Here is a 54871-nt window from a genome sequence, read left to right as displayed (position 1 = left end):
TCCTGCCGCGGCTCAGCCTCATGAACGTGAGCTCAGCAGCGGCTCAGCCTCACGAACGTGCAACTCTGAGGCTTTACGCATTTCTCCTAAAACGGACACCCGCTGCCTCACGCTGCACGGGAAATGCTTTTTGCCCCTGGGTCCCTTCGCGCTCTTTTCTGGCGCTGAATCAAGGCGGCGACCCCCCCTCCCTTTCTTCCTTCCTCTCTCTCGTTCTTATTCTTTCTTTCCCTCTCCTTCCTTCCTTCTTTATCTCTGTCTTCTCTCCCTCTTTCTTTTTCTTTCCTTCTTTATTCCTTCTTTCCTACTCTTCTTTCTCTCACCTCTTTCCTTCCTCTCTCCCTCCTGCTCCCTCTTTTCTTTCTTTCTTTCTTTCTTTCTTTCTTTCTTTCTTTCTTTCTTCCTTCCTTCCTTCCTTCCTTCCTTCCTTCCGTCCTTCCCATCTATCTTCCTCTCCCTCATTCTTATTCTTTCTTTCCCTCTACTTCCTTCCTTCTTTCTCCCTTTCCGTCTTCTCTCCCTCTTTCTTTTCTTCTTTATTCCCTTCCTTATTTCCTACTCTTCTTTCTCTCCCCTCTTTCCTTCCTTCCTTCCTCTCTCCCTCCCACTCCCTCTTTTCTTCCTTCCTTCCTCCCTCCCCTCCCTCTCCTCAGAAACATAGGATGCTGCTTTACACTTCTGGCCCTTAAACCCTGGAACCAGGAGAGCAGCTCCAGTGAGTCAACCTCAGCCAGTCCCTTTGGTGAAGGGTGGAGGCTCACTGGCAGAACATCTGTCCTGCATGCAGAAGGACCCCAGCATCTCCAGGTACTAGTAGCTCTGCAAAGGTCCTGCATGAAACCCTAGCGAGCCTCCACCACCCAGTGCAGTTACCAAAAATCATTTTTCAATAAATTGTACAATAATTGTACATTTGAATATCTACTTGCCATTATTCTGACTATGTTTCTGCTTTCAGAGATAGTTATTACTTACATTATTACAAAAAACAGTAATAATTGAATGCAGTGACAATAATTTATGATAATAAAGGGTGGACACATAGTCCTACAGATACAACCGGCCCTTTGAGGGTGACCAAACTGCTGATGCGGCCCCCGATGAATTTGAGTTTGACACCCCTGGGTTAAAGTGTGCCGGAGCAAAAATGCATCCTTGCTTGACTCTCTTTGTGGCTGGTATAGATAGGATGTCTGGGAACAAGAGTGTTTTGCTTGGCCTGCCAAAAGGGGATTTTTGATTTTGCTTGCTAATGCCATTTGTTGTAATTTAGTCGTTTAGTCATGTCCGACTCTTCGTGACCCCATGGACCATAGCACGCCAGGCACTCCTGTCTTCCACCGCCTCCCGCAGTTTGGTCAAACTCATGTTTGTAACTTCAAGAACACTGTCCAGCCATCTAGTCCTCTGTTGTCCCCTTCTCCTGGTGCCCTCAATCTTTCCCAACATCAGGGTCTTTTCCAGGGAGTCTTCTCTTCTCATGAGGTGGCCAAAGTATTGGAGCCTCAGCTTCAGGATCTGTCCTTCCAGTGAGCACTCAGGGGCTGATTTCCTTATGAATGGATAGGTTTGATCTTCTTGTGTTAGGGCAAAATTCTGGGTGCAAGAATGCTCAGCCACCCAGCTCATCAGGCAAGGGCCTGTGGTCGTTGCGGAGTATAAAAGGAAGGAGTCCAGCCACGATCCGGAGCAAACAGCAGGGTAGCAGGTTCAATGCCAGACTGAACACTGTTAACAGGGCTGCAAGAACTTTTAAAAGTTCCCACCACCATCCCATAATGCACATTGAAAGCATCATACATACATCACTTGTGACAGGGTAAAACACGTCAGAAAAGGGGAAGGTGCAAGGGACATTAGCATACAGGTAAACAGGAGGTAAACAGGATTAACATAAGGTAACAATCCCAGGACATTGATAAGCAAGTACCAGTAAGTATCTGGGAGGGGATCCTTGAGTACCTGGCCGGGGAAAACAATGGGTCCAGGTGTGTGTATTGCCTCTGGCTTCGGAGGGTCGGGAATGGCAGGAGATGGTACCTGTATGGATTATGGATATGCAGAGGAGCACCACCCTGGCTACGTGACCTCTCGCTTAAAGGATTATGGCTGTTCCCTGCATCCCTGAGAGCACTTGGCCAGAGTAGCAAAAGGGGGTTTAATTTAGAAATACAGATACCGTGTTTCCCCTTTTTTAATACATAGTCAAAAAGTAAGCCAGGGCAGGGTTTTTAAGCATTTGAGACATATAAGACATACCCTGAAAATAAGCCATACTTAAGTGCCGCGCGGCGCAAGACCACCAAGTGCCCCAGCCAGCTAGTGGGACCCAGCACGCCGGCCGCTACAGGAGGAGGAAGCCTGCCGGGTTGGGACAGTGCCCGGAAGCGGCTGCGCAGCAGCCGATAAAGCATGCAGCAGCCGCACGGAGCACCGAGGGCACAAGCCAGCAGGACCCAGTTCCTGCAATGCCGGCTGCGGCAGGAGGAGGAAGCCTGCCGGGTCGGGTCGGCGCCCGGAAGCGGCGGCGACTGCAGCGCTAACAAAGCGCGAAGCAGCGCCGCACGGAGCACCAAGGGCACGAGCGGCAGGAGGAAAGAGAGGCTCGTTACTTGCGGCACTTTAAGAGAAACGATCTCCACATTCCGAGCTTCCCTTTTGCGCGTGCATGCGTGTTAAAGCCCCAGTCGGTTCACTCCCCGCTTCCTCATCGCCATCCCTCCCTTTCAAATGTTGCCTCGGCCCCACAGACCCCTCCCTGGCCATCTTCCCCTAAGTGCGGTGCTGCTTCGTGCTTTGTCAACGCTGCAGCAACCGCCGCTTCCAACAAAGCGCAAAGCAGCGCCGCACTCTCTCTGTGTGTGCGCGTCCGTCCGTCTCTGTGTGTGCGCGTGCGTCTCTCCCCGTGCGTGCCTGTCTCTCTCTGTGTGCGCGTCTGTCTCCCCCCCGTGTGCACGCCTGTCTCTCTGTGTTTGCGCGCGCGTCTCTCCCCCCCCCGTGTGCACATCTCTCTCTGTGTGCATGCGTCTCTCTCTCTCCCCCCCCCACTCCACAATTCCCTGTTCAGGAGCTGAGTGAATGCGCGTCTCTCTCTCCCCGTGCGTGTCTGTCTCTGTCTCTCTCTGTGTGTGCGCGCGTCTGTCTTCCCCCCCGTGTGCACGTCTGTCTCTCTGTGTTTGCGCGCGCGTCTCTCTCTCCCCCCCCGTGTGCACATCTCTCTCTGTGTGCATGCGTCTCTCTCTCTCCCCCCCCCCACTCCACAATTCCCTGTTCAGGAGCTGAGTGAATGCGCGTCTCTCTCTCCCCCCCCCCCCACTCCACAATTCCCTGTTCAGGAGCTGAGTGAATGCGTGTCTCTCTCTCCCCGTGCGTGTCTGTCTCTGTCTCTCTCTGTGTGTGCGCGCGTCTGTCTTCCCCCCCCCCGTGTGCACGTCTGTCTCTCTGTGTTTGCGCGCGCGTCTCTCTCTCCCCCCCCCCCCCGTGTGCACATCTCTCTCTGTGTGCATGCGTCTCTCTCTCTCCCCCCCCCCACTCCACAATTCCCTGTTCAGGAGCTGAGTGAATGCGCGTCTCTCTCTCCCCGTGCGTGTCTGTCTCTGTCTCTCTCTGTGTGTGCGCGCGTCTGTCTTCCCCCCCGTGTGCACGTCTGTCTCTCTGTGTTTGCGCGCGCGTCCCTCTCTCTCCCCCCCCGTGTGCATATCTCTCTCTGTGTGCATGCGTCTCTCTCTCTCTCCCCCCCCCCCACTCCACAATTCCCTGTTCAGGAGCTGAGTGAATGCGCGTCTCTCTCTCCCCGTGCGTGTCTGTCTCTGTCTCTCTCTGTGTGTGTGCGCGTCTGTCTCCCCCCCCCCGTGTGCACGTCTGTCTCTCTGTGTTTGCGCGCGCGTCTCTCTCTCCCCCCGTGTGCACATCTCTCTCTGTGTGCATGCGTCTCTCTCTTCCCCCCCCCCACTCCACAATTCCCTGTTCAGGAGCTGAGTGAATTCACAGTTGAATCTTGCTTCAACACTGATGTTTACAATATACCGTAGTATCCTGCACTGCAGCTGAGGGCTAGAGTAGGCAGGGCAGGTGGTGTGACATACACAACATGAAACTTCCAATAAAGTAGTAAAGGAACTGACAGTTCAAATGTGAAGATTGTAGAGGCAGACTTGGCAAACTCTTCTGTGAACTGTCATGGCATGTAATCTGATGCTTTTGGAAGCATAAAGTGGCTCCAGTCGGGTGTACATTTGCCCAATGGGGAAGGTAATGGTATCTTCCTGGGCAATGCTGCTTACAGATGTTCTATGGCCATAGGGTGGTTCAGAATAGCTTCATTTCATTTTCTGCTTGTTTTCATATCTAAAAAGCACCGTCTGGCTTTTTAAAAAACTGACGTCCCCTCCCCGTCTAGTTTTGCCAAGAGACCCACTGCAAATCTGGAGGAGGAGTGGCTTTGGCGGGCTCTGAATAATCTCTCTCTCCCTTTCTCCTGGAGGAGGATCTGGTGTGTAGGACTTACAAACCTTCAGAGACCCAGCTCTTGGGGGGGGGGCTTTTGGACACCACGCTTTGCCTCCCCTCCGATTGGGAACATTCTGGCATCACAGGAGGTGGCCAAGCGGGTGGTGTCACTTCCGCACCGCCCCCCGCAAGACTTGGCAATAAGATATAGTGATAGGCGCAGTTCTGGAGGGCACCAAGGAAGAGGCGAGGCTGGACACTGCGCCTCCGAGCAACAGCTCCAGCCCCGCCGGCAGCACCCTTAAGACAGCCCTGGATAAATGTGCTATAGATTGCTTTACCATACCGGTACTTATGTGGTAATAAAAAAATAAGACACCACCTGAAAATAAGCCACCGTGTGGTTTTTTGAGGAAAAAAAGTTATAAGACGGTGTCTTAAAAAAGGGGAAACACGGTACATGGTATTCATTCATAAAGAAATATGTTTACTTAGAGTCTCAGGCAACAGAGAAAGGGTAGGAAAGGGAGCCTTTATTACACAGGGCTTGATCTTGAGGGGTTCGATCGAGGGGTTCGTGTTGGTGCGATACTAGAGTGGTGTTGTAGGATCAGACGGGGTCCCCTTGAGGGCATTTGTGCCAATCTTGATTTCCAAATGAAGCATTGTTTGGGTGCCCCCCCCCTATAAAATTCCCTAACATCTTGCAGTCCATGGGACTCCCAAGGGTTTCCTCCAGCACCATAATTCAAAAGCATCAATTCTTCGGCGATCAGCCTTCTTTATGGTCCAGCTCTCACTTCCATAGATCACTACTGGGGAAACCAAAGCTTTAACTATGCGGATCTTTGTTGGCAAGGTGATGTCTTTGCTTTTTAAGATGCTGTCTAGGGTTGTCATTGCTTTTCTCCCAAGAAGCAGGCGTCTTTTAATTTCGTGACTGCTGTCACCATCTGCAGTGATCATGGAACCCAAGAAAGCAAAATCTCTCACTGCCTCCACTGTGTCATGGGGTTTGAATAAACTTGATCTCAGGACGCAAGGGAGAAACGTGCTAAGAGGAAGACACGCTTGGCAAATCCACACTGTGATCAACTCCCGCCTGGAAACCAATGGCCCCACCGTGGAAGGACGTGTGGATCCAGAATTGGCCTCCACAGTCACTTACAGACCCATTGTTAAAACCATGGTTTATGGAAGACAATCTTACTCGGCTACGAGTGATTGCCAAAGAAGAAAACCACATCCTGACCCCTAGCAGGTGTGAGTTCTATACTTGCTGATGCGTACAAATAAACCGTTTCTCATCTGCGAGCTGCCCCATTTATGAGAATCTTAACCACAAGCCGTTCTAAATATAAATATACTGGTAAGTAAGTAACCGTTGCAGCACTTTGGTGAAAACGCAACTTTAAAACACAACTCCTCAGTCAGCCAGCTTGTTGTTGTTTAGTCATGTCCTACTCTTCGTGATCCCCATAGACCAGAGCACACCAGGCACTCCTGTCTTCCACTGCCTCCTGAAGTTTGGTCAGACTCATGTTGGTAGCTTCGAGAACACTCTCCTTCATGGATCACTGCCTTGTCATGGCGAAGGGGCTTGAAGAGAAGCTATGAGCTATGCGATGCAGGACCACCCAAGATGGACAGGTCATAGTGGAGAGTTTTGACTAAACTTGATCCACCTGGAGCAGGAACTGGCAAGCCACTCCAGTATCCTTGTCAAGAAAACTCCATGGACAAAGACAAGTCAGTCAGCTAGCCAGGTACAAATCCACCTAACCATTACCTCGTTCAACCTAATTTTACCAGAATATCCTGGCAGCTTATCTCCTGTTTTGCCCAGTCCATAAGCTGGTTTGATTTGATTTGATTTATTATTACATTTCTTGACCAGCACACATAAATATGCAATACATAAAAACAATAAAAGAAGACAAGAATATCTAAAAATAGACAATAAGTATAAGTTTTAACAATTGGTTAAAAGAAAACAAATTAAAAGGAGTATTACTACTTAGGGAGGTAGACTACAGCAGTTAATATCACTGGATCCTCTTTAGCTAGTCCTGAAGATGTTCTGAGGATATTTGGACACTGCTAATTAGATTGGACCGAATTTTTATGGCTTAGACTGAATTTTTATGCCTTAGAAAGCACTGCTAATAACAAGGCCAGTGGAAGTGATGATATTCCAGCTGAACTATTTAAAATTTTAAAAGATGATGCTGTTAAGGTGCTACACCCAATATGCCAGCAAGTTTGGAAAACTCAGCAATGGCCAGAGGATTGGAGAAGATCAGTCTACATCCCAATTCCAAAGAAGGGCAGTGCCAAAGAATGCTCCAACTACCGCACAATTGCGCTCATTTCACACGCTAGCAAGGTTATGCTTAAAATTCTACAAGGCAGGCTTAGGCAGTATGTGGACCAAGAACTCCCAGAAGTGCAAGCTGGATTTCGAAAGGGCAGAGGAACCAGAGACCAAATAGCAAACATGCGCTGGATTATGGAGAAAGCTAGAGAGTTCCAGAAAAACGTCTACTTCTGCTTCATTGACTATGCAAAAGCCTTTGACTGTGTCGACCACAGCAAACTATGGCAAGTTCTTAAAGAAATGGGAGTGCCTGATCACCTCATCTGTCTCCTGAGAAATCTCTATGTGGGACAAGAAGCTACAGTTAGAACTGGATATGGAACAACTGATTGGTTCAAAATTGGGAAAGGAGTACGACAAGGTTGTGTATTGTCTCCCTGCTTATTTAACTTATATGCAGAATTCATCATGCGAAAGGCTGGACTAGATGAATCCCAAGCCGGAATTAAGATTGCCGGAAGAAATATCAACAACCTCAGATATGCAGATAACACAACCTTGATGGCAGAAAGCGAGGAGGAATTAAAGAACCTTTTAATGAGGGTGAAAGAGGAGAGCGCAAAATATGGTCTGAAGCTCAACATCAAAAAAACCAAGATCATGGCCACTGGTCCCATTACCTTCTGGCAAATAGAAGGGGAAGAAATGGAGGCAGTGAGAGATTTTACTTTCTTGGGCTCCTTGATCACTGCAGATGGTGACAGCAGTCACGAAATTAAAAGACGCCTGCTTCTTGGGAGAAAAGCAATGACAAACCTAGACAGCATCTTAAAAAGCAGAGACATCACCTTGCCGACAAAGGTCCGTATAGTTAAAGCTATGGTTTTCCCAGTAGTGATGTATGGAAGTGAGAGCTGGACCATAAAGAAGGCTGATCGCCGAAGAACTGATGCTTTTGAATTATGGTGCTGGAGGAGACTCTTGAGAGTCCCATGGACTGCAAGAAGATCAAACCTATCCATTCTTAAGGAAATCAGCCCTGAGTGCTCCCTGGAAGGACAGATCGTGAAGCTGAGGCTCCAATACTTTGGCCACCTCATGAGAAGAGAAGAATCCTTGGAAAAGACCCTGATGTTGGGAAAGATGGAGGGCACTAGGAGAAGGGGACGTCAGAGGACAAGATGGTTGGACAGTGTTCTCGAAGCTACGAACATGAGTTTGACCAAACTGCGGGAGGCAGTGCAAGACAGGAGTGCCTGGCGTGCTATGGTCCATGGGGTCACGAAGGGTTGGACACGACTGAACGACTAAACAACAACAGGCACAGAATTTGGCAACCTTCGCTGACACATTAGGGTTAGCGTCGGAAAGAAGCCACTCTATATAGAAATTATCCGAGCATCCAGGTAGCTCTGCCAGTATAGTGTGGATAAGCTCGCCTCACACCTCCTCGTAGAAGCAGCACCGCAGAAGTATATGGCCTGCTTTCCTTTCTCCCCAAGCCTCTTGGCCAGAGAGAAAAGGGCTGAAACATGAGCTGGTTTAATAGTTCTTTATATTTGATTCAATAATTTATTTATCTTTTGTCTTCAGAGTCATATACCATCTGGTTCTAAAATTCCTTCCAGTAGCACCTTAGAGACCAACTAAGTTTGTCATTGGTATGAGCTTTCGTGTGCATGCACACTTCTTCAGCTACACTGAAATAGAAGTCACCAGACCCTTATATATAGTGAGAGGGTAAAAATGTTTTAGCCATCTCACCCATTGCTTTTTCCTGTAAGACCAATTGCAGTCATTAACAGTCGTCAACATGTTTACCACACCTACCAGCCAATCACCCATTCCCATCACCCTTCTGAGTAATACCCCTCCTCACCCTCTCACTACGGGTCTGGTGACTTCTGTTTCAGTGTATCTGAAGAAGAGTGCATGCACATGAAAGCTCATACCAATGACAAACTTAGTTGGTCTCTAAGGTGCTACTGGAATTTTTTTTTTAATTTTGTTTCGGCTACCTACCTGCATCTGGTTCTACTCACACTTCAGAAATACATCCATTCATACCGTACTGAATATATCTTCAATTATACCATGAGATCATTTTTTAGTCCTCACATACAGTACATACATACATACAAAAACATATATTCAGTTACACCATGAGGTCATTTTTAGGTCTCGCAATCGCAGGGAGCGCGGCGCTTACAGTTCCCAGCCTGCAGAGGTCGGCGCCGACCCAAGAACCGCCTGCGAACTCCAGGAATCTTTTGTCTCCTCGGGGAAGGCGAGTTGATCCCGCCTCCCCCGCCCTTTTCGTGGGCGGGGCCATGTGGATTTGGGGAGCGGCCGCTCGATGCTCCTCATTCAGAGCTGAGGTAAATGTGTCCGCGTGTTTTCAGAAAGGGAGAGACTAGAAGGCGCTGCTCAGAATCTCACTCGGGACTCCCGACTCAGTTTTGCACGGAGGCGAGGCTTATCCACCTTTTAAAAGCTGGCACTTTGAGGAGCCTTTTTCCTCTCCCGCTGCTTCGAGAGCGAGGGGCGGGAAGCGCTTTTGGAGAGTCGCTCCCGTTGCTTCCCGGAGAGTTGTCGCCTGAGGCCCATCGGGGCGTCTCCTGCCTCTCTCGGCCACGGGGAGGATCGCTATCCCGCGGGCGGCGCAGAGACAAACACAAAACGGGTAGGGTGGGGGGGGGAGGCGGGAAGGATTGGGAGGGGAAGGGCGTGCGTGGGTTCAAAATGGCGAGCGGGTGGGGTGGGGAATAAAAACGCCGTCCCAATTAACACAGCTGCAGTAATTGCAGAGGGGGTTGGCGGCGGTGCTGAGGTATCCTCCTCTCTCTTTCCTTCCGCCTCTGTGGATTATTTCCCAAGCCGCCCAGCGCAGCGGCGTCTGAGGCGAGAATTGCGCACGCGCTGGTCGGGCGAAGCAGAGCAGCGCTCTTTTAGCTTTCGGTTTCCCCTCCGTGTTCCTTATCCCCCCCCCCCCACTCCTGTGATGTCAGGTGACACCGAATCCTAATGGCTTTCTCCCTTTCCCTCTTCCTGCTTCCCCACTACGACCGCCTCCTTCGCGCAGCAAGGAGAGAGAGGCAGAGGCTCGATTCCCGACATCGCAAACCTGGGCGAGGAGGTGGCTGGCGGCTGGCTCCGTCGCTGCTCCTTTGAAAGGAGTGGAAAATCCTCTGCCCGCGAGGATCCCGAGGACCGCTGGCGCCCCGTGGAAGGAAACGATGTCGAAACAGCTCCAGACTTGGCGAGGATAAATGGGCCCGCCGTAAGTGTCATGCTTATTTTGTCAGTAAATGCATTTTTTATAGTCCGCCGTTCCGTCCCGTCCCGCCCCCCCCCCCCATCTACCTTTTCCATTTAAAGAGTTCATAAAGTGTGGAGAGAGGACTTGTTTCCCGCCTGGTCAGAGGTAAGTTGTTGATCTCTGAGGGGGGGGGGAGGGAATGTTGGTCTAGGTAAGCCCTTGGTCTGATCCTGCAGCAGGGGCGAAATTAGGTTTTATTTCATTCCCCCCCTCAAATATATTTATTATTTTTATAACAAACGAAGACACAAAAGCAGAAACATGCAGAATACAGAATACAAAAAATACAAAATACAAAAAAACAGAGAAAAAGAAATTAGGTTTTATTGCACCCGGGTGAAATACCCAGTTTGGCACCCTCATGCGCATTTGTGTACAAACAGAGGCTGGGAATCTCAATGGTGCCCCTTTAGAGGCTTCACCCCGAGGCAAAAAACCTGGCTAGTCCCCCCCCCCAAAGTAGGGATGTTCTTTTCGAAAAAGAAACTCTGAAATTTCCTAGCTTGTGTTGAGTTGGTAGTGATGTTGCTACAGAGACTTGATTTCATTCCTCCCTCACAGATGAGACTGGGTGATCATCTTCACAATGTTTTGTTTCCCAGTGGTAAAATATTATCTGAATCAAAAGCAAAGCTGTTACTTAAACATTTTTTTGGTAAAAAGTTAAATATGTATTTAAAAAGATCAGGTCAGGATTGAATCTTGCGGTTTTTCAAAGATTACAGTAGTTATGTTTAGCTGACTTTCCCGGCACCAGAACAAATTCACCTTGAGTAATTGTTTCTATGTATATATGTATTCTGTTTTAAGAGTACATATTCTTAAAAACAGTACAGTACTGGGAAATTCAGTGGATAAAAGTGAAAAACTCTGAATTGACCTTGAAATAAATATAATCTGTTTTCTACTTGTGTATCTTCATCTCATTCCTAGTCATGTTTGTTTGAAACTTAGGTTGCACAGATTTAAAGGGACTGGCTCCCTGGTGTGTATTGGATTGGTATACTCAGCTGCTTGTTATAATTGTACCTTCATTAATAGGAATGCCAAAGAGCTATTTTTTGAGAACCTATTCCATCTTCCCTGTTATAATTTATGAAGTGTCTCAACAGCTAGAAGCACTAAAGTTATTTTTCAAAAGTTGCTTCAGCAAGTCAGTGTTTCTTACTGACTGAAGAATATTAAATGTTTGTCAGCTTGTTCCAAACAGGAACTGTCCTAAAGTGTCCTAGCAGTGTTGGAATGATCCTTGAAGTTTTTTGTTTGCAGCACCTAGGTTGACCATGTAAGTCACGGAATTATGCACTTAAAAGTGGTGCACAGAAGAGTAAAATATGATGCAGAGATGGAACAGAATTCAGTGTGGAAAAAGAACACTGTCTCTTATATTAGAATTATCTGACTGATAATATTTCATATTAAATTTAATCTAGTGTGGCTTTTTAGGTTAAGTTGCTCCAATATGCCTAGATCAGGCACCCTCAACCTTTGGCCCTCCAGATGTTTTGGACTGCAATTCCCATCATCCTTGACCACTGGTTCTGTTAGCTAGGGTTCATGGGAGTAGTAGGCCAAAACATCTGGAGGGCTGCAGGTTGGGGGTGCCTGACCTAGATCATCTCTTCAGAAAAAGCAATCTACATTTCAGAGTATAAAAACAATTAAAAATAATCAAAAATTACAAACTACAGTAAACTATATTGAGTTATTGAGTATTATAGAAAGTACGATGGACCAGTTAAGGAAAAGGAGGGAAAATGAACCCGGCCAGATGGGCGGGGTATAAATAATAAATTATTATTATTATTATTATTATTGTTATTACTTGACAGTCTCATCTCTTATATACCCAGCAAATCCCTGTGATCTGCAGGAGTATTTCTTCAAGTTCCAGAGGCCCATGGTGCTTTTAGTGTGGCTGAACCTGTGAAGTGGAATAACGTTCTGTTGAGATATGACAGGAGTCCGCACTATCTGCACTTTCCAGAAGCAGTTGATATTTTGTTGTTGTGACAGGCTTTGCTACAGGTTTCCACTTGTTAAGTTTTTAGTCTTGTTCTTAAATGTAGTCTTACTCTTGTTTTTAAATGTATTTGTTTTTGTGTGTTCAACTGTCCTTCTGATTGGTTAAGAGCCTAGTAAAACTACTTTAAAATTTGTTCTCTCTCCCCGCCCTTCGCAAAATATTATTACAATTACTTTAATTCTGGTTTAATTTTGTTCTGATGCCTTGACTTCCACCCCATTCCTAATTGACTTCCCACCTTTCCCAGTATAATGAGTTGCCTGGGTTTGTAAGCAAGTTTGTAGGATAAAGGACTGTTCTATTCGAGGCAGCCAGGAAAACAAACCACGTGGTGGCAGTCGTAAAGACCACAGGAGCAGTGTTCAAAACTACCAGTAACCAGGTGCCAGTCACCTTTTTGAGACTCGGGAACACCCACTTGGGACCAAGTGGAGATTTTCAGTCGCAAGGTTTTAAAAAACTAATCTGGCTCTGGTGGATTGTGAATATAAAGATTTTATATGGTGCTTACCTGTTTTGATACATGAAGATGATGCTTTTACATCTTGACTGATAGGCAGTGATCTCGCCTTTAGACAATATTTGGTTTGACAGCAAAAAGAGCTGTGTTCTGACTCTGAAGAGTTAATTTTCTGTAAATAACCTAGTCAGTTAATGAGTCTTTCAGTAGATAGTAAATCAATCTGATGAAGTTTGTGAACAGGTAGGATTTTATTTATTTATTATTTATTTGTAAAGTCCTGTGAAAACACTAGTTCTGTGAAAACACTAGTCAGTTTCCTCTGGGATATTATTGGCTTAATGCCGCAAGTTAAATCTGATGTTGGCTAGATAGAGTAAAGGAACTCCAAAGCTTTTATGGTGGAGACTTACACTCCAGGATTTTGATTTTTATACAGTTGCTTAAATTAAGTTTGCTAACTTGTTGCTGATAGGTTCTAGATGAACAATGTGGATCATGAAGATTAGAGCTATTTTAATCTCTGTGTTTTATTTGGTGTTACATATTATACATGTTACTATTTTGTAACTTATTTATGCTGTTGCCATTTCTGTGTAGAACTGGTTTTAGTATTGAGAGATAAGCATGTTATAGTAAATATATTGTCTTTGTGGCCTACTTAAGATGAAATTCTAGCATCCAGAAATTTCATCTAAGAAAAAAAGGGATATCAGTAATTGATTGTTCAGCAGAGCAGCTGTTGTTAATTGAGCCGTGTTGAACATGAACATGTTACTTGGTTGGCTGGTTGCTGGATTCTCTCTCTCCCCCCCCCCCAGCTGCTATGAGTATTTTGCTGGCTTGGACTCCCTGAGGGAACAAAAACTCCTGGGCCTGCTGTTTGACTCTGGTATGCTATCTGTTTGGAGAATAAAGTCTGCAAAACAGTTTGTGTGCTGCCATCTGGTGATGACAATCAGATATACAGTACAGAAAATAAATTTGGGTTATGTCCATCACTCTTAGAATCCAATATTGGTTCTTTGTTGGATGCTGTAGCCTTTTTGTGTGGAGGGAAACAGCATGTCCCATTCTGAAGCAATATATAGTTGTACTTCCAAAACAAAAAGTATTTTCCTACTTTTTGTTTGCAGCACATTGCCATTTTACAGCTCTTTTAAAATGCAACTAAGTAAACTAAAACTAAAACCCTGACTAGTTTTCACTGCAAAGCAACACTAAGACTGTGCTATAAATCAATATATCGTTTGATACTGGGTTTTACATCAAATCGTGATAACCGTTGACATTGCAATTTATCGCAAATGTTTGTGTGGTATACAAAAAGCACAATGTTGGAAAAACAGGGAAGCCAACGCTTCCTTCTGTGTGTGCAGCCCTTTCCAACTCCACCTCAGACCGCTCTTCCCTGCCTCCCACAGTGGCAAGAAATCGCTGCAGCATACTCTGGTATCTCCAAGCTCTCTGAAAAATGGTTAGCAGTCACAGTCCTTCAGTAGCAGCAAATCGCTACAAGTTGCTACAGCAGGCTGATTCCAATTTCACCAAGCAGATACAATATTGCCAAACAGCTTTGGGAAACTTCTCCCTTGCCAGGATTTGGCATTAGCATGGCACCAGGTGCATTTTGTGCCTAAATATTCTCCATTTGAGAGCGCCTCCAAAAGTCTGGGTGCCATTTTTCGTCCCTGGCTGATATTCAAGGATTTCTGAAATGTATGTAGTTTGAAGCTTCAAAGTATATTTTAAGGATAGACAATGTGTTAAGGAGATTCCTGGGCCGTCTGCGGGCTGGATTTAGAAGGCGATTGTGCCGGATCCGGCCCCCGGGCCTTAGATTGCATACCCATGCTTTAGGGCTGGCCAACAGGTCAATCACGATCGACTGGCTGATCCCCAGGAGGCTCGCCGTCGATCGCGGGCTCATTTTCATTTGCTTTTCCCTAGGAGCAACTGGCCCCATCTCCTGTCTTCTCCCTGCATTTTATGCTGCTCCGTGGAACGAAGAGCAGAGCTTCTGCATCAAGACCTGTTGCCAGGGCCATCTTAAGCACATCCAGCGCCATGGTGCAAAGCTCCCTCCGGCGCTCCCTCCCTTTCCCAAAATTTAGCCTGGGGCTAAATGGATTAAAGGAGGAAACGCACACACGCATTGTCACGAGTACAGGAAGGAGCGCCGCATGTGTCCGAACCTAGGAAAATATGTCGCGTCTCTTAGGAAACTGCGACCTTAATCGTTGCTAAGAAGCAGCGGGGAAAAGGTTTGTTTCTCCCCCCCCCCCTGGTCGAAAGATGCATTTCCCTGCTCCGCCACCCTCTCCGCCCCCTTTTTTTTTCTTAAAAGATTGTGGATGCAAACATCAGAAAGAGAGATGTTTGGGAACTTAAAAAGGGAAAAGAAAGAGGGGGAGAGGAAAAAATAAAAACCCACCCGATCTTTTATGACCTCCCCACACCCATGCAAACATGGAGCCAGTTTGCAAAAAAAGGAAAAAGAGAGATTCTTGCCCCTCTTTGCAACTTGATCAAATGTTTTTCTGCCCTTGTTCAAACTTTTCCCTGCCGTTGGGCCCGCTTGCTGTTGCCTTTATTTAACTGAGAGAGAGAGGAGAGGGAGAAGGGTGTGTGTGTATGTGGGTGAAGAGCAGCCATGGAAAACGTGGTTGCTCTCCTCTGTCCTCGGCCAAAGTAACTTCCAGCTTTCTACCTGGTTTCCCCTATTTTAAGATGTAGTCATAAAATAAGCCATAGCAGGATGTTTAAGCATTCAAGGAATATAAGCCATACCCCAAAAATAAGACATAGTGATAGGCGCAACAGCAATGCTGGCCGCGGCAGGAGGAGGAGGAGGAAAAAAATAAGACACCCCCTGAAAATATGCCATAGTGTGTATTTTTTGAGGAAAAATAAATATAAGACTGTGTCTTATTTTCGGAGAAACACGGTAGCTTGCAGTTGTGCAACAGGCAAAGAGAGGCTTCTTGTTGCCGGGGAGAGTAGAGCAGTGACAGAAGAGGCTGGAGATGCTGTGAAAACTTTCTCGCAGAGGGAGGAGCCGCTGTTGCCGCTTGTTGATGGTGGAGGTGGATTGAACTTTGTCCTGTCGGTTGATAAGTTTGCTCTGGCTCCCCCCCCCCTCCGGCTCTCCCCCCCGCCTTCTTACCTTTTTGTTAACACTATCTGTCTCTCCCTCCTCTCCCAGTGCTCTGCAATGCATCCTTGATGGGTTATAAAAGAGGAGGGGAGAGCAGTTTCTCTTAGCTCAGTACGTTTGTGCTCCTTTGCCTGGCTAGGAGAGAGAACGAAGAGCCCAGGTCCCAATGGGCAGTCCCAAATTCGGCAGGGGCTTCAGAGCAATACCCGAACTGCACTCTTCCTGGGGAGATCGTTGGGGTTTTTAGTTTAGTTTTAGCTGGAGGAGGATGTAGTTGCAGGGAGTGGAGGCCAATTGGGTTAAAAGATGCTTCTTCTCATCCAAATCGTTGGTTAAAAATAAACTTTGCAATAAACTTTGCAGTAGGAGGGGGAGGGAGAGAGATTATCTGAATGAATTCCTGAGCTCACACCTTTTAATATGGATGAGCATCAGGTCCTGCAACAGGCTGCAATGGGTGTTGCTGGTTGGTACAGTTTGCAACATGGAAGGAGCAGTGGGGGGAGCCGAGAGTGGGAGGCAGGGAGGAGCGGGGGATGGGAAAGAGAGAGAAGCTGTCCCAACTCAGCAGCATCATCTGCTCAGCACCACTGCCAACCAACTTTCCTCCATGACACACACACAAAAAGCAAGCAAAAAAAACACCCAGCCACCTCTAGCTCCCTCCACAAATGCTACATTTGCAACACCAGCAAGTGTATCCCGCCGCTTGAAAAGGGGGGCACTTTCTACCTTTCGCCGCAAGTGTCCTCCTTCCTCATCCCCATCCATCCATCCGCACGTACACCCCAGGTAGTGTGGTTGCTGACCTTGAGCCAGACATCTTGGAGAGTGAAGTCAAATGGGCCTTAGAAAGCACTGCTAATAACAAGGCCAGTGGAAGTGATGGTATTCCAGCTGAACTATTTAACATTTTAAAAGATGATGCTGTTAAGGTGCTACACCCAATATGGCAGCAAGTTTGGAAAACTCAGCAATGGTCAGAGGATTGGAGAAGATCAGTCTACATCCCAATCCCAAAGAAGGGCCGTGCCAAAGAATGCTCCAACTACCGCACAATTGTGCTCATTTCACACGCTAGCAAGGTTATGCTTAAAATTCTAAAAGGCAGGCTTAGGCAGTATGTGGATCGAGAACTCCCAGAAGTGCAAGCTGGATTTCGAAGGGGCAGAGGAACCAGAGACTAAATAGCAAACGTGCGCTGGATTATGGAGAAAGCTAGAGAGTTCCAGAAAAACGTCTACTTCTGCTTCATTGACTATGCAAAAGCCTTTGACTGTGTCGACCACAGCAAACTATGGAAAGTTATTAAAGAAATGGGAGTGCCTAATCACCTCATCTGTCTCCTGAGAAACCTCTATGTGGGACAAGAAGCTACAGTTAGAACTGGATATGGAACAACTGACTGGTCCAAAATTGGGAAAGGAGTATGACAAGCTTGTATATTGTCTCCCTGCTTATTTAACTTATATGCAGAATTCAACGTGAAAGGCTGGACTGGATGAATCCCAAGCCGGAATTAAGATTGCTGGAAGAAATATCAGCAACCTCAGATATGCTGATGACACAACCTTGATGGCAGAAAGCGAGGAGGAATTAAAGAACCTTTTAATGAGGGTGAAAGAGGAGAGTGCAAAATATGGTCTGAAGCTCAACATCAAAAAAAACAAATATCATGGCCACTGGTCCCATCACCTCCTGGCAAATAGAAGGGGAAGAAATGGAGGCAGTGAGAGATTTTACTTTCTTGGGCTCCTTGATCACTGCAGATGGTGACAGCAGTCACGAAATTAAAAGACGCCTGCTTCTTGGGAGAAAAGCAATGACAAACCTAGACAGCATCTTAAAAAGCAGAGACATCACCTTGCCGACAAAGGTCCGTATAGTTAAAGCTATGGTTTTCCCAGTAGTGATGTATGGAAGTGAGAGCTGGACCATAAAGAAGGGTGGTCGCCGAAGAATTGATGCTTTTGAATTTTGGTGCTGGAGGAGACTCTTGAGAGTCCCATGGACTGCAAGAAGATCAAACCTATCCATTCTGAAGGAGATCAGCCCTGAGTGCTCACTGGAAGGACAGATCGTGAAGCTGAGGCTCCAATACTTTGGTCACCTCATGAGAAGAGAAGACACCCTGGAAAGGCCCTGATGTTGGGAAAGATTGAGGGCACAAGGAGAAGGGGACGACAGAGGACGAGATGGTTGGACAGTGTTCTCGAAGCTACAAACATGAGTTTGACCAAGCTGCAGGAGGCAGTAGAAGACAGGAGTGCCTGGCATGCTATGGTCCATGGGGTCACGAAGAGTCGGACACGACTAAATGACTAAACAGCAACAGCAGCATCTGTGTGTCCCCCGCCCTGTTATGCTCCCCATTTTCTCCTGTATGGCTATGCTAAGAGCGAACATTGATGAATACCCTCTGATGTAGAAGGCACATGAGGCACCCTTGAAGCTGCTTGCAAAGAAGTTTGTGGCTATCCCAGGAACAAGTGTGCCGTCTGAAAGTGTGTTCAGCACAGCTGACGATGTTCTTCTAATACAAAAGGCATCTCTATTGCCATAGATTGCCAAAATGCAACTTTTCATTGAAAAAAATTAAATTTAATAATTTTTGTTCTGTTACATTTTATTTGTTCTTTCTGGTTTGGCTTGGTTTATAAAAGAAAATTAACAATCAGATTCAACGGTGATTTATATTTGCATATCTTTTAAAGTGTTACACTGGCTTTCCTTTTTTCTTGTTTAGTAATGTACAGTGGTACCTCGGTTTACGAACACCTCGGTTTACGAACTTTCGGTTTACGAACTATCCTAACCCGGAAGTTAGTAAACCGAGGTGCCGGAGGTCTACTGAGTGTCCGATGCCTTCGGGGAGGCCGGGCCTTCGCTCCGATGCCTCCTGGAGGCCCGCAGCGAAGGCCCGGCCTCCCCGAAGGCATCGGAGCGAAGGCCAAACCTCCCCAAAGGCATCGGAGCGCCGGATACCTTCGGGGAGGCTGGGCTTCGCTCTGATGCCTTTGCGGAGGCTGGGGAGCCGCGAAAGCGGTCCCCGGCCTCCGCAAAGGCATCAGAGCAAAGCCCCAGCCTCCGGAAGGCATCGGAGCCGGGACTTCGCTCCGATGCCTTTGCAGAGGCTGGGGACTGCTTTCGCGGCTCCCAAGCCTCCGCAAAGGCATCGGAGCGAAGTCCCGGCTCCGATGCCTTCCGGAGGCCGGGGAGCGTTTCCGCGACTGGGCTGTGCAGCCGCGAAAGCAGTCCCCGGCTTCCGGTTGCCGGGGACCGCTTTCGCGGCTGCACAGCCCAGTCGCGGAAACGCTCCCCGGCCTCCGGAAGGCATCGGAGCGGCTTCGCTACGATGCCTTTGCGGAGGCCGGGGAACACTTTCGCGACTCTCCCCGGCCTCTGCAAAGGCATCGGAGCGAAGTCCCGGCTCTGATGCCTTCCGGAGGCCGGGGAGCGTTTCCGCGACTGGGCTGTGCAGCCGCGAAAGCGGTTCCCGGCAACCGGAAGCCGGGGACTGCTTTCGCGGCTGCACAGCCCAGTCGCGGAAACGCTCCCCGGCCTCCGCAAAGGCATCGGAGCGAAGTCCCGGCTCCGATGCCTTCCGGAGGCTGGGGCTTTGCTCTGATGCCTTTGCGGAGGCCGGGGAGCACTTTCGCGACGCTCCCCAGCCTTTGGGACTTCGCGCCAGGACTTCGCTCCGATGCCTTCCAGAGGCCGGGGAGCGTTTCCGCGACTGGGCTGTGCAGCCGCGAAAGCGGTCCCCGGCTTCCGGTAGCCGGGGACTGCTTTCGCGGCTGCACAGCCCAGTCGCGGAAACGCTCCCCGGCCTCCGGAAGGCATCGGAGCGAAGTCCCGGCTCCGATGCCTTCCGGAGGCTGGGGCTTTGCTCCGATATCTTTGCGGAGGCCGGGGACCGCTTTCGCGGCTGCAGCCCAGTCGCGGAAACGCTCCCCAGCCTCCGCGAAGGCATCGGAGCAAAGCGGTTAATCCGTTCTAGGGGGTGTTTTTCCTCGTCTAGAACGGATTAATCAACTTCCCATTACTTTCAATGGGAAAGTTCACTTCGGTTTACGAACACTTCGGTTTATGAACAGACTTCTGGAACCAATTGTGTTCGTAAACCGAGGTTCCACTGTAATCAATTTTTTAGGGAACATTCTCGTACCTTACCTTTGATATCTATGCTACTGATTAATTTTAGAGAAAATGTGCTAATTTAAACTGATACAATAGTACTGTAGTGATCGTTAAGATCTTAGGGATTGGGTAAGAGACACCCCCTTGGTCTTCCTCCACACCAGCCTCCTCCAAGGAGCCACTGGATTCTGCAAGGGCAAACCGAGGTACCCTCTCGCCTAATCCCGGTTTTTATACAAAACTTAACCTTGCCACCACTGTGCTACACGAAAGTAACGCAGACAAAAAACTATTGGTAGGGACGAGCAGCCAGGTCCCAGAATTAGCTTTGGAGTCGAAAATATTCAAAACCCTTTTTAGAATTTATTAAGGAACAAGAAATAAGTAGCAAGCTACAAGATACAGTTCTCATCAAAAGGTTACAAATACGAAAGTAAAAACATTGTAAATTCTCACTAACTTGCACATAAGTAGCGAAGGTAACATAGTCTAAGTCCCTTTTATGGTGTATCTTGAAAAAGATACGACGCAGGAGCTGGGGTAGGAGGCAAAGGAACCTGTCTGCCCACAGCATTACTTTCTTGCGTTGGAATCCTCGGTACACTTCCGTGCGTATTCCTGCTTCCAAAGTTTCAGAAAACTTCCTTCTTGGTCCAAACCAGCAGAGTTTGATCAGCAGCCAGAAAGTAATCAGCCTCTGTGTAAATAATGTAAAGCAGTTCTTTCTGTAAGAAAGACATGGAGGTTTCGTACACCCCAGGTAGTGTGGTTGCTGACCTTGAGCCAGACATCTTGGAGAGTGAAGTCAAATGGGCCTTAGAAAGCACTGCTAATAACAAGGCCAGTGGAAGTGATGATATTCCAGCTGAACTATTTAAAATTTTAAAAGATGATGCTGTTAAGGTGCTACACCCAATATGCCAGCAAGTTTGGAAAACTCAGCAATGGCCAGAGGATTGGAGAAAATCAGCCTCAGTCCACTCCTCGTGAAAGTCCCCAACACGTTTGAATGGTCTTTTCCTGACAATCCTCTGCAGGCTGCGGCCATCCCTGCTGTTTGTGCGCCTTTTTCTTTCACACTTTCCCCTCCCACATAACTTTCCATTAATGTGCTTTGATACAGCACTTTGGGAACATCCAACTTCTTTTGAGGCTTTCCCTCCTTATTGGGGATCTCAATGATTGCTTTCTGCACAATTGTCAGGTCAGCAGTCTTTCCCATGATTGTGATTCCTACTGAAGCAGACTAAGAGACCATTTAAAGGCTCAGGAACCCTTTGCAGGTGTTATGGATTGAGTAGCAGTAAACTATTCTAATTTTCTGAGATTCTGAATTTGGGGTTTTCTTCAGCTATACGCCATAATCATCACAATTACAACAAATAAAGGCTTGACATATATCGCTTTGCGTGTCATGAGTCTTATCTCCTATATTGGTTTCACCTTTTAAGTTGCATTACTGAAATAATGAACTTTTTGACAATATTCTACTTTTTTGAGTTTTACCTGTATTTGGAGTCTCAGTCACTAAAAATCAGACTGATAAAGGCAAGAAAAGGTGCACAACAGCAAGTGATGAGAGAAGAATTAAGAGACAGTGCCTATGTGACAGAAGAAAATAATCTGGATGTATTCAAGATGACACGGCACAGTGTAATGTGAAGTTGAGTGCAAGGACTATTCGGCGCAGGCTGCAGGAATATGGTCTAAATTCCAAGGAAAAGCCATTTATATCTGTTTGAAAAGATTAAACTGAGCTAAAACCCATGTTAATTGGACAGTGGAACAATGGGACAGTTATTTTGAGTGATGAGACCAAAATCTCCTTGCTTGGTAGTGATGGCATGAAATATGTGAGAAGAATCTGAGAAGATTTACATCCTACTTTTATTACACCTACCGTGAAACACCTGGTTAGTGTTATGATCTGGGATTGTATGACAGCAAAATGTGTGGGCAGAATTTGTGTCATTAATGGGAATGTAAGCCCAAATATACATAGCCCAGACCCTAACCCAATTAAAAATCTATAGATCCAACTAAAGAAACTTGTTATGTCAGAAGCTACACAGCAACAAAACCCAATTAGAAGAGACAATAATTCAATCTTGGTTTCACATTATTACAGCTGCAGTGTAGGCTCAGGCCCCGAGGCCTATGGCAGGAAGGTTTCTCAAGGATCACAGACACAGTCATTGGAGAAATAGAAAGTAAGTTTATTGCTCACAGCAGTAGGCACAGCGGAATAATATCGCAAAGGCTGAGCATGGGGCATCAGTGCTCTGGATTTATATACCCTTTCCAGGCAGCATTAGGCATTACATATTCATATAAAGGTAAAGGGACCCCTGACCATTAGGTCCAGTCGTGACCGACTCTGGGGTTGCGCGCTCATCTCGCATTATTGGCCGAGGGAGCCAGCGTATAGCTTCCAGGACATGTGGCCAGCATGACAAAGCCGCTTCTGGCAAACCAGAGCAGCACATGGAAACACCGTTTACCTTCCCGCTGTAGCGGTTCCCTACTTGCATTTTGACGTGCTTTCGAACTGCTAGGTTGGCAGGAGCTGGGACCAAGCAACGGGAGCTCACCCCGTCACAGGGATTTGAACCGCTGACCTTCTGATCAGCAAGCCCTAGGCTCAGTGGTTTAACCACAGCGCCACCTGGGTCCTTACATATTCATATACTGCAGCAAAATTAAGCCAATAAGCTTGGACACAACCCTTCCTTTGTTCTTATAAGATTACTTCTTTTTCTTGCAAAAGCTTAGCATTTGTATTATATACCTGTAAGGGTGCTGTTACGGCTACTCTTGAGTAACGACGTCCGAGTCTGCCCTGTCTTTAAAAGTTTTATTGTGCATATTATTTACAGTGCAAAGATGGTAAAGAACATGACCTCTCAGTCACTCGCAGAATCCGGGAGTGGATGCTTTGCTATGTGTCCAGCATAAAAGCTTGGGAACCCCAAAATGCCGCCCCCCACTCTTGCGTTTCAGTGCATGCCTTAAATCAGGCGACTGATGCGGCTGCCTGCTTTCCTCCACCTGTTGGTCAGGGCGGTGCAAGGGCTCTCCTACGTTGCTGAGCCTCAACTGCTCCATCCCGCTCACTTCCTCAATTCCCCCACCTGACCCACTGCTGCCGCTCTCACTGGTTGAGGTGCTGGTGTGGAGGATGGGCAGAGGCTCCCTGTACCGAGGTCCCCTGACAATACCCATATAAGGCATTTCCTAGGAGCTGTGGTATGTGTTAATAAAGCAACAATCCCCTTTCTTATCAGACATCCTGCTGGGTGACCATCCAAACAGAACATCCTGACATCCTGTTGTACCAGCATCTTGTCTTGTGACTATGATGCCCAGAACATTCCTTCTAACAAATTGCAACCAAAATAGATTGCAAACATCAACACTAAAGCAGATCAAGTAAGAGACACAGAAAGTATAATTTTCTAGCAAGGCACAATGGCAACAATAAGGCACATTACTGAGAATCTCCATGTCCTTTCCCTGGGCATGCTTGCTACAGCAGAACTAAAAAAATTGGTTCATTCCATGGGAAGGTGGTGTTAGGTCATAATTAAAGCTAAAGGTTACCTAAGTATGACATGGTGAGAATTTTTGTATATATCATTTTTTCTGTGTTTCACATTTCTTCTTTATGACTGCTGTTGTAATAATCTTTCATAAATGTTCTTGCATTACATTCTTCATTAAATTATCTTTCTATTGATATATAACTTTATAGTATTACTATAAGTGGCGTTATGAACCATCACACCTCCGAAATACTTTCTCCAAAAGGTTTCCACAATTTTGGCCACGTGTGTGTGTGTGTGTGTGTGTGTGTGCGTGTGTGTGCGCAATAATCAGTGACCAATCTCATGTCATTTTACAATTGAACAGAAGAAATACAATTTTGGAATAATAGCCATTTTTTAAAATCCTTTGCAATCCTTTCCCCTCAGTTTCTTAGCATAATTAAATAGGTATCCTTTCAGTTTTGTAGAGATTTTAAATTTTTTTTTGTCTCATGTTGTACTAGAGTTAACTTCTGCTGCTAGAGCAAAGGTGGCTCACTTTACATTTCCTTATTTTTGGGCACTGTAACCTAAGCTAATTTTAAACCTTTGTTCTCTTCCCCATCTTTTTGTGAAGGATACTTGTGTATTGAGGGATGTTATGCTTTTAAGTGGCAGATCAATCGTAACCAAAATTTGTCACTTCTCTTTGAATATAGTCTCTGTTATCTTTCTGTGTAGCAATTCCACATGTATTGAAAAAGTATAGATGTATGGGGACCATGCATTATTTTTGTTTGTTTTTCAGAAACCTTATGTGAATACTGATACTACTGAAGATTAAATAAACTTGGATAAATTCAGAAATAACCAGTCGTAAGTATTGATTTTATTATTTAATTCAGTTGCTGTTCATTTTTTGCAGACCATAGAAACTAAGGGATATGTATATTTTAATGTGTTGCTTTACAGTGCCCTGTCATGGCTAATCACAGCTTCCATGAGTTTATGAAGCAGAAACATACACAACCTGTTTTTAATGCAGCCATCACCATCGTCCCCTCCACTTATGCTTGGGTTATGTTTCCAGATCCTGTGAAATTGTGTAAAGTGGGGAGGGTGCGGTTGAGAGGGGCTGGGAAGCAGTTCTCTCAGCAGACAGACCATGTCTGTCCCACCCGCCTGCCTTCAGTGACAAGAAAGTTGAGCTGGGGAGTTGGTGGTAAGCTTGGGTGATGTATCAATACATCTACCAGGACCAGTTTGAGGGCCAGAGTATGATGGCGCCTTCACCTGGCGGTGGAGGGACTTGGGAGGAGTGCTGGTTTCACTTGCGGCATACCATTAGGTGAAGCTGCTATTGCTCTCCAGCCCTCAAACTGCAGAGGAAGGAACAAGTTACATCAGAAAGGCCTGGGGCCGAAGCAGCTTGTTCCTCCGTTGGCTGCCCGCACCTCAGTGGAGTAGTTTTAACAGCCCTCACCCTGCCACTGGCTCACGGAAGCCGTGGCGGGGGGGGGGGCTTATTTAAATTGCTCTACACTGAGGGGTGCGCAGCTGCCTGAGCCTCAGCAGAGCAGTTTAATGAAGCTCTACCTCCTGCTCACTAACTCAGCTTGCAGCGGGAGGCTCCTCCCCAGCTGAGCGGAGTGGTTCAACGAAGCCCGCATGCTCCTCTGGCTTGTGTGTGAGCCTGAGAGACACCAGGTCTTGCTCACAGTGTAGGGCTGGTCAGTATATCTTGACTGCTTCTTCCTTCCCTGAGGTGGGAAGAAGCAGCCAAAATAAATCCCATACATTGTGATATATCAGCATGTTGCGGTATTTAGCTGCTGATATGTTGAAAACCAGGTATTGCCCAGCCCTAATATTCACACCAGTTACCCCTTGCCTAGTTAACCTGATCTTGACTGAGACCATGGTGTATGGGGGGACTTTAACCCCTGGCCCTGCTGCATTCCCAACTGGAATTGCCCCCAAGCCAGCTGTTAATTACAGAACAGCCACTTCCACACATTAAAGGCCTGATTGTGTTGTGCTGTTGTTTTGTTCGCCCTAACTTGGCTGTAACTCCTTGCATTGAATTATTATTATTGGCAGCCTGTTCCTGTGCTGGTTTATTTGGAAGTAAATTTGTTACTTCCTCCCACATACATGTGCATAAGATTGCCATATGTGTGAGAATTCACAAAACTACCTTTATGTATTTCCTCCCTGAACTTACAGTCAACTTTTTTTTTTGGTGTATTGTCAGCCCAACCCACAGGGAATTATTCTGCAGTTCCCACTTTTTAAATATTGCTGCATATATGACAGTATATTTGTTTAAAATCTTTATTTTCCCCCTCACTTGCCAGATTCCTGAAAAGAAAAGAACTATCAGCACAATGGATTGGAGCACAAGCTCTCCCCTGACCTCCAACTTTCAGACAAACAATGTTCAAATTCAGGAACAACATCAGTCACAACAATTTACTGCAGCAGGTTTTCAAGCAAATGCATCTGTTCAAAATTCTCGTACTTACTCTGGAAATGATCAAACCACGAAAATACTCTCTAATAGAATGAATCCCCTTGCAAATAACTTGCCTTTTCAAAATCCTGGAGGCTCCAAGACCTTCCATCATATTCTGCCTAAAACATCTGTACATAATGACGTTCAGCCAGCCCACCTTGTACTTATGCTACATCACAATTCACTTGGACATGCTTCCTCTGAGAATGTCCAGATGGCTGCTGACATGACTCAGAATTCGAGTTTTACAAAGAATGTGCATATTTCCTCCCCTGCAGTCATACAAGGTAGTACTGAAAATGCTGTGCAAAATATACCTCAGAAAACAGTTAATCTGCCTATTGCCTTGGATAGCTACAATAATCAGCCATTACAGAATCGTGCTAATTCTGTGACAACTTCAGTATATTGGCAAAAGCGCAAAAGTAATATATGTCCAAATGGACTGCCAACTACTACAATGCACTACTACCACGTTAATGGACCTGCTACCTCCCAAATAGATGCTACAGTGCCTTTCAACCAGGCATCAAGTCAGTACTCAAATTCTCAGCAGAACCGTTCAAGCCTCACAGCAGCTTTGCATTCACAATACTATGCCCCTAATACTGTAAGTCCTATACAGTATGGAGTACCAGCTCATCACAATTCCAAGAATGCAGCACAGACCTTCCCTCAAGATAGAAACCCACCACCATACCCAGTTCCTCCTGCACAAAAAAACCGTGGACAATTTGTACTTCCACAGGCAGTTGCAAATATATCCCATGAAAATGTTCAGAACTATCACAGTCCTGTGTTGGATCAAAATAGTAATCTGTATTCAGCTCAGCTTAGTGAAAGACATCAGTCTGTACCATTCACCCGAGAAACCAGTGAAGTAGGTAACAATCCATATAGTGTAAGTGGATATAGGACTGCAAATCAGCTTCCTAATGAACTAGCCAAGTCACCAGTTGAAGTTGGAGCAAGCCTTCGTAACAGTGTGCGGGTTGTTGGAACAGTTCCTTCTGCTGTACCTTTAACACCACAAACGGGTAGGACTTTGGAACAAGAAAAGAATCTAGCTAATGGCTCAAGACATTTTCCTGATAACTTGAAGGATAAAATAACAAAAGAGAGACTAGCACTGGATGGAAAAAAACTGCATGAATTGAAGAAGGCAGTGTCAAAATTAGATATGGACTTTAAAATGAGATGTAAAATGTACCTATCTCAATCTTCAGTACGGAATGGTCAGGCTGCTGATACTTCTGTTCACAATCAAAATGCTGCCACCTCACTTCCTTCTTACAATACCAATCTCAATCGGTCTTTGCCGCTGCCAAAGGATTCCAATCAAGCAATTCAGCTTCTTCCACATGATACCACTCAATCATTATCTCCTATGTCCTACAGTTCTGGTGAAGTCAAATATGTTCCTTTATCACTGAAAACCAATAATCACTTAGCACCCATTCTAAGGCATATGCTTAAAGGTACTACGGATGAAAATATGTTACTTAACGATCATATTGAAAAAGGAGGGTCCCAACATTTGGCCATCAAAGATAATTCATCTAGTGCTCCTATGCTTTCCAGCAGTGATGTATCTGAAACTTGTGTGAATAATATTGATGGTGCTTCTAGACTGAGGTCAAACATTACAATGGATTCTACCCAAGTGCCTTTGACATGCACTAAAAACGGTCCTGTTCATGATCTACCTCCCATCGATCAATTGGTGAGTTGGAGTAAGAGTGCAATGGAAATCACTGGCCAGTATTTTACTGACTATGTTCAGAGTTCAAATCAGAACTCACCTGCTTCAAATGGATCATCCTTATCAAAAAAAGAAGATGAAAGAGAGTGCATTGAGCAGAGTAACACTTGTCTGCAAAAATTTGAAAGAAAAACTGTAGCTGGGAGCAATGAAGATATTTGTGATACATTTAATTCAGCTTCTCTTCCGAAAGCAACTGTTCAAGAAGCAGGCACAATGCAGAAGTCCTCAGTTAACGGAAGTCCTTCTGTAATGACAGGAGTTAGTTGGGAGGTAGTAAAAAATAGTCTTGCTTTATGGACCAAAAATTTGCCAGAAACTTTGAAACACTTGCGTAAAAATAAAGATTCAACTTTGTCTTTGTCCTTATCAGAAGTTGATGGGAAAACACAGCAGACTTTGGAAAATCTCCCCAGTGCATTAACTCAGAAAGACCAAACTAAAGTTACAGTTGGATCAAATGAAACAACTACATCTTCTGTACCTTCCTCTCTTGGAACAAAACTTGAGGTCATAAATTCCAATTTACTGAAGGGTTCTTCTGAACTCCAAGTTGCCATTGTTACTCCATTAATAATGTCAAAAGAGAGCATTCAACCTGAAGTGCAGGAAAAAACGCATTCATCTCTGTTGGAAGTAAAGAATCCAATTATTGAAGAAAATAGTGTACGTAGTTTACAAGAGCTTAATTCCTTAGTACCAGCTGCTGAGGAAGCGGAAGGAGGAACTCTTTGTTCATCATCAAACACAGGTATTACTGTTAAGAAAGAAGATATAGATATGCATGAAAAAACCACCAAATCCAGTGAAGAAAACTTGATAGTGAAAGCTGAAATTAACAAGGATTGCTTAATTAATCAAGTTCCTCAGAAAGATGTAAAATATTACAAAAGTTCAGATTTGCAAGAACCAGGAGATACTGTTGAAGTTGTGCTGAATGACACTGTGTTGGAGATATCCAGTGTGTGTACTCTTGTACAAGGTGATGAGTTTTACAATTCACAAATAGCTTGCATTTTTAATAGCCCTTTGAAATCTAGTAAGAAAAATGACACTTCAGAAGAAAATCTGCCTTATTTGCATCATAGTGAACAGCATTCTGGCCTTTTGAAAAGTGATTCTGAAATTATCACGAGTGCCTCAGAAGGAGATACCTTTTTGCCATCCCAAGACTGCTTATCAGATGCCACTACAGAAAAGCTGTTAGATGAATTGTCGAGTTTAGAGATTCCTCAGAGTGGGAAAGCTTCAAATGAGGGGAATGTCATTGATTCTGAGGAAGGAAAAAGCATGCCCCAAAGTACTCCTCTTTCAGGAGAGAAACTTGAGCAGAATATACCCTATGATTATATTCATAGTGCAGACTTCGGCAGTGATAATGAGGTTTTACCTGTAAATAAAGGAAACCTATTCAGCAGTACTATTGCAGATGGAACAAACGCTACTGCAAAAGAGGATGCCACAAAAAATGCACTATGTGAAGAAAATCAACCAGATTCTAGAATCGACGCTGACGATCAACTGACTGAACTCTTGAAAGAATTTCCTTATGGAATCAGTTTTCCAAAGCCTTTAGAAAACCCAGAGAATAACAATTTTGTGACTAAACAAAGTGAGAAAGAAGATGAAGAAAAGCCTCAAAGTTCTGTGGAAACTCCCTCACAAATACAAATAACAATATTAACTTCTGAACAGATGAAAGAAATGTTTCCTGAACAGAGTCAATCTTCTTCTAACATACAAAAGAACTGTGACAATGACCAGTTTTCAACAGATTTTAAAGATGACTTGATGGAAGAGAATAAAAGGGATAGTCAAACTGATCAAGCTGTACCTTATGACAGCAGAAATACCTCAGCCGAAACAACAGCTGCAAAACCCAGTAAGGATAAATATTGCTGCCTCCTGGGTTGGCTATCTTCAACAATGGGAGTGGACCCGTGTAAATGCAGACTGCCTGAAAAGGTTTCCTCAAAGCAGAAGGTGGACATTTGTCCACAGTCTAAAACTATATCTAAAGTCAGACCAGAAACTGATGCAAAAACTGGTCTTCAAGAAAATGAATCTAAAATAGATCCTGAAATTGTTCCACTTTCATCTCTAGAAAAACTAGGTTCCCAAGAACTTAATATACCTGTCAAGCAGGAAATGGAAGAATTACCACTCCATACATCTTCTCCTACTTTGAAGACTGAAACAATTGAAATTAAAATACAGAACCACACACATGAAAGAGAGAATGTCTCTGCAGATAAAACACAGTGTCATTCAAGCACAATGGAAATGGAAGAATTATCACTCCATACATCTTCTCCTACTTTGAAGACTGAAACAATTGAAATTAAAATACAGAACCACACACGTGAAAGAGATAATGTCTCTGCAGATAAAACACAGTGTCATTCAAGCACAAAAGATTTAAAAGTGGTTGCTGCTAGAACTCTCTCCAAGATTGAAACCTCTGTTAAACAGAGACCATCAAAAGAAAAACTTGTAAGATCAAAGACAGATCATCGAAGGAGAATAGAAATAAAGCGCAACCCACGCCACGAAAGATATCAAATTAAATGGGACTCCAGTGAAACGCGCATCATTAAGGGACCAACTTTGAAGAGAAAAATGGCAATAGGAAAAAAGCATAAGACTTTGGTAAACCAGCATAATGATGCCATAAAGTCCCCAAATATAAACAGTATTAAAATTAAGAACCCTCAACATAAATCTACCATGCTTTCACCAGAACATTTAAATGTAAGGAATAAATTAGATTTTGAGAAAAACTACGGATACACAAAAAATATGGGGCACATGAGGATAAACAATGAACCAAGTAGGACTGAGCATATTGAACACAATGAAGAAAGTATTCAAAGGAAAAGTCTGAAGCTAAATTTGGAAAAATTTGCATATTCCAAAGAGAATAAAAATGCAGGCAATTACAGAAGTTGTTATTTAGATGCATCACCAAAACACATGAACCATGCTTCCAGTATACTTAAAATTCCCTTCTCAGTTAAAGAGCCTGTGCTAGATACTCATAATAGAGACAAGCCCCTTGAGAGATCTCTTTCTGATAAAAAAACAGGTTTCAGTAGAAGAACTGGTAGACTGTCAATTTCTCTTCAAAAAGAACAAAAGAAAAAATATTTGAACCAAGTTGCATTCAGAAGGATTGCACAGAAAACCATTTGTTTGACAAACCTAGATTCACATTCCAAACCAGTATGGCATGTGAAATCCAGTAGTTCAGCATTACGTGAAGATCAAAAGAACAGCAGCGTATCCTCTCAGCAGCCAGAAGTGGAGAAACCACAAATGCTTGAGTTCAAAATGTGCCCAGAGATATTGTTTAGAAAATCAGTCTCAGAAGAACAACTTTTAGATGGAAAGAATCTTCCTGAAAAAGACAAAACCCCTATCACAGGTACAGTATGATAAGATCAAGCCAACCTGTAATACAACTCCTGTTAAATAGGAGGTTGTAAATGCAGACTGGTTTAGTTTTAGTATTTCCCCTGGTTAAGTTTACATTTCAAAATGTGTTTTGTGTGTGTGTGTTGGTGTCAAGGAGCTGTCAGGTGAGCATAGTTCATCCGCAAGGCAGGAAAGAACTTGAGACACAAAATGCTTTTATCTTTTATTAACAGAAAGTAACAGCATAGCAGAGTTCCTCACTAGCTTCACAAAGACTGTCTTAGCAGGTAACCAGTGAAGTAATCTTAGAGATACTTAATTTAGATCAGGCACGTCCAACAGGTAGATTATGATCTACCGGTAGATCACTGGACGTCTGTGGTAGATCACTGGTAGATCACTGGCTCCCCCAAAGAACCTCAACAACTTTGGCTCCCCTAAAAAATGCTCAACATTTTAGCCCTTCACCCCCTAAAACAGGGCTTTTCTCTCGCCTCAGAAAAGCTCAACAACTCTGTCCTGAACCCCTAAAAAAAATGGCCTTCCTCCTTCCTAAAACTCAACAACTCTGACCTGAACGCCTAAAAATGAGCCTTCCTCCTTCCTAAAAAAATATCAACAACACTGACCTAAACCTCCCAAAAGGGGGTAGATCACTGCCAGTTTTAAACTCTGTGAATAGATCGCAGTCTCTTTGGAATTGGCCACCCCTGATTTAGATGATTAAAATGCATATACTTAACAGTCTGGGGAGCTTGAGTACATTCTTTTTAGGGTTAACATGAATGATGTGATTAATTAACACTTAAGCACCCAGAAACCTGCTAAAGGACAAGAAGGAAGCAGCTGGAGGGAATGAACCATTATTTCAGTTGTCTCTATACTAATGCACAGAGTATGGGATTCAAGCAAGATGAATTTGAGCTCATAATACAGGATGGCGAATATGACCCGGTGGGCATTGAGGAAACCTGGTGGGATGAGACTCATGACTGGAATGTAGGAATTGGGGGGGTATAGCCTGCTCAAAATGAATACACCAAACAGGAAGGGAGGAGTAGTAGAATTATATGTAAAGGATGTGTTCATTGTTCAGATCCAGGATCTGAAGCATAGAAGACAGAGAAACAACAGTGACCTTACTGTGGATGTCTGGTATAGACTGCTAAGCTAGACTGAATAGCTGGATGGTGCCTTCCTAGAGCAAGTAGTAGGTCCTCTGCGTGGAGAAGATGGGGAACACCTGGTTTTCCAATATTACATGTGAAAAGGATCTAGGGGGCTTAGTGAATATGAGTCAATAGGGAGATGCAGCAGCAAAAAAGGTAATGATATTGGCTACATCAGCAGACATATAATGGCCAGATCAAGGGAAATAACAGTACTGCTCTATTCTGCCTTGGTCAGACCTCACCTGGAATGCTGGGTCCAGTTCTGGGCACTGCAATTTAAAAAAGATACTGACATATGCTAGAACGTATGCAGAGGAGAGTGACCAAGATAATCAAGGTTCTGGGAGCCAAGCCAGAGGAACGGTGGAGCAAAATATTAGCTTTCCTCCCTGACAGTCAGTGTTCCACAACTGGGCTGGTTTTGGAGGGTCTTTCAGAGAAATCTACCATAATTATTTGACTTATTCAAACTTTTAAAGATCTGCCTTAGGTTTTTCATTTAAAGGTTTTTATTGACTTCTAACATTGGGAGAAACCTATTGTGTGTGGATGGTGCTATTCTGGTTACATAGAATAAATAAAAATGGAGAGGAGGAAGGGAAAGAAAGAAAGAACATTCCATTCTTCATCTGCTAGCTATATAATTATTCAACACCTCCACCCCAAGAGAACACTGAACAATCCACCTTCTATAGACCATATAAGATTATTTTCAGTTCTCACACCCAGATATCATAAGTTCATTTTTTTATTCAAAAAGTCTGTAAGAAGTTTCCAATCTTTAGTAAATGTTGACACTGATTTTTCTCTGATTAAACACTACAGTTTCACCATCTCAGCTAAGTCCAGTAATTTTAACATGCATTGGAAGAGTTTTGGTTTCAGTTGAAAATTGACCTTCAAAACCCTCAGTATCAGTTTATGTACTTGCATATAATATTTTAAAGCTTTTTTTATACATCCATCAAGCGTGATAAAAATGTCACTTCATTTTCTTGAACATTCTGTAAAGCCCACTGAAACAGACCAAAATTTCATGTAACTCAGGCTTTTAGGTGCAACACAACAGCCTCCAGGTAAATTCCCTTGAGTATTGACAAGGGGGGCATTTCTTGCAATGTGTTTCACCAATGCTTGGCTCTAGAGGGTTTCCAAGTAAAGGAAGTTGATAGTTGAGAAATAGCCAGTGAGAGAACAACTTTGCATATTTTGCGATCTATGAATACATGGGTTGCTTCAGATCATTGTACTACATTGACCGTGGGGTGGTTGTGGTTGTCCCTTACCCAAGTATATTAGCCTGAATTTCATAGATAACTGACTGTTTATTCATAACTTACAATCATCACTTGCAGCTGTCAAAAGTAAAAGAGAAGACTGGTTAAATTACAACCCTGTTAAGAGAAGAAAAACTAAAGAATATGAAGCTCAAGGTAACTTCTAAAATCCATATAATAGGATTAGAGCCAACCAGAATACAGTGGTACCTCAGTTTATGAACACAAGTGGTTCCGGAAGTCTGTTCATAAACTGAAGCGTTCATAAACTGAAGCGAACTTTCCCATTGAAAGTAATGGAAAGTGGATTAATCCGTTCCAGACGGGTCCGCGGAGTACTCAACATGAAACGTACTTAAACCGAAGCATGGGTGTAATTGGTTCCGGAAGTCTGTTCATAAACTGAAGCGAACTTCCCCATTGAAAGTAATGGAAAGTGAATTAATCTGTTCCAGACGGGTCCGCGGCGTTCGTAAACCGAAAATTTGTAAACTGAGGTGTTCATGAACCGAGATTCCACTGTATCACAAAATAGTGCAGAAGTTCTGCAGAATTCCTCATCAAAAAATTTGCAAATGTAATAAATGGGAGGCAGAAAGAAGTAAGGTAACTTTTGGGGTGCCCTGGGGGGAGGGGAGGGGGCAGAGGGAAACCCAGACACAAAAAATGGAACCTTTGAAGTGCTGGGCCCCGCGGGCCCCTCTTGTGGCAGACGAGGGCTCGTGGGAGGCCGGCACGAAGAAGGAGGAGGATTAAGTTAATAGTGTAAGAATAAGATTTTGAATTAGAGTAGAAAATTCGCCATAATCAATTAGAGAAGTTAGGAAAACCAGGAGGAAGAGATTTGAGGAAGTCATAACTACAATGTTAAGAAATTAAGATTTGGGAATTTATAGGTTTTTTTTCTTCTCTTTTTCTTTTTTCTTTTTTCTTGTCTTTTTGTTGTTGTTGTTTTGTTAAATTGGATTGTTATGCTGAAGAATCAGCTGGGGGAAAACCAAGCCTCAGAGAACCTCCATCCCTGTCCTTTCAGTGTAGCAGGGAGGGGATGAGGGGGGGAGGAAGGAGGGGGGAGGTCAATCCCAGCCAAAAATGGACCCGTTTGGTTCCCGATGCCCACGGGTACTACTGGTGGCAGAAGTGGTCTTGTGGGTGGAGGGAAATTGAAGGGACAGAGTTTACATTGTATGTTATGTTTGTCTTCTTTGTATAAAAACCAATAAAAATTATAATAAAAAAAGAAGTAAGGTAACTTTTTTATTTTCTATGTTATAAATCAATAAACTTGATTTTGTGAGGTTGAATGCTAGCTTGAAACTGACTTAGCACTTAGTGAGGCACTTGATGGAGGGAGGACCCTTCATTCTCAGCAGAGTAGTTGGTGTCAAAAGCTTCCCTATGTGCCAAAGTCCAGACTTCAACCTACTCTCCACCTTAATATTGTCCAAGGTGGTCTAGTTATGGACAACATATATGTCTGTTGCAGAGAACAGATGTAACTAAGTTTTAGGTGTACCACTGTCCTGGCAGCTCCAAGATAGTTGTGGAACTAGCCACAGCACAGGATACCATGCCATAGCTATATTGCCTAAATAACATGTCTGTTAAGGTTGTGACTTGTCTAGTATTTTGAAGCTTGAGTGAACTTTGAAAGCCTTAACACAGCATAAGTGTGTTAAACCAAACTTTATTTGCTAGCTGAATATTATTGTTGAATAGTAATGATGCACTTCTATACTGCACTTGCCTACTCAAAAGTAAGTTTTAGCAGATTCAATGGGACTTACTCCCAGTATAGCTTTTTTATATATAGCTTTGGAGTTTTGGCAGGAAAACCTGAATTTTGCAAGCCTGTCTTTTCAAACTCTATAAATCCTACAAATTAACAGTGCAATTGTTTGTCACTATTCTGCAGTTAATGATGACATTCCTCTTGACACTGCAATAAAATTATTGGAAGGAATGCCTGTGAAGGATTCTAAAACTACATTTCAGACCTACAAGAAAATGCATCTGGAAAAAAAAAGCCAAAGCCTAGATAGCACTCCCTTAAACTAAATGTCATAAATGTGAGTAATATCTTGGACATGTCTTGTTGATGGTGCATGTATTTGATGGAATTGGGCCATGAAGTAAAAAGTGACTGACAGGGGTGGGCACTGTAGAAATCATTATTGTACACACAGGGATGTTTTGTGTTCAAGAAAATGTTCATAATTTGTTTTCCCATAGAATTTACAAATAATTTTAACAATTGAATGTATCACATTTTGCAATTAGTAAATTCCCCTGACTGTTTAATTCCACCATCTTGTCTAATATATGAGGATGATAGCACTGTAAATGCTGAAAGAAGCCAGTGGATTTTATCCTTTTAAAATGATTTGTAATGAAATATAGTTTTTCGGTTTTCAATAAAGACGAAGAAAACAATAACAATATTTTCAACAGAGATAGTGTTAAAGAATAATACATTAGAAACCTAATGAGAATAGACCAGTGTCATTCCACAGTGTCCCATGAGCGGTTGATGGACAGAAGCAATGTTCAATAAGATTATGCATAGTCATAATCTATACGGATGTTGTAACATGCTGTATAAATACTTGTTTCTTTTTCCAGTTTGATGGTCCTCATTGTGATGTTGTTAACTTATATTGTTATATTGTTGTTAGCCGTCCTATATCTGTAACAATCATAGCATTTTAAAGAGACAGAGCAATTTTGGAGAGATACCGTAGTTAAAACATGAATAAAAGCAGATAAGCCTTGGGTATGCACCAGGGAACACTGGGAACTGTGTGCTGCTATCCAGCTTTGCTGAACTTTACAAACTTTTCAGAAAGTTCCTTTTTACTTTATTTATGATTTTCTGTTATTTGAGGCTTGTTGATTTTCGGATGTGTTTTTTTAAAAGGAAAAGTTGCAAAGACCTCTGTTGAATATCTCCACTTGGAGTGAAATGTAATTGTAGTTGAAAACCCAGTTTGCATTTTGACCAAAACTTTAAGAGTCAAAATCTTATCAGGATTCACCAACCAGTTATTTAAACTAAACAATTCCTCTGTAAGCTATATTAGCTAAGGGTTGTACTTAACTGTATTACTCAGTTGACTTTAAGGCTTCTTTCAGCCAAAGGGAAACAAAAATGATTTCCCCCTCCTCTAGCAGCTCTTGTGCCCCACTGAATCTACTCTGGAAGATCCCTAACCATCCAGAGCAAATTTCAGGGTGGGTGCTGCAGTGGGTGGAGCACCAACTTTGAAATTATTTCCTTCCCCGTTCACTGATAAAAGCCTTATTGTCAGTTGAACAACACTGTGGAATACAACCCAGTAAGTTTCCAAATATATGCCCTAGAAACTATTCTGATGTTGAATATTCATTTTTAAGTGCCTTTTGTATTATTTGGTATATTTGATGATTATTTTATAATGTTGTCATTTATTGCTTGTGGGTTTTTGGAAAAAAATGTTACATAATGCTACTGTTTCTTAATGCAATTAAAAGCATACTTATTTTGGCAATTGTGGTTTTTTTGTGTGTATTTGAAAGAATACTTACTTGAATTTTAATCTGAGTGGTTGAAGTAATCTTTCCAAACATACAACAATATCCCTAGATATATTGTTTGTGGTCCACCTATTCTGTGAGCTCGTACAATGTCAATGGAGGTGAGTGGGTGGGGCGTCTAGATTCAAACTGCTGAAGCAATTTAAAACAAAAGCACTCATGCACAACTACGGTATCATCAAGCACTTCATGTACTGTTTGTGTTACACCAGCTATGTGATCAGATAACACCTACATTTTAGCTTTGTGTAGCTGCAGAGCAGCATTCCAATCACTTTATTAGAGCCTGACTTGCATTCCTCTGAATCCCTTACCCCTAGGAGCCTTTATAGTTTTACATCTCCATTTCCCCCCATGTTTAGGGAAGTTTTTAATGTTTGATGCTGTATTGTTTTTAATATTTTATTTTATTAAATATTAAATTTTATTATTTTTATTTTATTTTAATTATTCCTAGAAGCATAAGAAATGACTCCTTTTTGAATAAATCATTGTCCAGACTAATATTTAAACTTACTCTGTTTCAAACTCTGAATGGGCTTGCAGCTTTCATTTTAATAAATTAGGTTGTAATAAATGTCCTGATTCTGCAAAAGGGTTTGTGCACAATGTATTTAATGATGTCCACAATGTCCATTCTCCCTTTGGGATTTGAGTTTTTAGGCCAATCTCAAGCTACCTACACTTCTTCAGATACACAGAAGTAACCAGACCCTTATGTATAATCAGAGGGTGTGTGGGGGGGTGATGGGAATGGGTGATGTGCTGATAGGAGTGGTAAACCTGTTGATGACTGTTAATGGCTGCGATTGGTCTTGCATTAGATTAGTCATCAACAGTTGTTAACAGTCATCAACAGGTTTACCACTCCTATCAGCCCATCACCCATTCCCATCACCCCCCCCACACCCTCTGAGTATACATAAGGGTCTGGTTACTTCTGTTTCAGTGTATCTGAAGAAGTGTGCATGCACACAAAAGCTCATACTTATGACAAACTTAGTTGGTCTCTAAGGTGCTACTGGAAGGATTTTTTATTTTTATTTTGACTGCGTCAGACCAACACAGCTACCTACCTGTAACTTCCTTTGTTATACCGATGACCATGCTTAGGTGGTAACTAGGTGCTTGAGGCTAATTCAACAATGGAATCCTCCATTAGATGTTAACCCTTGATGGATCGTGTACCCTAGGAATCAGAAGGGACTCATGCATCATGCAGGCCAACCTACCAAACTCACAGCAATATATTTATATACCTCAAGACAATCTCTAAGCAGTTGACAAAAACAACACATGATACATACATATGTTTTTTTTACCATGTACTGTATATATTCCTGGAGACAGGTTGTATATCTACAGCAATCACCAGAAGAAGAATGGCTGCTGGGAGGAGCGCAGAAAGAAGCAGCACCGTGGTATACCTGCACCAGCACAACCAGACACCTTCATTTCTCCCGCATCTGTCTCTACAGCCACAGCAGGCACTGTAATTCTTCAACGGTTTGACTTCACCCTCAAAGGCGTGAGACAGATGGATGCCAGCATACAATATACACATACAAACTACAGTAAGCCTGGTTGCCTTACTGTTCTTTCTCCTTTGCTCTCAAGCAATCTAAATGGCTTTTCTGCAGCAACAAAGGGAATCCCTAAGAAATGGAGGTGGTGGTGGTGGATGTCAAAAGGTGAGCAACTTGACCACAATACATGGTTAGAGGCCAGCAGCTGTCTCCTATACCTGGAAACCAAAAAGGGTTATTCACCATTGATGACCATTCCTGTTGTAAGGCTTTGCTTTTCAATCCTGTCTGCTGACTCCTGGGTCTTTCCCTCAGCTCTGATTTTCAGCTTGCCCTTTGGTTCCAATTCCTCTTTCTTCATCAACTCTGTGACACCTGATTTTTCTCAGCTCAGATTGCCCATGTTGTTGCTTGACTACAGTCTCCCAGCTCCTGGGTGATCCAGCTGCCTATAGCAGTGATGGTGAACCTATGACACGCGTGTCAGACGTGACACGCAGAGCCCTCACTGCTGGCACGCGCCCCATCAGCCCATTCGCGATGTTGTTGCCCCCCCCATTTGTTCTCCCGCTCCTCCTCACGCTACAGCTTCTCTCCGCTTGTCTCTGCTGTTAAAACCCGGATCCTTTTTTGTTGTTGTTGTTGCTAGTAGCCAGAGATTGGTTTTTTACCCTTTCCGTGCTGTTTTTTTTCTGGCGCTTTGGCAGACGATGATTGGGTGTAACAGCGTTCATTTTTTAACCCATTCTGTGCTGGTTTTTTTGTGCTTTGGCAGACTTTGTCGGTGCTGCGTGTTAGTTCCAGCGAAGGTATTATTCATCATTTATTTCTGTTCTCTCCCCCCAAAAAAAGTTCAGCAGCTTTGGGGCACCCCCAAAAAAACCTCCAAAACTTTGGTCAGCAGCTCCCCACAAAAAGCTCAACAACCCTGGGCACTTTGTGATAAATAAGGGTTTTTTGGTTTGGTTTGGTTAAATAATTAGTTTTTGGTTTATTAAATACAGTTATATATTACAATCATACATTTTTGTTATTTAAACTATAAATATCGTGAAATTATGTTTTCTCTCTCGAAGTGACACACCACCCGAGTTATGCTCGGGTTTTTTTTGGCGAATTTTGACACACCAAGCTCAAAAGGTTGCCCATCACTTGCCTATAGCTTAGCCTTAACACTAGGGGTGAGGGGCATGAAGATTCATTCTATCCCAGTGCAGTCAGCCTGGAATGGATGCAGACTGGCAATACTGTGAAGGAGGGGGTGCAGTAAATCTTTTAAATACTGGTAATATCCAGCTAGAATTACACAATTAGGTTCCACTGAAATAATGCCTACAAAAACATAATCATTTTGATAGGGTATCAGACGAATGCCACTGGTTTCATGAGGCCCCTTTGGGGGCTGCTTCAAGAGCTGGATTTTTTCATCAAGCCTGCTGTATGCCAGGGAAACCCTGAGAAAACAGGAAATAGGAAAGTATGATGTCATTTTGCCATTTGCCCAAATGGGATACAAGAAAAAGCCAAGGGCCTTTCAAAAACAAACAAATGGCTCTTTTGTACTGTGAAAAAGAGGTCAAAGTGGCCTGAGAACAGTTGTCTAAGTGTTTTTATATATGTATAAAACCCCCCACATTCAACAAATAAAAACCTATTGGGGACTCGTGAGATGCTCCTCTCTGCTTCAAATTACTATTGACTAACATTTTTATATAAAAAGTATTAAAATTGGTAACTTATATTAAGCTAATGTTGGGAAAGATTGAGGGCACAAGGAGAAGGAGACGACAGAGGACGAGATGGTTGGACATTGTTCTTGAAGCTACCAACATAAGTTTGACCAAACTGCGGGAGGCAGTGGAAGACAGGAGTGCCTGGAGTGCTATGGTCCATGGGGTCATGAAGAGTCGGACACAACTAAACAACAACAACAAAACTTTTTTCCTACAGTTGTCCCTTCCTTCCTTCCCTTCCAATATAAGAATCGTATATTTTTTATTTTAAAAATGTTCCAATACTAATTGTATTGAACCTTTGACTAGAATGTATTAGGTTTGGATTTGTGTGCCTGGATTTTACGACTCCTACACTGCATTCCTTTCCTATCTGACCCTGAAAGTAGCATAAATGGTCATTTAGGATAGTTTGCTATGTTTTTTGAGTTAGCACCAGGGTGAAATCCATCATCTCCAGAGGTTCCAAGGAACAGATAGGGACATCTTGAATGTCAACAACCCACAACCCTGTCAAAGGCCTGGTTGCTAAGGAAACAGTGATAAAAAAGACATTTGAGACCCAAATGGCCTGAGGCAGTCATGGGCATCCCAAGGTAATGGGGGGGGGGAGTTACCAGTATTGAGCCATGCATGTTTCGCTTCTCATGACCTATAACCTTTATTGATGTATGTTTTGATGTTTTATGGCTTGATGTTTTATGGCTCTTTGTGTGCTGTATTTGAAATTGAAAGCCTATATAAGCTTTGTTACAAATTTGCTCTGGGCAGTCTTTTCTAACTAGGTCTGCTGAGCAACTGGTTGGCAAGAGTTTGCAATAGTTAATAAACTGGGTCCCTAACTGGGTCTGCTGATGCTTCTAATTCTCTTAGTTCCATATTTTATTGAAAAGCTGTTCCCTCACCTGGGTAACAAACCGGTGGTATAGAAATAAATTCCTTCCTTCCTTCCTGCGACATTTCATATTGTTATAAATTTAAGGAGGGGGCCCCTAAACTAAATAAATACTAGGATTTTTATTAATTGAGATATAGATTAAAGTACAAACTGCAGAGCTGTGCCAGATGGAATTCATGGGCTGTCTTATGCTTAGTGAAGAGCAAACCTGTTAACATGACAAAAACAGTATGTATATTTGTGCAGTGCTTCTCCTCTTGTATCAAAAGAATTCAGTTCAGGCCCAGCATTGAAGATTGTCCTTGCTGGGGACCTGCTAATTGCCTATAGCTGCTGATGTTCCATCTCTTCTTCTCTGCCACCTTGAGCACCAGCTCCTTCTTTGGTTGGTTGCTTCCTCTTTATCTGGGCCCAACCTAGCACTGGCAAACAAGAGCAGCAGTCATTGCTGCTGCCACTTCTGATCTCACCATTCACGCATGCACTCAGGGCCGGTGCTAGGGTTTTTTGCGCCCTAGGCGAGATCACCTTCTGCCCCCCCCCCCGCGCTTTGAGACTCCTTCGGGTAGTGATAAAGTGGGATATCAAATCCAAACTCTCCTCCTCTTCTTCCTATACCACCCTTCCCCTGAAGATCACAAAAACAACTCTCTCTCTCTCTCTCTCTCTCTCTCTCTTTTTTTTTTTCCTTCTCCCCCACCCTCCTTAAAAGGCCATAGACTGTTTGACTAACCAAAGGCCTTGGAGAAGAGTAATGGTTTTGCCTGGCACCTTACGTGCATCAAAGCCCGTGAAATAAATTCCTTGATTTAGGTTTGCTCTGCTAACAGCCACAGTTTCTTGGTAGAATCACTCTTAGCAACAATCATGCTTTCAAAAGAAAAAAAGGGGAAGAACAAAACTAATAAGGCTAAGTTGCATTAGAGAAATATAATGCATAGTGTTCTTTTGTTTGCCATCCCCACTGAGAATTGAAATCACTGTGTAGAATAGAAAGGTACTTTGATGACCACTAGGCATAGAAAGGTACTTTGATGACCACTAGGCATTAATGACCTGCTTTCTAATTATGGATTGAATAAGTAAACAATTTTTAAAAAGTACACCAGTTCCTCATGATCTTACTGTGGTTAGCTGGAATCCTTTTTTGCCCCACTGGTGGCAAAATGGTAAATGCCATTTTTAAATCAAGTGAAAACCAATCCAAGCTAATTTATCTGTGCTGTTTTGCTAACTGCAAAGGAAACCCTGCAGTCTTTGAAGGCTTTGGCATTCTTAAGTGATTTAATTTTCCCCTTTGAAGGTTGGAAGATGAATTAGTTGTTGATATTTATAATGCTTGCTGCTGCCCACTCCCAGCTGCCTAACAAATTTTTGGGGGGACGCCCTCCCTGTAAAACGGTCAAGCAGAATTTATACCTCAAGGAAGTTCTACCTGTGACTAAAGTAGCAGTCAACAAGTCAACAGCTGAGCTGGGAATGGAGCTATGAAGATTGTGTGTGTGTGTTCCACTTTTTAAAGTGAAAAACATACCGATATCTTCCCAGAATCAAAATGCATCTCTCTCTCTATGTAGTCAGTGAGACAAGGGCGTACCCACCGCGGGGCAGGGAGGGGCCGCTGCCCTACTCTAGAGGCAGGGCCGGTCGGGCAGCTGCGGGCAAGAGTGGCGCTGCCGGCGGGGCTGGTGGGCAGAGGCGGAGGACAGCCCAGCGGAGCGCGAGTTCGGCGCCCGCAGCAGTCTCTTGCGCCCGAGCCGTGCGGAGTCCACACAGCCGCGCTGTGTGGGAGGGGGCAAGGGCTGACGCTCCCGACGTTCGGGAGACCTTTGCGCATGCGCAAAGCGGGGCGCATGCGCACAGCGCGGCTGTGGACTCCGGCGGCCGCCGTGCAGGGCGCATGCGCACAGCGCGGCTGTGCTCAAAGGTCTCCCGAACGTCGGGAGTCGTTCAGCGCCTGAGACCGCTGCAGCAACGGAGCCTCGGATAGCTTCGCGGAGGCCGGGGCTTTGCTCCAGACCTCCGCGGAGGCCCCGATCCAAGCCTGGTTCCCTTCTCTCCCCCCCCCCGCCCACCCCCAGACTTCCCTCTTCTCCTCTAGGCGGCCGCTGGTTTTCTCCCCTTCGCCGCCGTCGCTTCAGGTTTATTTTGATTTCACCTGGGCTCTGTAGCCCCGCCCACATTCCCACTTTGTGGCCCCTCCCCTCCCGTGCCTTGGCCCCGCCCCTTGCCCCCCCCCTAGTTTTGATCCTGGGTACGCCCCTGCAGTGAGACGAGGAGAAGTGCGTTCCACTCCCCAGAGAAAAGGTGAGGTATAAATGTAATGTTATAAATAAAACAAAAAAGTAACAATATAAGAATGGGGTGTGTGATGAGGTGGCACTGAAAAACAAGAGGGAAGAAAGCATATAGGGCCGGATAAATATATTTATGTGGGGAAATGTACAAGTTAAGGAAAGGGTGGGTGGGAAACGAGTTACACTGATGAAAAGAGAACTGATGCAAAAAATCTGCCCCCAAAGAAGAGAAGATGCGGAAAATAAAACAAAGAGAGAAAGAGAGAAAACATTAGAAAAGGGCAAAGGAGGAGAAAGAAAGTGGTGAAGAGAGGAAAGGAGGAGAGGAATCAATGGAGGAGGAAACCCGAGAGGCACCTGCTCAGTCCACGCTGCAAGTCTCCAGGTCGAGGGCCGCTGGCAGGGCGCCCTCGGAGGCGGAGGCGGCGGGCTTGGGGTCTCCGTCGAGGCTGGGGGCTGTCGTGGCTGCTGCCGGCGGGCCGCATCGCAGGCAGGCAGGCAGGCCAGCAGGAGGCCCAGTCCTGGAAGAACAAGGAGCCCCACCAGGTTGACGGCGAGGCCGAGTGCGCCAACGATAAGGATGAGCTTGGTGTCGCGGATGTCCTGGGGGCTGGCCAGGCGCTGCACGGCCTCCACGAGGATGGTGAAGGAGAGCGTGGCCAGGAAGACGGCGTTGATGAGGGCGCCCACCACCTCGGCGCGGCCGTAGTCCAGCGGCGCCTGCCAAGCATTCAAACGGCCAGCTGCTCCGGCCCCTTCCAGGCGGGCTGGCCTGCGCCGCCTCGGACGGGCGGGGCTGAACTCGGGGGTGGAGAGCACCAGGGTGCCCCTCGCCGCGGACTCGGGGGTTGGCCGAAGGGGAGAGCGGCCGCGGCGGCTCCCCCTCCGCACCCTTGGGTGGCGTCTCCTAGGTAGCACCGGGTGGCGGCGGGCAGGCTGTCCTGCGCCCTCTCCATTTCGGCGCTCTAGGCGATCGCCTAGTTTGCCTATATGGATGCACCGGCCCTGCATGCACTCTCTCCCTTCACTCTGAATTGTGCTGCATGGTCCTTTTATGTAGCATGTGCCTTTTATAGCGGGTGCAACCTAATGTACACTTAAGTGACATGTGGCAAAATTCTAAGAATGTTTAACTCAGAAGGAACATTATACCGAGTTAGACCATTTGTCCATATGGCTTCGTATCATTGACACTGATCTAGACACCCCAGGACTGAACCTGGGACCTTTTGCATGCTAGCATCTGCTCTACCACTGAACTTCAGTCCTTGCCCTGAATCAAACATACTTCAGTGGGCTCCCATCTATATATATAAGAATGTAGACACTACGTGCGCGGAGGTGACACCCTTGCACCATAACCGCTGAACCGAATTTCATCAAATTAGGGCAAAGTGTACCTTGCCCATCAGGGAGGGATCTGGCGTAATTTGCCCCCCCAAAAAACACACCTTTCACACCTAAAATAATGATAAAACACAAAAAGTAGCGCCCAAATTAGACATCACCAGCAGAAGGTCTGAAGACTCCAGCAACATCCAATAGAAAGGCAGATCGTGTGCTGTCACCAGCAGAATCTCTGAAGGGCGGTGCCAAGTAATGACGTCATCAACCAAGCAACTGAAACCACCAAGGCGGCCATTACCAGACAACCCACGGAGTCAGGCCGGGGCCAAGGAATGGAGATACAGGGCGGAGGCCTCGGCTCGCATTTAAATACACCAAGGCGGCCATTACCAGGCAACCCACAGAGTCAAGCCAAGGAATGGAGATACAGGGCGGAGGCCTCAGCTCGCGTTTAAATACTAGCCCAAGCCATGGCTGAAAGACTAGGCCTTGCCTCTACTTTAAAGCCTACAAACTAGGCCTCAGCTCTACTTTACAGACTAGGCCTTGGCTCTACTTTACAGCCTACAGACTAGGCCTTGGCTCTACTTCACAGCCTACAGACTAGGCCTCAACTCTCCTTCACAGACTAGGCCTCGGCTCTACAGCCCTTTAAATACTATCCGAATGGAGCCCGGGGTGGGGGGAGGGGCCCAAATAGCTCATGGGCTGATGTAGGGTGGGGTGAGCCACAGGGTGGGGGGAGGGGGGCGGGGGATGGGATACCTCATGGGTCACTACAGAATGGGAGTAATTGAAGGAGTGAACGCCAGAGGCCTATCTCTGAACACTGTGAGAACCAGGCTAACGCCATTTTATATAGCAAGCTAAAAGCAAAAACTATTTCTCTTTCTCCTGGTTGCAGCAGCATTATCAAAAATAGAACACCCAGGGTATTTTGCAGCTGCAGCAAGTTTGCAAGTTTGCGGTTAGGGTATTTTGCAGCTTTAAGCAATTTATGAGAAATGAACCCCTGACACTGCCTCAAACTTAGATGGACCTAGATAAGAAAGCAAACAACAGGATGCTAGCCATAGCTGCCAAGTTTTCCCTTTTCTTGCGAGGAAGCCTATTCAGCATAAGGGAAAATCCCTTTAAAAAGGGATAACTTGGCAGCTATGATGTTAGCTCCCCACAAGAGTTGTTATTTCCCGTTTCTCCAGGATGCAGCTCACCACAAGTCTAGAAGTGAAAGACATCGTTATGAGCTGATAGACCACAAACACGCATGGGTACATTTCCAGGAAGCGGGAGGTGGTTAGGAGGTTGTTTATCAGAATCAGTCAAGTGTCAGGAAGTTTCTCTTTCAATAATGAGCCATCAGCACCAGTGGATAAGGCAGCTTGGAACCAAACAAGGCAACCACCAATTCTCATTGGTAGAGCTTTAATGAATATGCATTAGGTAACATAGGAACTTGTTAGTCATTGGCTAGGGGGAAGCTAATGGGCTGGGCAGGGGGCTGAATCTTGCTTTTACTGAGAGTATAAGAATTGTATGCAGCTGGCACAAATCATGCATTTGCCTCATTTCCTCAATGCACCCAACTTGCTTTGTCTGACAAAACAACTTGAATATAAAAGCTTTTTGTTAAAAGAATATTGCTGCCTGACTTTCATTTCTGGTCTGTCTCACTGGAGTCCTGGAACTTGCTTAACAGTACCTTACATTTTTGCTTAACAGTACCTTACATTATCACAGGGATGAGACACAACAACGGGGGGGGGGCATAGTCCAGGGGGGAACGGACACATCCCCACCTTTCCTGGGAAACAAGGATCCTGAGTCAGGCACAGCAAACAATCATAAGAAAACACAAATGACATCAATACACAAATGACATCAATACTCCCCCCCCCCAAAAAAACCCCACAGCAACACGTGGCTGGGTCAGCTAGTCTTTAATAAATATCCATAAGAACTTCTGGAATCAGAGGGATCCTTTTTATATAAAAAAATTAATTTATACTTTTCAAGTTTATACATTTCACTGATTTTACAATCCTTTTGACATTTCAAAACTTGGCTTCCTCCCCCCCTTTCTGTGATTCCTTAAATTTATTTTTAATATCTTCTGCATATCCAGTTATTACAATAATCCTGCCAATGTTCTTATCTGTTTACAATTTACCTGTAAATATTCAATAAACCATTTCCATTATTTTATAAAAAGTTTATTGTCTTGATTTCTTATTCTTCCTTTAAGTTTTGCCATTTCTGCATATTCCACAAGTTTTTGTATCCATTCTTCCTTTGCTGGGACTTCTGCTTCTTTCCATTTTGGGGCAAGTAAAATTTTTGCCGCTGTAGTAGTATATATGAATGAGGGAACTTTAGGAGGGAACTATATACACTAATACATAACAGTTTAGGTAGTTATGTCCCTATAATTCCCAAAAGAAAAACTTCAGTTTTTTTAAAAAACAAACAAACGTTATTTTAAACATCCTTTTCATTTCATTATATATCATTTTGGAATAAGAGGAATCCTTGAGGCAAAAGTCAGGGGGTGGCTAGGTTAGTCTGTTCAGCTAAAACCCACCAAGAGAATTATGGCACTTGGATGACCACCGTTTTATTGTGGCATTAGCTATTAAGGACCAGAGCCCTTTTCCTCCAGTGCATGAATCCATAGTCCCTTCCAGAAGTAACTAGTCATGTTTGCCCTTTCTATTCACTCCCTTTATCTAGTATGGTTGTTTTGAAATACAGAGCTGTCTCACAATTTCAGTCTGTCTCACTATTTGCTCTGGTTAAGGCCTCCAATTTTTAATTTTCTTTCCTTATGGGAGTGTTGCAGGCCAGTTTTATATGTAGTTAGATTTTTGATGGACATCATCATCATTAAAAATTTTTATTGCCCTTCATCAGAAGATCACAAGGTGGTTCACAAAAAATAAAAATAAATAAATTTACTTAGATTTTCCAAATCCATGGAGGGTTTCTTTAGGAGCAGTTTTAGCACTGCTTCCTTCAAGCAGGCAGGGTCCACCCCTTCTTGCAATGAGGCATTAATCACCTCCTTGGCCCAGCCAGTTGTCCCCTCCCTGCTAGTTTTATCAGTCTAGAGAGGCAGAAGTCCAAAGTGCAACTCATCTTCCTGACATAATCCTGTTTTGTTACCCATGAGGCAGCAGAATAGGGCTGAATACAAATTATAGTATATAAATATATACATCACAAATCTTTCCTACTGTTCAGTACCTCATGTTCCATCTTGCTGGGTGCTGACCTCAAAGAATACCAAAACAGCTGCCATGGAAGATCAGCAATCTGACATGCCTTCTTCTCCAATCCCAATTCTGAATAATTCCCACGTCGAAATACTCAGTTTCAAGACATGTACCTGCTTTGACAGGCTTCTTAATGTGGCTGTGTGAAATGCTTGCAAATTAGCCCAACCTCAGACTCTTGGCCGTGTGTCAGTAAGTAGGCTAATATCTAGATATAGCATCTTGCCTTTCCCTTTTGCTTTCTGAGATCTTGAGCCAGAAGTGGTAAGAATTCTATATTTATGCACCCTGGTTTGTTCCTGATGTACATATTCCATGCATTAAGCTACAGGGAATAAGATGGTGTTTTCTGCATGTGTTCTGCCTGGAAAGAAACGTTAAGTACAGACCATGATTGGCCTCAGAGAATTCAAATGAAGCAGCTCTTCCCCATCTGTTTCAATAACTATTTAAAAACCTGCATGTACTGAGAATAAAAGAGAGAAGCCCAAACCATGGAACTTGCACCATGACCTCTTGAAGAGATCCCCAACAATGGCTAAGAGAGCTCTGTTCAAAATAGATTTTGTTTGGTTGGTTTTGGTATTTTAAACTGTCATTGAACAATGTTAATTTGTATTTATATTGGCTCTTATAAAAGCAACACTCTGCAGACCATGTGTGTAGATTTAACTGAGCTGTCTTGGGTAAGCCACCAGGATGAGAGCTCTGACAGTGTCATAGCCTCCCTACCTGAGTCCTACCCTTGACGTGATCTCACCCTGAAGCCACACAGCTCCATGTCCAGCCTCAGAGGTGCACACTGAGCACCAGCACCCTTTCCAGCTGCAAGTAACGTTCACCAGCAGCAGCTGCAGTAAAAGCTTTTTAGATGTGTTTGGTGGTCTGATCTACAAAGGCAAACTTCACATTTCTGTGGACAAAGAAGATAAGTTAGTGGTATAAAGAGAAGGTGACAGAACAGTTGTAAAAGTCCTGGCATTTCTCAACCAATCAAGATTGTTGGAGCAGAACAAAAACATAAATCAACTAATAATGGAAGAAAGTTGGTTTGTGCATACCAAACTTTTGAACTGGAAAAGCGAGCTAAGACCATAAATTAGGACCCTAGATAAAGGAGTTGGAAGGATAATATCCTACTTATTTATGACTTGGATCAAACAACCTGAGTGTGCACTCATGTGCTTCCATGTGTGTACTGAGTTTGTCCAGTTTCCTGTTACAGCTTGATTGTTAGAAAACCCTGAAATTTGTACGCCAGAGAGGTGGCTGGGGTGTCTTCACCCAACACATAGGGCCAGTTTTGTTTATCCTGTGCCTGCAACTGCCTTGAACTCATGTTCAATTAAGTTGCTGTCTGTGCACGCACCTGTGCAAAGGCTGTCTGAACTATACACACCTCAGTTTAACTGAAAGTTTTGTTTCCAAATCAGTTGGAAGGTGGTTTGAGGGGAAATGTCTGTCCTCTCAATAAACTCTGGGATACATATGGATTGTGCCTAATGTTATGTGTAAAGGTAAAGGGACCCCTGACAATTAGGTCCAGTCGTGACCGACTCTGGGGTTGCGGTGCTCATCTCGCTCTATAGGCCAAGGGAGCCGGCGTACAGCTTCCAGGTCATGTGGCCAGCATGACAAAGCCGCTTCTGGCAAACCAGAGCAGCACATGGAAACGCTGTTTACCTTCCCACTGTAGCGGTCCCTATTTATCTACTTGAACTTTGATGTGCTTTCGAACTGCTAGGTTGGCAGGAGCTGGGACCGAGCAACGGAAGCTCACCCCGTCCCAGGGATTCGAACCGCTGACCTTCTGATTGGCAAGCCCTAGGCTCTGGTTTAGGGACCCAGGTGGCGCTGTGGGTTAAAGCACAGAGTAGGGCTTGCTGATCAGAAGGTCGGCGGTTCAAATCCCTGCAATGGGGTGAGCTCCCGTTGCTCGGTCCCAGCTCCTGCCCACCTAGCAGTTCGAAAGCACATCAAAGTGCAAGTAGATAAATAGGGACCGCTCCAGCGGAAAGGTAAACGGCGTTTCCGTGTGCTGCTCTGGTTCGCCAGAAGCAGCTTCATCATGCTGGTCACATGACCCGGAAACTGTCTGCGGACAAACGCCGGCTCCCTCGGCCTATAGAGCGAGATGAGCGCCGCAACCCCAGAGCTGGACACGACTGGACCTGATGGTCAGGGACCCCTTTACCTTTAGGCTCTGGTTTAACCCACAGCGCCACCCGCGTCCCTGAGTAAAATGTTACGTGTACTCAGCTTGAAATACAATTGGTGGAAGTACAAGTGGAGCTGTGCATTGCCAGGCTGTGCAATGAATGCCTCTTTATGGGAACTAATTGTTAGAACTGATTTATTTATAAAGATATCATTTTGGAATGTTTGGAATGACAAGTGCAGACTGATTTTTACATAAACAGTTTGGGCACAACACCGACAAAGACACCTTAGTCTTTAAGATGGGTATTGTAAGATCTTAAACTACCACATATCTGTTAGCCTTTATCATGCCCTTCTGAAGGCCAAATGAAACTATACTTTCCTTTAAGGAGCCATTTACTCGCCTCATTCACTGGACAAAATCTCATTTGGCTGCAAAGACCTACTTATTTCTTTCTGAGCCCTGTGCTATTTACCTTTGCAGACAAGGTTTGAAGAAACTGAAATATAAAGTGTTGTGTCAATGCCAAAACTTTATGTTATTTCAACTGAGTGATATTTCTTACTTTCCCAGCTTGACTTTATGGAAATCATATATTCGAAAATGTTTCCTCTGTGATTGGACCAGGCGATTATTCCATAGCAACCAGCATGCGGAATAGCAAGTAAACTCTATAGGCTGTGTTCTTCTCACTGAGCCAAATGATGGAATGAATTTTAGCTTCCTGTTTAGAATAGCACAGTCAGTATTGTACCCGCTGCTATTATTACATGAATAGGGGGGGGGGGAAACCCCGAAAGGTTTACAGCACCATAGTAATTTTTCAGCTTTACTTCACTGTCAAAAGAGTGAGTATGTGCTAGAGACATGATTTAGGTTTTGTTGTTTAATTTACAAAACCAAGTTTAAGACATACACATAATTTATCAGTGGACATAATGAAGAATGGCTTCTGGATAGCATCCCTTGGAAAGAAATATTAGATGTGATGTAGAATCTTATGAAGAGGTTGCTATGGTATTTTCGGAGCCCAGATGGAAGTAATCAAAGGCTGAAGACAGATTATTGATGGTTTTGTTTGCTTGTCCCCCTCCCCCTGCATAATTGAAGGCAGTTTGAAAGAGGTATCACTGCTTATTGATCACTTATGCATTGGGTAATCTGCTTTGCAGGTTTCATATTGTTTTATGACCTGGGATTGTTCCTTGTCTGAAAATTAGGAAAGCTTGGGGCTGGCCCAATACATTTAATCACCTGAAGCAAACCACACAATGACGTCTCTCCCCTGCTGCTGGCAACTTAGTGAGATGGAGGTGATGGTGTGGAATAAGTACAAAACCAGACTTCTGAACACAACTCCAACACACACCAACCACTCTGTAGTCCCCACACAATGAAGCACACAAAAATCAATTTGTAGTGTTTTGTACTCTCTGGAACTTTCAAGGTTATATACTTCTAGCATTCCAATTTTGATGCCAAGGATCACTGTGTGAGCTCCGTGTTGTCCCCACCCTGCCTACCCAATGCACAGAGTAACACACTCAGATATCAGGTTCAAATCCCAACTTCCCCATAAAGTTCACATGGCTACCTTGAGCCAATTCCAACCTCTTAACCTAATGTAATAGGATTGTTGTGAGCAGAAAATGTGAGGGAGAAGGGACCATGTGCAACACCTTTATTTCCAACTGATAAGTGGAATGAAATAAAATTTAAAATATATATAGTTGTTGTTTTTAATAATTTTTATTAAATTTTCAAATTGTGGCAACTATTTTTTTCACAAATCTTAATTGAACAATTTGTATATCCATATTTCTCCTCTCCCCCCTCTGTGGCTTCCCCCGTATTTCCATATTGATTTATTAAACAAATTATATACCCTGCTGGTTTTACCTCTTATATAGTTGTGAAAGTTTAGTCAAAACCTGCCAATGAGTCCAAATCTTTATATTGTCTTTTTATATAGTTTATAAATGCTCCCCACTCCTTTTTGAAATCGATTTTGTCTCTCTCATGTATCCTCTCTGTCAGCTTAGCCCAGGGGTGTCAAACTCAAATTCATCGGGGGCCGCATCAGCAGTTTGGTCACCCTCAAAGGGCCGGTTGTATCTGTAGGACTATGTGTCCACTCTTTATTATCATAAATTTTTGTCACTGCATTCAATTATTACTGTTTTTTGTAATAATGTAAGTAATAACTAGCTCTGAAAGCAGAAACATAGTCAGAATAATGGCAAGTAGATATTCAAATGTACAATTATTGTACAATTTATTGAAAAATGATTTTTGGTAACAGACAGTAATTTTTTTTTTTAAAAAAAAACATACAAATATTGCCAAACACTGTTTATTACACATATGGCAAACACAAGGCATTAACTTTTAAAAAACTTTTCTGACTAGATGGCTGACATCGTTTTCCTGAGGTCAGTCCATCAATGTCTGGCTACCGTTCGTTCATTCTTTAAAAAAACAGATGTTTTTTAAAGGTCCAAGGGCTTTAAGATGACAGAAGCAAAAAATACACTATACTACCCACACAGTAGCTTTTGCACGTCGACATAAACGCTGGAGCATCTTGTGTTCAGACAAAGAATTATAAAATAAAACATGCACGTGCCTTCCCCATCTTGAACACAGAAAATGAGTCAGAAGCCAGTATCACGTCGGCAGCACGGCTTTTACAAGAGTGACTGACCTGGTTGCTTCTTTCTGACTCCTGTTCCTCCTCCTGTGAACAGCACTTTGGATTTAGGGTTGGGGGGGAAGAGAGAGAAGAGAGAAAGAGATGCGTCGGTCTTCTGACCCCTCCCTGGATTATTAGGGAAAGAGGGTTAATAAAAATAAAGTATGCGGGGAGGGGACCCTCAAACGGGGGTTGGGGTGGGAGGGGGGGAAGGGGATAAGTTACTGTTACAGCAAAACGAAGAGCGCTAAACCACCGCTTTGCGAATCCGAAGAACAAAGATTGGGGTGGGGGTGTTTATATTATATTAAATTGGGGAGGGGGGAAGGAGGGAGGGGCGACTTGCCCTCGTTTAGAAGCGAGCAATTAGTGCCTCCCTCCCCCCCTCGACTTTAAAGGCAGGCAGGCAGGCAAGGCAGGCAACCCACCCACCCAGCTCCAGCCCGCTCACCCCCCGAGGCTGTTCCGCAGAGCGAGCCTCCTCAGAAACCGCCTCACGGCCGATCTCTGTCTTCCCGACTGACCGACGAGCCGGATGAGGAAAGGATGGGGGGAGAAAGAGCAGCGAGCGGTGGGCGGGGGGAAAAGTGGGCAGACCTTAAGAAAGGAAGGGAAAGGGTTAAAAGGGAGGGGAATGGGAGAAAAAACGGGGAGGGAGAAACCGAAAGACGCGGCTGTCAGCACACGTGCCTGCGGCATAAGGGGAGCGGAGGAAGGCGTCGAGTCCGAACGCGGTGAGAGGGTGGGGGAGCGAGAAGGGGCGCCGCTGCCGCAACCGCCCCTTTCCCTTGCGCGCCCGTTGTCTCGAAGCCCCCTCCCCTTACTCGCAGCCAATCAGGCTGGAGGAGCGGAAAAGGCGCGCGGAGAGAGAGAGAGAGAGAGCGTCTCCCCTCTCCTCACTGCCGAGCGCGTGCACCAACTGGGCTGCCGCCCTCTGAGGTGGCTCGGATCGTTAAAACCTGGGGTGGGGGCGCTGCGTGTGTGAGGGAGAGACAAGGCTGGCGGCCGGCGGCGGCTACACGGGCCACATGACGAGGTCTGGCGGGCCGGATTTGGCCCGCGGGCCTTGACTTTGACAACCGTGGCTTAGCCAGTTCCGCGTAATCCATAAGCTTGGCTTGCCATTCTTCCTTTGTTGGCATTTTCTCTGTTTTCCATACTTGTGCTAATAAAATTCTTGCTGCTGTTGTCGCATACATAAACAATATCCAGTTTCCCTCTCTTATATCATGATCTAAAGTTCCGAGCAGGAAAGATTCTGTTTTTTTAACAAAGGTTTTTTGGAAAGACACAGTTCAGCACAAGCCATCCTATGCAAAATGACCACCTGTCAAGAACTGGCAGGACAATGCTTCTAAACGAGGGCAAGTCGCCCCTCCCTCCTTCCCCCTGACATGAAGCAGCTGAGCAGAGCAACCGCAGAAAGTTTGTGTGTGTGTGTGTGTGTGTGTATAATTTATTAAATTTATATACTGCCCTTCATCTGAGGATTACGAGGCAGTTTACAATATAAAAACAAAAAAACACAACACAGTAAGAAACAAAAACAATAACCCAGCGCCGTCTTAAGCGTTCCCGGCGCCGTGGTGTGCTGGATCCTCTGGCGCCCACCGGATCCCTTCAGCGCCCTCCCGCCCCGTTCCAGCGCCCTCCCACCCCGTTTCCCAGCGTGGTGGGCGGGTGGGCGCCGCGCGGGTGCAACAGGCGCTGCTGCGCGGAAGGCGGACGGGCAGGCAGGCGCAGCTGCGCGGCGGACCGGTCGGCCAGCGGGTGGGTGCAGCTCGCGGCGCCCTCCTGGCGGGCCGGCGCCATGGTGCCCTGCGCCACCCAGCCTGCACGT

At 44.6% G+C, this 54871-nt stretch overlaps 1 protein-coding gene across 4 annotated transcripts; it reads left to right on the top strand.

Moving 5' to 3' along the window:
* The first annotated feature begins 9016 nt into the window (after window positions 1-9016).
* RESF1 (retroelement silencing factor 1) lies at window positions 9017-37059 on the top strand. Of its 4 annotated transcripts, none has more exons than XM_035126585.3 (6): window positions 9017-9144; window positions 9849-10046; window positions 24201-24268; window positions 25750-31093; window positions 33611-33688; window positions 35448-37059. In XM_035126585.3, the coding sequence occupies exons 4-6, from the start codon at window positions 25780-25782 to the stop codon at window positions 35588-35590; spliced, it is 5535 nt and encodes a 1844-aa protein (XP_034982476.3). In that variant the 5' UTR covers window positions 9017-9144; window positions 9849-10046; window positions 24201-24268; window positions 25750-25779; the 3' UTR covers window positions 35591-37059. The 4 variants fall into 4 exon arrangements, with proteins under 4 accessions (XP_034982476.3, XP_034982475.3, XP_034982479.3 ...); XM_035126584.3 differs by having other exon boundaries at window positions 9107-9449; XM_035126586.3 differs by having other exon boundaries at window positions 9132-9449; window positions 9853-10046.
* Window positions 37060-54871: the final 17812 nt, after the last annotated feature.

The sequence above is a fragment of the Zootoca vivipara genome, chromosome 9 (genome assembly GCF_965207765.1).
Source record: "Zootoca vivipara chromosome 9, rZooViv2.hap1.1, whole genome shotgun sequence".
NCBI lineage: Eukaryota > Metazoa > Chordata > Lepidosauria > Squamata > Lacertidae > Zootoca > Zootoca vivipara.
The sequence above is the reverse complement of the archived record's forward strand: the minus strand, read 5'-3'. Positions and strand labels throughout refer to the sequence as shown.

Coding starts and splice junctions, on each gene's coding strand:
- RESF1 (XM_035126585.3), top strand. CDS start 25,780: ATGGATTGGAGCACAAGCTCTCCCCTGACCTCCAACTTTCAGACAAAC. Junction 31,094..33,610: donor AGACAAAACCCCTATCACAG/GTACAGTATGAT, acceptor CATCACTTGCAG/CTGTCAAAAGTAAAAGAGAA. Junction 33,689..35,447: donor TAAAGAATATGAAGCTCAAG/GTAACTTCTAAA, acceptor ACTATTCTGCAG/TTAATGATGACATTCCTCTT.